General features: G+C 41.1%; 3 protein-coding genes across 4 annotated transcripts; all 3 read left to right on the top strand.

The window, feature by feature from the left end:
* The first annotated feature begins 3,674 nt into the window (after window positions 1–3,674).
* On the top strand, window positions 3,675–7,191 carry polr2g (RNA polymerase II subunit G). Its single transcript, XM_080840559.1, has 8 exons — window positions 3,675–3,762; window positions 4,961–5,070; window positions 5,178–5,337; window positions 5,469–5,519; window positions 5,727–5,792; window positions 5,883–5,954; window positions 6,104–6,137; window positions 6,747–7,191. The coding sequence occupies exons 1-8, from the start codon at window positions 3,751–3,753 to the stop codon at window positions 6,755–6,757; spliced, it is 516 nt and encodes a 171-aa protein (XP_080696685.1). The 5' UTR covers window positions 3,675–3,750; the 3' UTR covers window positions 6,758–7,191.
* Window positions 7,192–8,206: 1,015 nt separating this feature from the next.
* Window positions 8,207–15,339, top strand: eef1g (eukaryotic translation elongation factor 1 gamma). The gene is made up of 10 exons (XM_080840396.1): window positions 8,207–8,252; window positions 9,174–9,332; window positions 9,424–9,487; window positions 9,609–9,751; window positions 10,025–10,168; window positions 10,256–10,385; window positions 11,182–11,383; window positions 11,504–11,676; window positions 11,897–12,021; window positions 14,783–15,339. Exons 1-10 carry the CDS (start codon window positions 8,241–8,243, stop codon window positions 14,939–14,941), a joined length of 1,311 nt encoding a protein of 436 aa, XP_080696522.1. The 5' UTR covers window positions 8,207–8,240; the 3' UTR covers window positions 14,942–15,339.
* Window positions 15,340–28,196: 12,857 nt separating this feature from the next.
* On the top strand, window positions 28,197–59,457 carry ahnak (AHNAK nucleoprotein). 2 transcript variants are annotated; one of them, XM_080841161.1, is made up of 6 exons: window positions 28,197–28,404; window positions 37,333–37,388; window positions 40,679–40,741; window positions 41,096–41,253; window positions 41,605–41,807; window positions 42,148–59,457. In XM_080841161.1, the coding sequence occupies exons 4-6, from the start codon at window positions 41,097–41,099 to the stop codon at window positions 58,315–58,317; spliced, it is 16,530 nt and encodes a 5,509-aa protein (XP_080697287.1). In that variant the 5' UTR covers window positions 28,197–28,404; window positions 37,333–37,388; window positions 40,679–40,741; window position 41,096; the 3' UTR covers window positions 58,318–59,457. The 2 variants fall into 2 exon arrangements, with proteins under 2 accessions (XP_080697287.1, XP_080697288.1); XM_080841162.1 differs by lacking the exon at window positions 28,197–28,404 and adding an exon at window positions 34,702–34,723.
* Window positions 59,458–65,020: the final 5,563 nt, after the last annotated feature.

The raw sequence follows: 65,020 nt of genomic DNA, 5'->3' as shown, positions 1-65,020 counted from the left end.
TTCAATGTTGAATTATGCATGTTATGGTGCACTAACCCGTGTTAGTGTGTGCTGTGTCCTGTGTGTATTGTTTCAGTGTTTCCCTGATTACTCAGGGCCTGAGTTATGGCCGTGCCTTTGTGTTTTGTCCAGGTGAAGGAAGTGGGAGTGTTTGTGGAGAACTGCAGCTGTTTGGCACAGGATGCGGCACGGATATTCGGGATCTACTGGGATATAGGTGATCGGAAAAAGGGTTCTCTTCCGCCCTACTGGCCTGGACGGTTCTCTACCTTGTCTAGTGCCAATCATCCCCTTGTTGTTAATGTCAACGGTGTCCCTGCACGTATATATCTGTCTGTGAGTTACTTTGTGTTTCTTTTTCATATCATTAAGTCTTTGTGGGCTGCATATTTCATTTACAATGCTTGACCATATGTTTTGTTTGTCATGAATACTGTTTTGCCAGCTACTGATATTTCATATAAAGTTCCTAAACAACCCCTCAAAATGGTTTTGTAAATCTTCAAAAATCTGTTCCTGTTGATTCCTTGATTAAACCTATGCTGACATTTCATGGACCATTCACCATGCCATGCAGCGTATTGATTCTGCTTTGCATTAGCATCAGTTTGCATCAGTAATCTTTTTCCTCTTGGGTAAAACCTACCAGTGGAGTAAAGCCTATGTTCCTGCCATTCTGAGAAGCATGCCCTTATTCATACTCACACAGCGAATCATTGTGTCAATGCACTCACTCCACATCAATGAAAAATACATTAAAAAAATTATAAATTTAGGATTCGATATGGGGATAATGCGAACGTGTTTTGACACTGTTGGTTCTGGCAAAATGGATCTGAATCCTTCATAAATGTGTATTTGATTCCCACCCCTAATAAAATGACATTTCCTTTCTTTCTATCAACATTCATATCTATCCATGTACCCCACCATTGTCTTTCCATTGATCATGCACTCTCAGAAGGAGTATAATTGAAACTAACAAGTTTGGGTTACTTCCTCTCCTCCTTAACATTGTATGTACAGTATGTACTGTATGTTGAATGGATTACATTGTATAAGTTGTAGAACATGAGATGGTGTGTGTTATTGTGACATGGTATCATGCCTTTGATTTAGTGATATCTGTGAGCAAAGTGCCCTATCAGATCTTCACAGCTGTTTTTATGTTTTCGACAAGAACCTAGAATCCTATGCTCTGCCATAAAAGCCCCTTTTTTTTTGTATAACTTATTTACTGGTTGCTTTTTTCCCAGAGTGCCCCTGCTCCATTGTCAGCTCAAGGTCGCTCTGATGATCTCACAACCATTCTTTCTGTGATTGCTGATGCCAGGACATTTGTCTACATATCTGTTATGGACTATCTTCCACTATCACAGTACTCAGATCCAGTGAGGTAATATTAAGTGTTTAATGAGTGTGAAACCAAAGTCTCATAGAGCTAGACACACTGTATATTGCAATTCTTATGTATCTCTGTATTTATTTGGGTTGGGGCAGCCATTGGGGGAGTTTTTTCTGTTAGAGGGTGGGACTGATTGGCATCTTTAGTGCATTTGTGAAAGTGGGGTAGAAAGTTGACCTTGTTGTCATCTGTATGTTTTTTTTTATTTTAAAAGGTGCTTCAAATATCAGCAAACTTGCCAGAATCGTGGAATGCGCCTTTAAAGGTGCATTTGTAAATTCGATTTAAAAAAAAAAAAATGGATTGATGCTCTATAGTTCAAAGAAATGGAGCGTTTCAATGGGCTGTCCCCAGACATGTGACTTGCCAGAATCACTTCTGGCTCTTCTAGGCTAGTTAAAGGCTATGTCAGCCATTTCAATGTGTGACACTCTGTAATCAGGCCAGGAACACAAACGATCAGTCAGGACAAGGACCTGCTTATTGTTCCTGTTTAACCAAGTTTTTGCTTGTGCCTATTCCTGTTCCTGTAATAGAAACTTTCACCAAAATCTCTGACAATATCTATCGATCTCGTTTAGTGTTTATTATACTTCCCCTGGATAATTTGTTCAATTAAATGCTGCTTTTTGTTTGTTTGTTTGATTTCAATATAGAAGTGATTATTGATGTACTTTAAATATTTCATTAGGTACTGGCCTCCAATAGACACAGCCATACGAGAAGCAGCGTGCGCTAGAGGAGTGGAGGTGAATATTTTGGTTAGTTGTTGGAACCACTCTCCCCGATCTATGTTCATCTTCCTGGAGTCTCTGAGGGTCCTACGTCAACCTCCTCTGCAGTGTAGAATCGGGGTTGTAAGTGTGATGTTGTGTCATTGTGCCATTTTGATTCTGTAATACCACTTCTGTATTTAGCATCTGTTGATATTTTATGATTGTCTGATTGTTTGTGTCAACAGAGAGTTTTTCAAGTGCCATCTACAACCGCACAACAGGAGATCCCCTTTGCTCGAGTCAACCATGCTAAATACATGGTGACCGATCGTGTTGTCTACATAGGTAAAAAAAAAAATGAAAAGAAATGATTGGAGTGTTTTTGGTCCATTTTGTCTTGTTGCCACATTGTTTTTGTAATTACTGCATTGTAGCTGAATGAAAATTCCATCGTCCACGAGGATGTTGTTAACGAAAAGACAGATGACACGTTCTAATGTTTCAGTAAGTATAATATTCTGTGCCTTCACAGGAACTTCTAATTGGTCAGAGGGCTATTTTACCCGGACAGCAGGTATCGGCCTCGTGGTTAATCAGACCGGCTCTGGGGCTGGTGGGGAACAGAAGACCGTACAGAGTGAGCTGCAGGGGATTTTTGAGAGGGACTGGAACTCCACCTTTGCTGCCAATCTTTCACATGAACATGTTGAACAGTGTGGAAGGCATAGGGCATAGAAAGGAATGATAGAAGTTGTCCATTCATAAGTTTACAAAATGTTTTTGGGTAAATTCACTTCCTTTAATACTGATTGTATCATGCAAGCCTTTAATTTAACCAGTTCAATACCCAGAGATACATACCCAAGCATTTCTGCCGCTGACCCAAAGAGGCTAGTTTGTTCTACCTGGATTGTATGTATTTGCTTGTTTTGCTTTCTTATGATGCATGTTTTGTTTTCTTTGTGTTCTTGTCCTATTTTGCATTTGTTAACCACTCAGAATAATCTTTTTTTTTTTTTAGAAAGATAATAAAATATCTTATTCTTTGAACACATGCAAACAATTTATGATCAACTATGGTGGATTCCAGAAGTTAAGAGATAATGTTTTATGTTGTCATTCCCCCTTTGTGTAGATAAATATTTTGACATGAAGATTATTTTGTTTATGTAAACTTGTCAAAATACGTAATACTGTGGAGTAAATGTGAACACATTTGTCACGTCCCCATCCAAAACAAAGTACTTGAGATTGAGACTGAAATTTGCGATTGAAATGGTTTTCAGTAAATGTTTGCTTTATTTTTAACTTTAACTTTACTTTGTCTTTGTATACTGCACGAACACATCATCAAACTTGAGTAAAAACAAAGATTTCTGTCTGCTGACCAAAATCTGTATGGTGAAGACTTTTGTTTTGAAACAACAGTGGAAGTGGAGTGGCGCGCGCGCGTCTCAGTTCCGTGATACTCGGCTCGGTTTATATGAGTTTTCATGGGCGGAGTTTAGCTTGAATGTTTATGTACACCGTCCGTTCATTGAAATCATTTGTCACAGTAACAGCACAACCCACATTATTCAGCCCTGTGTGGCTAGCTAATTTAAATTTCAAAATTGTGAGCTGAGCATCATGTTTTACCACGTAAGTGACCGATCCTTCATATGTATAACACCCAGCTACAGTTTACGTAAACAGTTAGCATGAAGCATTTTTACCTGGAGCTATGCAAGTTAGCGTTGGGTTTTCTGTTTAGCTAGCCACGTGACGTTTCTTTTAATTGTGCGTTCAATGATACAAATGTATAGGCCCACTGTGATTTAAATGTACTAACAGCTAAGGGATTGTACTACTTAAATGTGCTGTTATGAAAAGATGCACTTTAGCTTCAAGTTAGCATGGTAAGTGTAGCTGTGGAACTGTATGCTAGGTTAGCTAACTAACATATCCTAAGCATCTAGCTAGCTTTGTTACTATCCAGGTAGCTTAGCTAGCTGCCACTAAGGACTGTACAATTACTGAGCTATGGGAAGGACTTTTATAATTCTTGTTCGTTTATGAATTATGTGGTTTCCTCCTTAGAAGTAAACCTAGTCGTCCTCAAACTATTTCCTTGCTGATAACTGTACGAAACTTTTCAACCTGTTTTGGCAGGGCCAGCATCTTGTCCTTTTTAATTAATAACATCAGTAATGGGATGTTGTGTAAACTTATCCTTTAATGTCCATGTATGTGTTATGGGAATATTAAACGTCAGTGTACAGTCATATACAATGGTATAGCGGTATTATCATTAATAAGGAGGGGTTATCGCAATATGTCTTTAGTACTAAAATGTTTATGAAGTGGGATGTATGTCAGGTGTGCATAGTACGTTGCAGAAGTGCGTAGGTAGATTAACTGTTGAGCTGAAATATCAACAACCTTTAGTCAGAATCGCGGATTTGAGTGTGGACTTTGGGGAAATTGTGCAACCTTACATCTAACTTGGCCAACACCAGAAAGTTCGAGCACAACACAGTACAGTCCTGTTCATACATGCCAAAGCTTGATGTTTTTGTAATGAACAACTGAAGTGTTGTCCTCAATGCATCCGTTTTCATCCTTTTTCATTGTTGTTTCACAAGCCCTCTTCCTGTAGAACTCCATACATGACTATGTTCAGATATGCCCACAAGAAGGATTTAAGCATATGATGGTTTCAGCCTATAGGCAAGTGTATTTAATGACAGGTTCACATCTTGAAACTGGTGTTGATTTCAGGAGTGGATGTTTTACAGTTTCACTTGTTAATATTACACTATACTTTGTTATTTATCAAAGGTCATATATCTTTTCACAGATCTCTTTAGAGCATGAAATTCTGTTGCACCCTCGGTACTTCGGCCCTAATCTTTTGAATACGGTGAAACAGAAGCTTTTCACTGAGGTGGAGGGGACCTGCACAGGAAAGTGAGTATAAAGAGACACCACCATGTCAGCTGAGCACATCAGTTTGGTTGAGGCAAATGCTGTTAATTGTCAGATCTCATGTGTTGATTTTGTGCTTTTTCCCAAAGGTATGGATTCGTCATTGCTGTGACCACAATTGACAATATTGGAGCAGGGGTCATTCAGCCTGGCAGGGGCTTTGTACTGTATCCAGTGAAGTACAAAGCCATTGTCTTCCGTCCCTTCAAGGGAGAGGTGGTGGATGCTGTTGTCACTCAGGTTAACAAAGTAGGTACAATTCTTGTTAAAGGATAATTCATTGATGAGTTACAAATCATTCTTCAACACTTTGATATATAATTATGTGCCACTGTCCTTCACCAGTATTAGTGAAGCCTTGGTTTTGTTTTTTATGTCAGGTCGGGCTATTCACAGAAATTGGGCCAATGTCCTGTTTTATCTCTCGGCATGTAAGTGTTGTTTACGTTTCCTGGAAATGTCTTTACTATAAAAAAAACATCTTTTATAACTAAAGCAGTATAGTGAGTGAATGTTGTGAAAGAATACTGTTAAATGTGCACACACGCATTATCCTCTCACAAACCTTTTGAAAATGAAGTAGAATAAAAGCCACTATAAACATGTGTCAGTAAATATATGTTTCTATGTTTTTCCAGTCCATTCCATCAGAGATGGAATTTGACCCATCCTCCAATCCACCCAGCTACAAGTCGGCTGAAGAAGTAAGTTATCCTTTATATCACGTTATTTGTTTTTTATTGTTTTTATGCGAGAAAAAAAGTCATCACTAAAATTCTTCATTTTCTTTCAAGGATGTGGTTATCCAGCAGGATGATGAAATCCGGTTGAAGATTGTAGGAACTCGAGTAGACAAGAATGACATTGTAAGGACCAAATTAAGCTTTTCATGTTGTTTTGTCCATATGAATAATATACATTTATTTATTTTGCTTCACAAAGAAATATTTCTTTATCAACACCATTTGGGCTATTGGGTAGTGTTCTTATTTGCATATTTTTGTGTCTTTTCCAGTTTGCCATAGGATCTCTTATGGATGATTATCTAGGTAAGTTGCTGTCACAGAAAGTGGTTGCATACTTAGACTGGTACCTGGATTTCATTTTTTCCTATATATTCGGACTTATGTGATAAATATAAACATTACAATGAGCACAGTGATCAGTGTCACAGGATTTAGAGATTTACGTTACTATGCAAGTAACAAGGACAACCCAAATTTAGAAATATGCACGGAGTAGATGGTAGACCGAAACAGCATATATAAATTTAACATGAATGTGGTCATATACTGTCCCCATCTAGGGGCTCATCTAACAATCTGCTTTAAAGATAGAGTCAGTGCTTCTGGTGAAAATTAGCTGTTTGAAATGCAACAAACAAACAAATAATAAATGACAAGCAGTAATTATCCTTGTTGTTGTTGTTGTTTGTGTGTTTTCCCTTCAAGTATTTAAATCCCAGCATACACAGCATTCTGATAGCCACCTAAAATGTGAAGAGAATTCAAGACGTGGTCATCTCCTAAACTAGATCTCTGGCGTGACAAAACTGCATTTCAAAAGTTGCTATGAAACATGTGTTTATAATATATAGTTATAGATATATAGTGATGCATCTAAATCATTATGTTGATTTTATTGTGTTGTCTTTGTAGGACTGAGCTGATTATTCTTCCTGAAGCTGGACAGCATCTCAATGACATCGCACAGCTTGGAGTACTCAAAAGTGTTTTTGGTCCTTATATAACTTAAGTTTGTTTTTATGTTTTTATTACGTTTTTTTTTTTTTATATTGATAACAATACCTAACACAAGTAAAAGTCCTTGTTCTGGTCTGTAAGCAGGGATGGCAGGATGCTTATGACGTTTTATGAATAAAAAAAAACGTAAGGGATTCGCTAGCATCATGGCTCTTCATTTGCCTCTTTTAAAAAAAAATCCTGCAACCTGCTCTGTGCTAAGGTCCAGCATGAAGACAGAAAGTACTGTGTGTTTTCTTTACTGATATTTGATAGTGTGCCAGTGTCCTTTCAATATGAAAAGGTATGTTTCACATCAATATGAGCAAGGTGATGATTGTATCATTTTTTGAATAAATATTTCTTGTAATAATTACTTGACTCGGTTTCTGCTTTATTGTGTGAATACAGGGAGTCATTATTGGATAAAATAAATAGAGGACTCGGACTACCAGCTGCCATTAAACTTTAATAATTATGCACTTAACACCATACATCCTTCATCCTACACTGTACATAGCTGAATTGGATTGTTTGTATTGTATCATATTGTCTGTATATTGTTTGTAATTATTGTAAATATGAGCTGCAAGATGATCCCAGAGTTTCCCCGCGGGATTAATAAAGTATTTATCTATCTATGTATCTATCTATGAACAAACTTTAAAGGCACCCAGTGCAACTTTATGTAAACATTCAATGAAAAATAAACATTCAATTTCTAGTCTTTTTTGCACGTAGTAAGTTTCAATAACTCCATACCATTACATATCGACATTCAAGGAGCAAAGATGAGACGTCGTTGTGTGGTGAGAACTGATAGAAAATCGTAAACAACAACAATCGCTGGTGGGGAGAAGCCATTTTTCCATTGACTGGAACCTGCTTTGTTTATTGTAGGTTACCAAAAAATAAAGAAAATGGCGGCGATTGTTGTTGTTATCGATTTTCTATCAGTTCTCACCACACAACGACGTCTCATCTTTGCTGCTTGAATGTCGGTATGCAATGGTATGGAGTTATTGAAACTTACTACGTGTAAAAAAGACTAGAAATTGAATGTTTATTTTTAAGCCTCGAAAGTTGCACTGGGTGCCTTTAATATTAAAAGACATTGTGAAAATGCTGAGTGATTGACTATAATCCTAAATGTATAAAATTTAGGTTGCATAGTGTAACCACTCCTAATATTTCCATTGAAAGACTACCATTTGTCGAACTGAAAACTGCCTTTCAAAATGTTTGGAGTTGCATTCAACACGAATTAAACGTACATAGAGCGCGTTTGAAAATTAATCAAATGTAATTGTGAACACATAAGCGCACTGTGACACGTTTTATATCTGCGACGAGTCTCCGTCTATACGTCATGCACGCGCGCCTCGGATCCTCCTTTCTCTCATCCTGAAGATGGCGGCAGGGGTAAGTAAGATGGAAGGGGACTCTTTCAATGGTTGTTCAACTCTTTAGCGACAATCTAGTGGACATCGTATCCATCGACTCTGCTGTGTTAAAATACAGCTTCAAACTGATGTCGCTAGGGTTAGTAGAACACGTAAAAGTGTCCATTTTTGCAACCTTAGTCTGTATAGTTAGCAGTCTTTAGCTATAATATGAAGGCTATCACATCTGGGTATGCTGTTATGCCACGTTTTACATTTGGGCGACTTGGCTCTTTTGTATAAATGCCTCCTGTCAAGATCATGTGCTTGATTGTCGTCATACCATGAATATTAATTGGGGTTTGTGGTACTTCGAACCACTTTTTCCGTGCAGCAAAGGACATTACGCTATCAGAAGCTAATGAGTTAGCTGTTTCCCATATAGGCGAACGCCAGCTGGTTACTTGAAAACCACTCGTGAATTGACAACCCGAACGGAGACGGGAAAATGGATATAGATACCATCGAAGTTGAGCCTACTTATCGTCTGCTAGATAACGCTAGGTTCTTATCGTTGTTCACCAACTTTTATTTGAACTTTGTTCACATAGCTAAATGTTATTAAACGTTACCGGACAGTAGCTGTCACTACGTGGACCTGGCGGAGTTGGACATTTAAAAGTAGTCATTAGATAACTTTTGCTTTTCAAGAGTTGACAACGTATTGGGTGACTGCAGTTGGCATTTTACCTTGTTTTACCATTTGAATATTCAGAGTTGATAATTTATTAACGCAATCGATGAGGACCTAACCTAAGGTAGAACTTGCTGCATCATTGTCGCAAGAGGTGACCATTTTTAAATGTCAGAGTAACCAGTTAAATATTTCAGCCAACAGTCAATTTATTTTATCCTTAAGCAAACTGTCTCTTGTTACATGTATTTTTCCATCCCTTTGCAGACTCTGTTCACATACCCAGAGAACTGGCGGGCCTTCAAGGCTCAGATTGCAGCTCAGTACAGCGGTGCTAAGCTGAAGGTAGCCAGCACCCCCCCTGCCTTCAGCTTTGGGCAGACAAACCGCACCCCTGCCTTTCTCAGCAACTTTCCCACGGGCAAGGTCAGTGGTCAAACTTTCTAATGGATGTCTTTGGTAGCTGTGGCCAATCTAGACTGAATGCTAACATGATTCCCTTTGTAACTCCCTGCAGGTTCCAGCTTACCAGGGTGATGATGGGTTCTGTCTGACAGAGAGCAATGCCATTGCATACTACTGTAAGTTGTCACATTGCCAGAGAAGATTGGGTGCTGATGACTGGGCTAACCCTAATCTAATTAACACTTAAATTAGATGTATTTTTTTTTAGTTTTTAAATGCTGTCCCCCCCCTCTTCAGTGTGCAGTGATGCCCTCCGTGGCTCCAGCCCGCAGGCCAGCGCCCAGGTGCTTCAGTGGGTGAGCTTTGCTGACGCTGAGATCGTCCCATCAGCCAGCGCATGGGTCTTCCCCACCCTTGGCATCATGCAGTTCAACAAACAGGTCAGAATCCTGGCTGTGTATGCCCTAAGCTGTTAATTCACACAAACCTTAATATCTTTTGTTTCAGGTCAGAATCCTGGCTGTTTATTCCCACAGACCTCCATTAATTCTTTTTCATTGCCCATTGAACACAGTATGTGAGTTTTAGGCTTCAAGTGAATGTAAAGCAGGTGTTGGTTCCTCCCCTAGATGGCTAGTGGTTACTCTCAGTTGTGTATAGATCCAGTGGGTTTAAGATGGCTTGCTCATAATTGTATTTTGTTTTCCTTTTAGGCCACAGAGCAGGCAAAAGAGGAGGTGAAGAAGGCCCTTGCCTACCTGAACCAGCACTTACACACCCGTACCTTTCTGGTTGGCGAGAGAGTAAGCCTGGCTGACATCACTGTAGCATGCTCTCTGCTCTGGGCCTACAAACAGGTGAGTTTTGCCAGTGTAGTTGCATTTCCTCTGCGGTTAGGATCTCAGACCAAATGGGTTCAATAAAATGTCCCTTTGTTGTTTTAGGTTCTGGAACCTGCTTTCCGTCAGGCCTACCCCAATGTCAACCGTTGGTTTGTCACTTGCGTTAACCAGCCACAGTTCAAGGCTGTACTTGGGGAAGTGAAGCTCTGTGAGAAGATGGCCCAGTTTGATCGTAAGTTGAATGTCTCTATTGAAACAGTCCAGCCTTTCAGAACTTCACATTTATGTAGGTAGTTATAGGTATGATTTGTTCAAACTGACATGCGTGTGTGTGTATGTGTACTTCTGGAGAGCTGGTTAGGTTTTTTTGAAGACGCTGGTCTTCTAATAAGTAAGGTAGGTTAGTCTCAAACTGAAAGGCAGAATGGCACTGTCGCTCTGTGCAGCAGTATGTTCACACCTTGTGATGTGCGTGTACGTTCATTTTGAGGAGTTCAACCTGTGTGTTAAAGATATTGGTCTGGCCTTTAGGCTTGAGTTCCTGCATATTACTGAGCTATATAGTTTTAGGAAAGCTGTTTGTGAAGTGTCAGCAGTATGGGTGCCCTGTGCTGTGCCTAAGATGATACCCATGGCGGAGTTCAGTCCTCAATAGAGCGAGTGCTTGTGAGGAGGCATGCTTTATATAATGCGGTTTTGTTTGTAAAGTTCAGGTTGTTACTTTCTTTTCAGGTGCCAGGGTTTGCACATTACATCACCATGATTTTTGTTTTGTAAAGACGCGTTGTGCTTTGTAGGACTAGCACTCTTAGACCTTAGAGCTATTCTTAGACCTTTGTTGGAGGTGCTGCTATCCATTGCTGTGCATATGCTCTTTCAATCCAGTAAGCAAAAAGTGCAACAGGCAATGCATCATGGGAAGACATTTGTATGGTTATATGCTTGTTGTGTTTGATGGGTTCATGCATGCCTGATGTTGTATTGAAATCATTATTTATTGTTGCTACCATATGCTACTGCTTCATCAGCCAAGAAGTTTTCAGAGGCGCAGCCCAAAAAGGACACGCCACCAAAGAAGGAGAAGGGAGGCAAGGAAGGAGGCAAGAAGGAAAAGAAAGAGGACAAGAAGAAGGAAGAGAAGAAACCTGCTGCGGAGGAGCTGGATGAGAGTGAAGTGGCACTTGCCGCCGAGCCCAAAACTAAGGACCCCTACGCACATCTTCCCAAGAGGTACAAATTGATGAATGGCTAGGGATTTCCCGACTGAGCGGGAGGGTACTCACAAATATGTAGCCGATCAATTATGTTGATGACATGTTGACTAAATGCTGTGGTCTTTCATCTATGTAGCCCATTTGTCATGGATGAGTTCAAGAGGAAGTACTCCAACGAGGACACCCTGACTGTGGCACTACCCCATTTCTGGGAGCACTTTGACCGCGAGGGCTATTCTATCTGGTATGGGGAGTACCGCTTCCCTAAAGAGCTGACCCAGACATTCATGAGCTGCAATCTCATCTCAGGTAATTTTTTCCTCAGGTCATGCAAGCTAAATGAACTGGAATGTATAAGACTGCATTAGGTGAAACTCAATATAGCGGCCTCATACCAAGTTCAACAGTGCATATGGTCAGGTAGCATAGAAGTACTGTTTAGTTTCCTTGCTGATTGCCGTTGTGTGCACTGGAGGCATCAGGGCAAGTTCATGGCCATCTGAGTGAGCTTTGGGGCTTTTCCTTTCAGGAATGTTCCAGCGGCTTGACAAGCTCCGCAAAACCGCCTTTGCAAGTATGATCCTCTTCGGCACAAATAACAACAGCACCATCTCTGGAATCTGGGTCTTCAGAGGCCAGGAGTTGGCATTCCCTGTAAGTATCCTGTTCAATTTGCTCCATTATCATACCATCGTGGTTGGTTTTACCTGTATACAGTCCTCCACATCACATGCTTTTAATTGTGTGTTCAGCATCAGAGGGTCAAAACTGCATGATTTCAAATTAGATTTTAAGTTATGTAAATTGCACCATTGCTCTGATGTAGTTAGGTGTCTGGACTGAACTATTTAGGTATGTACAACGATGTGTTGAGAAGCACAACTTGTATCAAGTGAATGCTATTCACATCGAAGCGGTCTACACTTGACTTGAGGGCGCAGACACGATGGACAGGTCTAGGACACTAGATCATGTCAATATATTTTTATGATGTGCTAAATTTGACCGTTATCAATGGTCAACTAATGCTGTTTGCTCCCTTAGATGGGTTAAAGGTAGAATGGAAGCTTTTCTAGCACCCGACAAGTGGTTCATTATTTGTTACCGCTCGACCCCAAGCCTAAAGTGGCGGCAGCTAGAGGCTTCATATAACATGAGGACATTTAGGATTGGGGTATATCCAGGCTCCATTTCTAGTTCATTTTCAAATCTTAAATGTAATACTTCCATATAGCACCTTTAGTGTTGTGGGAGTGCCACTTACAGTGGTGTTCTGTAATTAAATCCTAATGTAAATGTTTTAAAGAGCTTTGAGTTCTGTTTGATCTTTGTGTTGATCATCTAATCTGACACTAGTTTATCTTGAGATTTGAGCGTAAGCATTATGATTGGATTTCCATAAGACATCTCACAATAACCAGTGGCTTGCTTGGAAAATGGGAGATTTAGTTCTGGCCTACTGAGCTACACACGAGATTTCCAGGGGCAAGTCGGGAGACCAGCGCAATGCATTGTGTGAAAAATGCGTAGCTTTTGGTTTGGTTAGAGGAAGATCTGTTTTGGCCAAGCACTGGATGGTCAATTTTTGCCATACAAGAAGCTGTTGGCACTCTCCAGTACTTCTAGGAATTAGTCACTGTTGTGTACCTGTTCAGTTCCTGTGCAGCCCACATTGCACATATGCATTTGTGGATCGCATTGATTCCTCACTTGGCTAGTGGTTTAAAAAAAGAGAAGCCAAGGCTGTTCCTTGAGACCTGATTGGTACACACAAGCCAAGGCTGTGTTGGCCTTCAGCTCTGGAGGCCTTTGGCAGAAAAGAGGTTGAATAAGGGGCTATTGTTGAACTGGAGAGTTGATTCTGTTTGCTTTTTAGTTGTAACATGCAAGGGCTAATCCAATGGCTGCTGTCCAACAAGCAAAATTGAACAAGTTGTTGTCCCCCCCCCCCCCCCTCTCCCCCTCTCAATATGCCTGCACAGATGTGCATTTGTTTTCCATGTTTATAGTAAAATGCTTCGATTAGGTGCACTTAGTAAAAGCTTTTCATTGCCAAAATCTTGATCCTTGCCATTATTGTACCTAGTTTGAAGTGTGATGTGGAAGCAGTTGGTGTTTGCGTCCCAAGCGCAGTTGATGTGTACAGTGGCGCTGTGTGTTATGAGGTCATGCAGCAGATTGTCAAGAGTGGATTGATATATTATCTTTGGATCTTTATTCAGATTCAATGCCAGATGGGTTGTTTACGCCTTCAGAAGGCAGATGTTGGTCTGCTGTCAACCATTTGCAGTGCAGAACATTTAGTTTGAGTTTTTTTTTTTTTTTTTTTTTCTCCTTTCCTTTTTTTTTTTTTTTTAACTCTCTCCCAGCATGGGCAGGTTAAAAATGGGGATAAACACATTTATTCTGTGAGATGAACATACGTTTGATGTAGTGATCTCATATCCCCGCAATGTTGAATTACTCCAAATTGGTGACAAAGCACTGCCTGGCTTGTTAGTCATGGTGTGGTGTTTGTAGACTAGGTTGAAATTATTTGTACAAAAGCCTACCAAACTCTCAACTGAACTAAAAATCCCTAGTCTGTTTGTTTGTGTCAAATGTAGACATTAGGGTACATGGGCTTAACTGTTACTGATGGTTGTAACCCTTACATCATATCTAGAAGAAAAAGAACTTCTGTAGCCTAACTAGTATGCACTATTTCATGCACTGCGGAGTGCCTGCTCCGATGATGCTCATGCTGCAATATCATATGCTTGATCAAATCAGTTATTCGTAAATCGTAACCTCGTAGAAGATTTAGGGTACGCTTGCAGATAAGTTCCTGCAGACAAACTTCAGAATTGACCGGTCCTTGTGCCTCGCTTCTATGGCCAACAGAGGTTTTAGACTGAGTGGAACACTGGTTCGGTCTCTGAAGGGAAAATAAAAATCAAGTCACATCTGCGCTAGCTTCAAGTGGGCGGTACACCTGTGAACAGGAGGTGGATGACCCATGTGTTGAGGGGCAGCATTCTGGTTTGGTGAGGGTGCTGGAGACCTTAAGTTACTAAAGGGCAGAAGTTTACCTGGCCTCTGCAGACCCTCATGTTTATTTGCCATCACCAACATAGAGCTGCCATTTAACACCATCTAGAGATCGGGTGAGACTCGATGGTAAACAGGCTGATGAATGAATGGCTGCTCGAGCACAGTTGCATGCTTGAACAAAGCAAATAGGTGTGTCTCAATCACAAGGAGAAGCATGCTTGTTCCTATTCAGGTGAGATACAGGTGGCTTAGTGCTATGTGCTCAAGGTGTTGTAGGTTTTTATATAAAAATGCTTTCATTGCTTTGTGTTGGTGGCTGGTCGGTCTTTGCTATGTATTGTCATTTGACATGTCTAATCATTCTTTTCTTTTCTTTTAACAGTTGTCTGTCGATTGGCAGATTGATTACGAGTCCTATTCTTGGCGCAAGCTGGACGTTGACAGCGAGGAGTGCAAAACCATGGTCAAGGAGTACTTTGCATGGGAGGGTGATTTCAAGCATGTTGGCATGCCCATCAGCCAGGGCAAGATCTTCAAGTGAGGTCTCCCTCTAAGTGCACCATCAGGCAACATGCATGGTCATGCAACCACATTGAACAGCTAAGGAACCTCAAGCAAATGGGGGTGTGTTGTATGCTCTGTGTGGAATTGAGTTAAGGTGGAGAAAAATAAATAAATAAAATGTTTTTCCTAATCCCATTTGGATTTGTTTTTTGTTGCCGACCATAAAGTGTTCAGGTTTGGGGGAAAATGTTAATTTCATTTATTTTCTATCGTTTGGTGCCTTTTCCTGTGTTAGATTAAAAATGTCATGTTCAGTGATTACTTGTGCAATTTTAGTAATTCCCTGTGGCCTGCAACACTGCTGCTTACAATAGAGATAGTAGTCTATTTGAAAATGTAGCAAATAATTGGAATAAAGCCTCTTCCCTCCCTCAACTTTACATAATTTATTTTTGTTTTCTGTGGACGTGTGCTTGCAGTGATAATTAGTGATGAGTGTTATCCATATGGAGTTGTTGGGAGCGGTTCTAGAATGACGCCATTCTTTCCACTCGGCACACAGCTTGCCTGAATTTGTTCGATTAGAGTGCTTGTGCAAGAGGTTCTTGCTTTGTTCCAGATGCAGTTTGATTTCATGTTTGTGCGCATACAGCAGTGGTACTTTGTCAGATATGCCATTGGGTATTGTTCGACGGCACACTGTCTGTCGATCAACTGCACAATGTCTGACATTTGGGGGATTTGAGGAGGGTTAACTGATGTGTCATTTTTACATTATGATGTTACTGTTGCGGCCATGAGTGCGGTCTTGAGCAATGTTCTCTTTGGTGCCATTCACTCCTAAATCAGCCCTGTTGCAACTCTTGAACCTGTTGAATGTTGATATGAACTGGCACTAACTGAAATTGCCCTACTTGCCTGAAAGTCAGAATTAAGTGAAGGAAGTGTTCTTTTGACTCTGAGTTGGTACTTTCCTTACCTCTATTGTTCTGAAAATGGCCTTGAGCTCGTATTCCTTGTTGATCGGTTTTTGATCCGTTGTTTAATCAACTTCTGAGTTCACATCAGTGCCAGACACAACAAACCTGGTGGCTCATATCACCATCTGATAACTGTATACCACTTTAGTGGAGAGAAGAACAGTTGTGAAGACCATCCCTGAAGTGAGTTTAAAAAATAAAATTTTTATTTTTGTTATATATATATATATATATATATATGTATATACTTAAAGTTGTAGTGATAAAATCCTCATGCATGTTAGATTTTGTACGAGTAATAGTGAACCAGTGTGCTTTATGTTGAAGCTTATGCTGTGTGCCATATCCTCCACTAGGTGGTGTGTTGACCCTAAAATGAGAAGGGTGGAGTCTTGAGGTTGAGGGTAAAATGGAGACCCAGTTCTTTGCAAAGCAAGAGACTGGTTTGCTTCTCATGAAACTAAGCACAGATTACCAGCAAGTCACCTACCACAATTCATGTTTAACCTACTAATCTTCTGATCTTGCCATACCTTTTAGTATCAACATGCCCTAATATGGAGGGTTTGGCTAGTCTCCACATTTTTGGTGTGAACCATGTATTTGTCTGTGTATCCATGTAATTTAAGAGATGATACTACTGTAAGCACTACGCTGGTCTTTGGCGAGTGGAAAGGTGATTGGTGGGCACTCTCCTTATCGCCACTCTATTGCTGTAAATTCCTGTCCCTAGATAAGTGCCCTGTGAGACTTCTGTACTGAGGATTCACTTTGTCTTCAGTGCTTCTGTCATTTGTCATCTCCAAGAATGCATCTACCAAACTCTACCAACAACCTCCTGCTTTGCCCAAGCAAAGTTATAGAGCTTTTTTTTAAAGCTTATTAAGAATGTAGATCGCCGTTAAATCTGCAGTTTGTGTTCACTCCAGACATAAATGTTAGGTATTGGAGGTTATCAAAGACGCCTATTATATTTAATTTAGTTAGCTGCTTATCCTCAAGCCCACACTTACATGGAGATGGATGTGCTCCAGTTTGGCATGACTGTGGCCTTCAATAGCTTAAAGAGAACACATCAATTCAGGGCTGGCAAAGAGCATTGTCTTAGATATTTGCATATATATTCAGGCACTACTTTTCAGTTTCATCCTTACGTATTGACCTATTTACAACCTTTGCAGCAATTGCAAACAACATGGTCAGGATTTCTTGTTTCGGTCATGATGCCATGAGACAACTATCAAATGCTGGACAGTAATGTGGAGTGATAACTCTGAATATACTGTACACCTTTTTCCTGGAAATATTTTAAGATCATTACTACAGTCAAGGATCAAATGTGGTACCAATCTCTAGAAAGTTTATGAGAAGCTGGAGAATCCTCAGAAAACATTCCCTGATCGTTTCCTCCAAACTCAGGCTTGTTAGGAATGGTGGGTGCAGGATATGGTATGAATTGAGGTTGTAAACTAATAAGCTAGTATGAATTGAAGTGATATACTGATAAGAAGGTATGAATGGTGGTAATTAACTGATAGCGTGGCTTTAGAACGCTAAGTTAATAAATAGTTTGAACATAATAAAGGTTTATGTTGTATTGCATTATTTGTTAGCAAAATACATGTACGTTTCTGCCATACAAACAGTCCTTGTCAAGCCCCTTATCCTAACAGACGAGTCGATCACCACAAAGTCGTCATATACTGTCCCTGCATGGCATGTGACTTATAGAAAAGGATGCTTTCTTTGTGCAAACAACTGCTCATTGATATAAACAAGAGTTTTCGCGTATTTTCTTGCAGTTCCTGGCAATTAAACAACTTTCTGGCCTTTGTTTAAAAAAAAAAAAGAAAAGTTCCCCTTGAGTAATTATATTATGCAACCCTAAGTGAAGGGAGGGGCCTGTTGCTCTGTCAGCCATCAAACATTCTTGCAAAGGTGGGTGCTTAGACTCAGGCCCTGACTATCTGCTTTCCCATGGTGTGAGTGAATAACAAGTTGGAAGTTGGTTAGCAAGGTGACTGCAAAGCCGTTTAGCCGACGCAGAGCTCTGCAGAAAGCATATCAGTCAACCATTTTGTTGCTGCCTTGAGAGAGGGACCATTGGCAGGGCCACTTAAAATGGCCCAAGTTGTGGTTGGAGGAGATAACTCCGAATGAGGATATGCAAAGTTATTTTAAGATGTTTTTAATCTCTTCAAAGTACACTTATTTTACTTATAGTAAATTCAGAGGCACCAAAACTGTTGCACAATGGAATGAAAGGAATTTGTTCAGAGCAAAAATAGAAAGGTTAGGTATTGCTTATGTATTATAACATTTAAGTTCCTTATCTGGAAGTACGTACCACTTGCTGAACTATAAAAACTATAATTTGCAGTAACCTCAAGTTACTGAAATATGATTGTTTGCCAACTGTTGTTAAGAGAGCATCTTGGGATAGGGTGGGTGGAAAACAAACACGTTGGAAAGAGGAAACTGAAAGGGAAGCGAGTAGTATGGGCACTGGCATGCATGCCAAAAAACCCACCCAATCTCAAGTAGTAGCCCAATCACGCTTCCTCTGCAGTTGTGTCAGAGATGCTAGGGTTAAACACGTAAAAACTCTAACCAGCTACAAGAACAATACACTGTGTAATGCCAACAGCAACATTCAGTTCCAGTCCTGCCAACCTTCTCTTCTCTTCAGAGCTTTTTTGGCCTCTGACTGTTCTCCCCGCCCGGTCTGTTCCTCTCCCTCGCACTCCCTCTCCGTGTCTCTGAGCGATCCTTTGCAGGGGTTTGGTATGCCATTGCTGTGAAGGACAAAGCAGTGCAGACAGAAAAGGCTCTGTATTTTCTGAGAGACGTTCAGTCTTCCATGTGTAAGCTCAGGGCATGGTATGCATGTGCTATGCATCAGCTCCACACATCTGGAACGCGTGAGGGTGCTGCTGCTGCTGCTGCTGGTGATGGGCCAGAGACTGGTGTGATAGACTACAGCACCATGATACTCTGGGTGTTTTTTAAGTATTACTACCCAATCAGTCCAGATCTGTCTGGTTTAAAGAAATGCCCTTTACAGAAAGACCTTTTAAGGATTTGATTGGCAACACTCCTTGTGTTCGTTATTTTAGTGTTAGATTGTAGTTCGCTCATGCCAGAGAATGTTTATAACGGTGTTATTGATTCTACAAAAACTGCAATAAGTTAAGAGGGACCCAGTGTATCATTGTGGGCAGTGGTTTTTGCGCTACATTGTGCTTATACTGGGATTTTCCTCTGGGCTCTACTGGTAGGAAAAAAATAAAAGCTTTTGGTTGAGGAAAATATTTGCTCCCCTAAGGACACTGTGTCCTTGATGTTTCACATTTTCATACATGAATTGTACTGCTATGAAGTTGCCTTCCAGTGAGTTTTCATATTTCTGGCGTTTGAGTGCAAGACTTTCCTTTGTAGTTAATAAATCAGTGTGTTTTATTGTTCGTGCTGTGCTAGCCACCTTTTGGATGCCTGCATTTTCCGCATGCTGTAACGCAGGGAGGCATTTGTGCATTCCAGTGAGGTGGTTGGAGGTCAGGGTGCTGAAGGGGAGAATGTGGATGGTGTTGTCCGTCACAGATGACTTCAATGCTTGTCTAAACCGCCTAAAGGGCAAAAGAAGCCAAAAATGAAATATGTCACTTCCTTTTGTTGCCGTGGAAAACAAGGATATGTCCGAGGGCTTTGCGTATAAGTGAGGAACAGAGACTTTCAGTAAGATGGCGAGAGAGAAAAAGGAGCAGGAGGAAGAGGGAAAACAGAAAGCCCCTGCTCTTTTGGACATGAGGCCCCATACATAGTTGTGCAGTCTCAGATTACCAATGGGGGGAGGTGGAGGGCTGGAATTGATGGTCTCTTCTGAAGAACTACTACAATGCTCTGTGATGTCAACAATCTGAAGTGTTGAATTCATCTCAATTGAAATGCTTAATCTGATCAAACTACATGAAAAACAAATATGAAGCCCCACTACATAAACAAGATGAATATTGTCCCTAGCGAGCATTATGGGTTATGGTTTGAGAGCGGGAGCATGATGTTTATGGCAAGGTCGAATTAGAGAAGGATTTGATATTGTTTGTGTTGGAAGACCATACATTTAGTACCAGATATTTGCTGAATTCCCTTAGGTAAAGATAGCATCCAAGGAGACATGATACTCCTGCTAATTTGTATTATTTTTAAAGAGCCGTATCACTTGCAGGAATGGTCTAGTTTGTTAGTTCAAACATAGTTTGTTATTTTCTGCATGGCATGCGGTGCTATAACTCCATGCTCTGCCTACTTGTTAAAATATCATGTCCAGTGTGTATAATGGCACATTATATCTATCTATCTATCTATCTATCTATCTTTTTCTCTCTCTCTCTCTCCTTCTGTCAGTCCGTCATGTTACGCAATCAGTGCAAGTGTTTATATGCCTGCAACATCACAGAGAGAATCCTGTTGTCTTCAGTGAAGCCAGGCAAAACACTGCCGACCAACATCACAGAGAGAATCCTGTTGTCTTCAGTGAAGGCTGGCACAACTCTGCCCACCAACATAACACGAATTCCAGAGATTCATTATCAAACCACTACAGGACAACAGTCCTTATAGATTTTCAGATTTTGTGTAATATGCTGTCACATGGCCAGATAATATGTCCACAGTAACAACATACTTAGTCGATTCAGTCTACCGCAAGCAGACTTAAGGCCGAATTATGCTCTGTTTTAGACGTAACGCGTAAGCACGTAAGATACATAACCCCCCCTTGCGCGGTAAAATATCCCCCCTTACGTGCTTAAGTGCGTCGCCCAAAATTCCTGACTATGCGACTAAAACACTACGGCCCTACACAGCTCGCAAAGGCTGTGATTGGCCGGCTACCACAGCCTTTCACAGAGTCTCACGTTTCCGGGTTAATAGCATACAGTCTTTTTTAGACTCAGACATTTTTTTAAATCATGAATACCCTGCAGATCGTCTCACAAGCCGTTTCTTATGGATTAGGAACAAACATAACAGAAGAGGTCCGAAGACATGAACTCCTTTACAAATCCTCTTTAAACACTTACAGGACGCTCAAATTACCGCGAATATCCCACTCTCACCCGCGATTGTTTGGAGAGAATGTTCACGAACAAATAGGTACTTTCATATTCATTTTCCGCCACTTGTGAGTCATGGTGATATCTTTCATTGAGTTCATATTGACGTGAATCCATCAATTACACCAGCGAGTTTGATAGAATGAACCCGGTCTGCTCATATACAAAAGTTAACAGTATCCTGCCGTTACCTTGTGGCCAGCACCATTGTAGTTACAAGCAAGTGACAACATGATGAGATTCTCTAGCCGTTTACCACCTCATCTTTGAATAATGTAACTCATAAACACATCGTTTTAAAGCCTGTCGCAGTCATTAAAAGATGTCAATAAACGAACTTTTGCGTCATGTGCTGTCTTTTTCGCCACTGGTACTGAATTGCCAACATTTGTATTTTGTGTAACACATGTAGCTATTCATAACATCAAGCCTTTCGCCCACTACACTTTCATGCTCAGGTAAGTTTTTTCCTTTGTCCTGATGCAATAAATAGGCTTACTTAACTCAAAATAAATCTACAGTTCTGGCGTCAATTTGCTTTGCAACACGGCTCACAAGCCTTGCAACACGGCTCTGCGTCTAAAACGAACCTTAAATCAAAACTTGTCTAAAACAAGTTCCTTGTGTAAATTACGTGCTTACGCGTTACGTCTAAAACAGAGCATAATTCGGCCCTTAGCGTAAATGTCTTAATCACTATTTGTCGTACAAACATAGCTACATGTGTTAGGAGAATAGAAGTAGGCTACACACGAAATGCACAAAAGGAACCCACCGTGTATGAAGATATGTTTCTGTGGTGTAGAAATTTAGAAATTTTATTTTTTATGTAAAACCACTGTTTAGGACACTAATGTGAAATAAAATTTTAAAAACGTATAACTGCATGCCACACGTGAGAGTGTTGTAAACTCCCTCTGATGATGAATCGCCAGCTAAGTATCAACTTTTGCAGAGCATGAGGTTTGAATCGGGCCAATAAAGGGCTGGACTGTTGAAACACTTTAAAACTATGACAGGAATGTATTGCTCACAGGAAGGTAGCTGTCTGTGCGAAAACATGAAAGCTGCTGAACAAATATCCTCTGTTGCAGCGCAACTGAAATCACAGGATCATTTACATAAACTGAGCTTCAACCAAGCAATCCATGTCTGCCTGTTTATCTTTTCAAATGAAAGCTTTGCATGTTCTCCCCGTGTTCACAAGGGGTTTCCTCCATTTAGAACCCCAACAGAAAAAACATGCAACAGAACTCTCTTCGTCGGTCCCTAACCAAGACAGACGATTCACCTCACCTGGTCCCCGGGCGCCTAAAGGCTGCCCACTGCTCCTGGGGTCCTGGGAGGAAGGACAGTGCAGTGTGTCGCTAGTGCGATTAAAGTCTGACAATTATTATTATATAACTATAACCACTATTTTCAAGCATACTGAGGGTGGAAAAGAGTTTAACTGGGGCATTATAAGCTTTATATTGCCGTGGCAAGAAAGCGCTTCTCTAACTCAGTTACCTCGGGAGAAAACCATGGATTGTCTCTTTCGAATTGGAGACGTGAAAGTGAGCCAAGGGAGACAAATTTCATTAAAGCAGAAGAGTAGGCCTAGTTAAGGTTTGCCTAGAGGGTACGTGGGAGTTCCCTTTCAGTAAACAGCGCTTGCTAGTTACCACACTGTCTAATCGAAGGCAACGACGCATAAACAACAACTACTACTCGTCACTACTCCTGGAGTAGACTTTTGGCAGCCCGTATTTATATACACACACATGGCATTGCTATGGAAACATTCTTGCAATAACCTGCCCCCTTGCTTATTATGTTGCTATGGCAGCCATCCCGGAATAGTCCTTTTCAGTCCCTCCCTCGTGTTCGTGACTCACAAGCTGCAGGGGAAACCACAATTCAATCTGCCTCTTATTCCCTTTTTTCTTTTTTTCTGGTGCCTTTACGGAAAGGGAAGGATAGCCTCTGAAAGAGTGTGTGTGTGGGGATCCCCACAACAACCATGCTGATATGAGCTGTAACCATGGCAACAAGGGCCAAGGTCAGCATAATTGTGTCATTTTACTGAGATGTTTGAACATCTTAGTCATTTTAAAATGGATTGAGGACACAAAAACAAACTATGAAGGGGAAACATTTCTGTAAATTTCTTCCACATGGACAAAGGTTATTTTACTTTAAATGGTGCATACTGTAATGTACATGGACAGTTTAAACTATAATTTGTAAGTGGACTCAAATACCCTATTGTTCTCCTAAGCTAAGGCTCTGTAGGGGCAGCAGGACCCGTATGTATATTTACCCCTCAGATAATGCTTGTGCATGTCCAGGTAGAAAGTACATGCCAAAGATACTCATTGAAAAAGGTATTGACTCGTTTGTGGTGTTTAATAACCTGTCGTTATCTTTGTCGCATACCAAGACGGATTAGCCTATTTGAGAGGAAGACAAATATTCAGTCTACAAAATCACAGATGATAACAGACGCCATATAAAGCTGTACTGTTTCTCCTCATTTGACATATCACTTCAAACTGCAGTAACCTAAGATTGACTATTTTATATTAATATGAGTTGTACACAAGACAATTATGTTTTGTTTTCAAAGATTTGTGCTGTTTTTACAGGTCTGCTAATGCCCTCCGAACCTTTGCTGTGAGATCCTACCATGTACTCTCAGTAGAATTAAAATGGCGATTGTGTTAAGACTTTGGGCCATCTCAGGATACTTCTGAAAGCACTTGATGATAGCCTGGGGACCATGTTGAATTGGATCATCTGTTAGAACCGTTAGTGGGGGGGGTGGGCATGTGCCTATTACCCCATGACTGTTGGCGCCCCAGGAAGTTGCCTACGATGCTAATGCTAAGAGCCACAACTAAGCATAGTTAGAGGTATTGATTAGAGGTATTGATTAGCTTAAATTGATTATGGCTCGGTCCGAGCCTCTGTGTTTGTTTCCCATTTACAGGGGCCAGGATTGTGCACAAACTGAGTGTTCTTTGAGCACCCCCCCCCCGTATGGACATCCAGAGGATGGTGAGGAGCAATTCAATGAATTTGACAAAAAATGTATGTTTATCTACATTTAAGGCAATTTGAGATCCCTTTGGAATTTTTGTTTTGTTTTTACCCATCAGCCCTCTTTATGTTATCCTGTTAAACAGAGTTCTGTTTTGGAGTGTTCTATCCTGTTAAACAGAGTTCTCTTCTAGAGTGTGAAGGAACTGGCTATGTGATGCACATAATCTTCATTGCCGTTGCAGTTCCCTTCAGTCTGGGAGGTTAGTTTTGGAACTGTCAGGTGTCACTCAGGCTGAGGGACTTCACAGGTAGATGTATTAAATCCTAAAATCTCTGATCATTGATGCTAAACCAGTGTTTATGCACACTGACATAGGCTACTTACTAAAGGGTTTAAATTACTACAGTATTATACGGTACTTAAGAGTAAAACTAGTGAAATCACTGAATTATTTACATAAATACCTATGCAGAGAGCTGATTTCAGTGTTTTCACTTTCTCTGAAAGATGTCATTTGTAATGTAAAATGAACAATTATATGCCCCTTTGTAATTATTTTGCAAAAAATATGTAAAAATAACAACTGGAAAAAATTATTAAGGCACCAGTTGTAATCCAATAAGATTGTGTTGAGTCTTAACACAGTATTCCAGATGCTATATGTCTTTATGAACATATGAATGTCTGTTTGTATAACTGTACAATCAAGAAGGCAAACATAAGCACATACCACTGAATGTATATGTGTACAAGTCATCATAAGCACATACCAGTGACTTTCTGTGTTGTCAACGTAAACCATCCAAGAATGTCGGTGCAGATGTGGTGACCTCAGCTCAGATGACTGCTTGTTCTGGCAGGTAAGACAGAGCCGTTGAAGAATGAATGTGAATGCCATCATTCAACGTGACCGATGTCTTCTATGAACATGTAGTTTTTTTCTCATAGCAGGTAACAGATATAATTCCTGATCTTGTTGCTCTTCTTATTTTGCTGCTCAACCTTTCTTATATTCACTTTGGACCACCAATAGTTGCTTAACCTTTACCAGCTATTATGGGATTTCGTAATACGTCATTTTCTGGGCTTGACTTGCTTTAGTTGAACTAGTTAAATGTCAATTGTCCTCAAAGAAATTAAAGATTGTTTTGGACAGACTTCGTATTAACTGCAAAAAAAAAAAAAGTATGACTGCATTTCTTCTGTTTCACTCGGGATGCCGAGTTAATGAGCCACATGGCCTTGAAAAGAGCTCAGATCTCAGTTTTAATACGTCCAGCGTCTCAGAAAAGAATCAAAAGAATTCTCCCTACTACAGCATCTCGATCTTTGTGTAAAACATCCCACAAAGCTGGTAACCTGGCCTTATTTGACTGCTTGTGCTGACACAAGTGTTACGGTTCTGTGCATGGAATCACACAGGATAGAGGCAGGGTGTGGAAAGAACAGACACTACCCTATGATTTATCAAGCTGTCTCTGATAGCAACCTCAGGAGCAGGCCCCTCCCATAGAAGAACACAGACTTTATTGTTGAATCTGAGGGGAATTTCGACTTGTGTCTGTCATCTGAGTACAGTGAAAAAAAAAAAAGTACTAATTTTCAGTCTCAGTTGTTTTAAATGGAAAGAATCTGTGGTCTGTAAGTATGTGTTCTCGCATGAAAAAATGTCAGCCCCCTCCTTTTTATAAACAAAACTAACTAAAAAGTCCCACCAATCCTGATACTTTTTCATTTCGGTGACGTTTCAGTCCCGGTTACTTCGCTCCCTCCGATAGATTTGTTTTAAGAACAAATAAAGCGGATCCCCTTATCCGCGGTGGCTGATCACAGGACACACCCCAGCCAGTCAAGCCTCTGGCCTCTCCTCGTTTTTTTCCCCTCTATTCCCTCTCTCTCATTCCTCAACACGAGTTGCTGTGCGTGCATTGTAGTCAGAGGTTATGAGTCACCGTGAGACACCACACGCACCCATGTTATTTGCACTGGTTCACACAGGCAGGCACACCTATGTCAAGTTCATCAGGAAACACACCCGTTCCCACATATCCTAGTATTGAATTATTAAGACATACCATGTGGAACATTTCACAACTTTGCGGAATTTGATGACAGATTGTATGTGCTTATGACAGTTCAGAAAAAAAGCAGTTTGTAGAGTCTAATCTCTCAAAAATGCTCCAGTGCATGTTGAATTTGTGTGTTTTCAGTGGAGGTCTTGTGGTCGTTTCCCAGAGTGGCTCCAGACGTCCTCTGCGTTTTGGGGGAAAAAAGACATTTTCAGCCTTGTTTTTACACAGAAGAGGTTTTATTGGTGTGGGAGGAAATACAAACTCCCACTGACTGCTAGGCATAAGAGAATTCAGCTATGCACTCAGCAGTTCCCTGAGAGTAATCTTTTTCTCATTTGTTTTGTTTTTTCGCTTTGTGAAGCAATGCCTGCTTTAGTTTGTTGAACCTCTAAGAAGGAACTGGACCATCTGCTATTCTCTATGTTTTTTGTCTTTAACTAGAATCAGATCTGTCTTTACTCCTAGCAGTTTGCCACTCCCTGTTCTTCTCTTCAAACATGCAGAATGTTATGACTCCCTCTGTGTTGGCTGAATCCATCTACTGTTTTCTGTTTACTGTGCGCTTCATTGAATTTGGGTGTATCAGGGATTTGTGAGAGAAATTCTTCAAGGGCAGATTAGGTGCACATACACCTACGCACATCATCCTGCACAACATCATTCTCTTTTACAAACACACACGCATACAGACACAGACACAGACACACACACACACACACACACACACACACACACACACTTACACACACGCACCCACACACACACACACCCACACACACACACACACACACACACACACACACACACACACACACACACACACACACACACACACACACACACACACACACACACACACACTTAAATATACATCCTCCTCAATACTATCAAAGCTTCTACATACATAACGATGCTTCCATCATCTCTTTTTTTATCAGCAGGACAAAGCATTCCATATTCTAAAAAAGAATTGATGATGTTTTAGAATCATTTAAAAACACGTTAGAGCTTGTTAAGGCTTGTTTGTGTGCTTGAGAGGCCTAGTCCCAAGAGTGTAATACGAAAATGACTCAACCAACAACAGGTAGGCAATCGGTCTGGGACACATTCAGAAATAGTGGCAAGGAACTCTTTCACAATTACTGTGGGAGGGGCAAGCCATGTGTGCAACTGCAAACATTTTACAGTTCTGTGAAAGCTTTTCCGAGGTCAGAATACATTTAAGAGATTTTGAGAACTTTTTTCTAGTGCAGCATTATGTTTACTGTGACATGGTTGGTTTTACAGATGCAGATACAAGCTAAACCTGCTGCATCCGTGTGTCATGTTAGAGAAGCTGAGCCCAGCAGCCTCATTAATGTTTGAAGTACAAGACAAGCATTCATGGTCATCAACAGCTGCAAATGCATGCCTGTAACATGCAACATCTGTTTGAATCTTGACACTGGAGTCTGAACTACTGAAAGGGATCGTCAGAAATCCTTAACTTTAGAACTGTTGTATACTGTAGCTGTTAAAGGTATTGTTTACACACAGTGATTATCAAGAAACACAGGAGTTACAGCTTAATAGATAGATAGATAGATGGATACTTTATTGATCCCGAGGGAAATTAAGGTCATCCAGTAGCTTACACTAACATACATACATGAATCACAATAAATACAAAAATCACAATAAATACAAAAACAATACACATAGGGAGAACATGTACACAGCTTACACTTACATACATACATGAATCACAATAAATACAAAAATCACAATAAATACAAAAACAATACACATAGGGAGAACATGTAGACAGAGGATGGGGTGTTTACAATAATAGTTGTATATAGCATACTTAATTTAGTAAATACAATGTGAAAATGTATGTACAGGTAACTTATCTTAAATAGACTTTATTTTTGCCATGGTAACGGGGCAAATACAATCAGTGAGGGACTAGCTCTGTGTGGGCTGAGTACAGATGACACACGACCACTCCTTACACCGCTGATCCCTCCCACCTCACTGAAGAGCCATGCCCTGCCCTACACCCAACCATTCTCCATAGCCCGGAGTAACAGCCACATAGCCCTGAAGAACAGCAGTTCAAAAGTGAGAGGGAGAGTACAAAACACATAAGTGTAAAGAGGCGTCTGTGCCTTGTACAAAGAGAGAAAAAAGAGAACTAAAGACAACTAACTTTTAGACAACGACATTCAAACAAGAACTAACTTTTCGGGCTGTGGTGAAGACGTGTGAAGTGTCAGTGATGCTCAGGCAATGGTGTTAAAAGGTCTGGCTGCAGAAACTGTTTCAAGGTAAGCTGAAGTTTTCAAATGTATTCATTGTAGCACATTTCTAACGCTACTTGACATCCGCTTCTATTTTGACCATCCATTTGGATTGAATTGAACTTTACAAACGCATTGTCACTTGTGGGAAAACGTCTAATAGTCTAACAATTATTAGTCTATTCATTATTAGTATTCATTTCTTCATCATTCATCTGTAGGGATGCGTAAACACAATAAAACCATTCTTTTTACGGTGGCGCATGAAGTTGTATGGCTGAACATGTGGAAAAGTGGGTGTGTATCGTCACTCCCAACAAATAGAACTAGTGGTTATGATGGCTCCTCAGTGTTGTAAATTGTTTAATGTGTTGATAAGAGACATGGGCGTATTTTTGTTGTGATATAAGCTAAGTAGAGTACTGGCGAAGCGAGGTAACGGTAACTATGTTTTTGGTCATAAATGCCAAGTAAGCTTCCATACTCATATCAAAACCAACTGTTTAGAGAAGAAATCCCGAAGAGACAATGAAACCCTTTTACTACACATTGGCGAACAAAAGCTTATAAACAAAACGACATAGGTCAAAAGAAAAGTCGCGCACAGGCACATTCCAGCAGACGGTGCATACAAGTTCAGCTTTGCGACGTGGATATTTACTTGATTGACTTACTAAGTGCGTAGTCTAACTCAGTCGACGTTGTAAATTAAAATAAATGTTTTCCAAAAATGTTCCACCTAAATTGCAATAGCTCAGCATACGAGAGTTTAAAACTGATATTGAGATCGATTTGCTTTAGGCTACAAAGCTTTTATGTTGGTTACGCATGGAGCTTTTAGGGTGTGGATTTTTCAGCGCTATGCCTTTCTTCCCCGCCCTCAAGTTAGGGAATATCACCCTGCCCTACCATATGTAGAATTAGGAACCAACATTTTGGACGTCAGCAGTTATGCACAGTCTCTTTGTGTAGAATACGTGGAAAAGTCCTGATATTTTGAGTACATTTGCCAGATCTCAATGTAATTACAGATTAATTTACATGAAGGGTTACAAGTACTCACTGAGCTAAACGTTTTAAAACTTTTTCTAAGGGGAGGAGTTTAGGGATTCACTCAAATTTGCTTCGATTTTCTTAACCTGGGATCCCAGCCAGGGTGTGGAGAACGGAGGTGGGAGGGTGGAAGGGTGGGGGTAGTGGGTAATGGAATGTAGTGGTTTGGAAAGACTAACTAATTGAAACCAGGTTTGAAGCACTACAGGAAAGGAAGACGTTTTGCGGAGTTAGAAGAATGAAGTGTTTTATCTACATCAGACCTCCTTTCTATTATTGACTTGAGCATGAAGTTTGAATTCTCTAAGTTGTGATAGCAATGTAGCAGCCAGTTTAATGTACAATGCAGATTGACTGAGAGGTTTAAAGTTAGACATTTGAGCAGTTTCTCTCATTTTTATGTTTATGGATAACTGTTGCATGGAGAGAGAGAAAGAGAGAGAGAGAAAAAAAAGTCCATCCATGAGATGGTTGCATGGAGAGAGGGAGAGAGAGAGAGAGGGAGGGACAGAGAGAGAGGGAGAGGGAGAGAGAGAGAGAGAGAGAGAGAGAGAGAGAAGGAAAGAGTCCATCCATGGGATGGTTGCAAGGAAACTACAAATTTGGAAGCCCATCCCCCTGCTGCTGCCACACCCTGGACTTTCTTCTGTGGAGTTGCAGGCAAAGCAGTCGAATAGTGAGACACTCTCATCAAGGAAAGCCCTACATGTTTGCTGGGTTGCAGTTTTGACCTCGTGGCACTCACTGTCAGTGTCAAAATCCGTTTGCTGGCATTGGCTGTGCCATGGACATCTGTTTGTGATACATACATAAAGATCAAAGATCAAGAGTGTCTCTCTAAGTTTTCTCCTTTTTGTTTTTAAATGTAGACAGTATACCCTGGGAATCTTATAGTTATTATCAGTGTGTCCCTGGCTTGTTTGAAGCTAAGTATGTTATCGGTTTAACATAACCCACTATCAGTCTCACAGAGGCGGACTGTTTGACTTTATGCATTTAATGTTAGAACAGAAATTTTCCGTTAAGTCTTAATAGGGTATAGGGCACCATTTCCAGGGATGACTGTTAGGGCCCTGGACAGGAACCTTGTCTTTTCTTGACTGCCCTAGATATGAGAGATAGGAATGGAGCAGTCATTGAGTGTGTGCTATGGCAGTGTGAAACGGAAAGAGAACAATCTCTCACACACTTCCTCTGTCATTTCCTTGCAGGCTTTTTCAGAGGTCGCTTTCCAAACTTAGTCATGGAAAAATATGTGGGAAAGCTTTCTAGCAACTGAGTGCCACGTTTTTTGTTTGTTTCTGAATGTTTGTGGTAATGTTGTAATTGTCTGCCCTGTGGCGATGTGCTGTGTGACATGACATATTTATGTATTCATCGACCAGTGCGCTCCTAAAAGACTTGCAGAGATATCCTCTGTACATAACCCATATTCAGTTTAAGATATGACCACAGAAAGCAGAAAAAGTGGAAAAGTGCGGATAGATTTGCCATGAGTCACCAAACTGCACAGTTTTGGAATTGATTTGATCCACCCACATTTCACAACCACCATTTTTGTGGAGTTGTTTCAGCTAGAGATATCCTCTGTACATAACCTATGATCAGTTTAAGACATTTAAGATAGATATCCTGACCACAGGAAGCTGGGAAAAGTGTGGATAGTTTTGCCTTGAGTCACCAAAACTGCACAGATTTGATCCACCCACATTTCACAACCACCATTTTTGTTGCACTATCTGGAGTTGTTTCAGCTTTTGTATGCCCAGGAGAAGGTATTAATGTGCCCAGTGGTTGAGAAAGACGGAGTACAGGACACTGAATCAGTATGAGCAATTGGCAACGCCCCTGCCAGCATCCCAGTGACTCATACCCCAACAGAACATCCATCTTACCCAATGTTCCGCTCTCCACCGAGAATATTGCCTCTCCACCACAGAATATGCTAAATCCGTTCAGGAGTGCACCGAATGCATTAAAGTAGGGTTAAAAGTGATTTAACCCACATCTATTTGCATAGAGTTTTGTTTAAACCTTTTTTCTGTGGATCAGACTTAGAGCATTCAGCTGGTTAGGCTCCATGTGCTAAGTGAATGTGAGGAAAGCTAGTTTTGTCATGAAAACTTTGTTGATAGCGCCACAGGGATTTAGCCCATGAGGCACGACGTGAGGCTTGTGACAGGGTTGGTCCATCTTGGTGCATGTGAGATAGAGTCTTATGATGCTGTTCAGTCAGACGCAAAGACAAATTTAACGTTGTTTACACCCAGAGCTCAAAATGGAAGCGACTCACTTCTTCCCTAGGTGTGAGTGGACTGCACAAGAGACACACACAGAGCTCTCGGAACATTCTGACCTGGGGTGTTAAATAGTGTGGAACCGTGTTGAAGGCAACAACCAAGGCAGTTATATCTCTGCAAAAAAAAAAAAAAATCATCTTAGAGAGTTGCCAATCATATCAAATAATTCAGCAGATAGGACTGAAGAAGAATGGGCAGGATCAAATATCAGCAGGCGTGTTTGACATGTGTGTGCCTTATTTGTTCTTGGAGTTTCCAACGAAAATTTCTGTGCCAGTGTGGCGCTGAACTGTCTTTGGAAATGATGTAGTTAAATGGCCATGAGTTTGGTCTTTCCTCTTTGGAAATTGTGTAGTTAACTGCATGATCTCTCACAGAGGTGATCAGGCAAAGATGAAAACAAATTTGAAACGGAATTAAAATAATTTTTGAATTGTAGAACAGATCCCTAGAACAGTTTTTTTTCATCTTGTCCTTGAAGATAAATGAAAATGACTTGATTGTGGAAAGCACAGACTTGGATTAAAGTGTGGTTGCTTTGACCCGAACGATAAGTCACACTTGAATCGAACATTCATTGTAAGCCCTGTCGGGCCAGCTTCACACAGATGCTGTGGTGTGTTTGTAATTCATGCGAATAGCCCCCATACCACCTCACTCTGCTACTTTGTCGCTACAGAACGCTGTTGTTCTGAAGATCCCTTAAGCGTTATGCTATTTTGATGCACCGCATAGCCTCACCCATTCTCTTGAATTGCTAGCAAAAATTAAATAAAGAATTAGAAACAAGGAATGCAGCCTTGTGATCACAATCACTTGGCTGTTTTTTTATTTGCCATAATTTGGAGGGTTAAACTCATATAACTCTGGTTAAAAATGTACCTTCAACTTCATTTATGCATCTTTATGTAATGACCCAGTGAGTAACTACATTTCTTATTTAACATGTACTTGTTATCACCTAGAATTTCTAGGGTGAGTTGATGCCATGGACCAGGGTAGCAGAAAGAAACTTTTATGACAGACATTTTAAAAACAGCCATTTAATTATGGCCCGTTAGTCAGTAATTGTAAGCAGATTATAGACCTCACTGCTGTCACTTCAGGTTGCCAAGTTATTGGGCTGTAACAGAGTCTGCTGGAGTGTGCCTGAAGTGTGTGAGAAGCACCTACATGTGTACGCTGCTTGTGCCCTAAGGTCATCAGTCAGTCGGCTGTCCTGCAAGACTCAGTCTAGCTCCTAGGGAGAGTTTGCTTTACGTCTATATGCTCTCAGGCAGTCTACATATCCTCTCCGTACCAGACACAGTCTGATGCTACCTCCCTTCCCTTCGCTAGATAATTATAGCCCTACAGCGAAATCCTTTCCTTTAACCATACCTCTGGTTTTTAAGCTGTGCAGTTTCAGGCCTTGCAGCATGTTATTTTGACTGACTTTCTCCTCTGCCATGCTGCTTCTGCAAGTCCCTTTTAGGCTTGTGTCTTCTGTTGTCTGAGTTTGGTTTTCATTGCGTTAAGCCACCTCAGAGTGTGTTTGCAGTTTAGGCATGAGTTTGGCTGGAGCATTTCACAATTCAATTTGCCTTCTAAACCAGAAGTATGCACATCTGTTTCTCAGGGGTATTTTAGACAGAACGCCGTTGTCAGTGGATCATGATTCGATGATTTTGTCTTGATAAGTTCTAACAAATAGCGTAAAGAAAGACATATTATAACAACCTGCTTTAGTGTTAGAGGATTATAATGAAGCCATCTTTCAGTAGGTCATTAATTACAGTTTGACATATCCGTGTTGATAACATCCGTCCTAATCCTTTGCCCTCGAGTGCTTTGTAGTTATAAAGCAGTAAGACGTGGAAGCAATCGTTTGTCTTTTGCTAACTGTGTCTTATTGCCTCAAATCCCCCCCCCCCCCCAGTGAGGAACCTCATGCCGATTCCACATCCCTTTGGACCCCTTCACTGATCGCGTTACTAATTAAAGGCAGTCAACAACTTTGTATCTTTACGTAGGTCAGGCATACAGTCAGACGCTTTGATCAAGGCTCTTCAGGCTCTTGTAGAATCAGTGGACTGACGTTAGATCTTCTTTTGTCGTTTGCACAAAGACTAGTTTTCATGATAGTTGCCTAAAGCCTCAAGGGAGATATGCTTTTTCGAGGTCCCTGCTTTCATTCTGAGCGTGAGCAGAGGACTGTGAGAGTGGAGCAAAGGACATATCTGTGGAGTTAGACACTCACTGTGGGAGAGGCTGGGCTTGTTTCCAGCTGGCCTGACTGCTCTATCAAGGAATGTGTCTGCCTGGAAGCCAGGGTGGGGCCTCATGCTCTCTCTGCTGGGTCTGAGATGGTGCGTCCTCTCCTCTGCAGTTCTCTTGCTCTACCAAAGGGCGTGTCCCGCTGAAAAAAGTTGCAGAAAAAGGTGTTAAAGGTATTCAATTAGTTTTACATTTATTTTACATTTATTTTACGTCGGCATACGATTTTAATTCAGATTCCAAGTAGCAGGGAGATGTTATCAAATGTTATTTTTTTTGTCTTTTGAAATGCTGTTTGTTATGATGAAGATTTAAGGTTCTGAACTAAGTTTTACTTATGTTCCAACCAATCCTACAGTCATTAAGAAATGAAGTAATATGTAGTAAATACAGAAATGTTTATTTGCACAAATTTCCCATCATTTCTTTTGTATTGTCAGCTTTGCCTCTCTGATACGAATACAATGGTGAATAATGGAAGTTGTATCTTTGAGTGTACACAGCTGCTTGAAGCTCTGTTGCTCTGTGCAAACACAGTGACAACCATGGCCAGTTTGGCCTTTATCGCCCCGTCTATTTCAGTCACAGCTCGGGGTGGCAGACCACCACCAGCATTATGACAAAGAAGAACAGGGGAGTGTTCAGATGTTTCAAAACAAAAAACAAACAATTGTTTTAAAATGTTTTTATGTAGAATCTCATGATGAAGCTGTGATACAAAACATTTGACTTCATAGGTAAGTAATCTTTTTAGAGCTATTTGATTTCTAAACAGCTGGCAGCTGGCGTCTTGTGGAACATTTTAGTCTTTCCAGGAAGACGACAACCTTTAAAGTTCTAACTGAAAGATATTCCTCAGTTCTTTCGTAACATAAAGGTGTTACTCATAAGCATGCCTCTTTATTGTGTAAGTGTCTAGAAATGACAGATCTGGACAGTCACTCGATTAAAGTTTTACACCGGCACATTCCTGCCTGGGCTTCTTCCAGAAAGGTTTCTCATTGGTATCATGTCAAGACAGGGAACTTTTTTTTTCACAAATTCCCATGTTGACAGATGATCTTGTGCAATGCCTCATAGCACTTTCATTTGTCATGTCTTTGTGTATCTGACATTCACCTCAAAATATAACAAAGTTGTAAGAAAAGGTATCGTATTTAGTCAATCAGAGTCTGAGGGCGATACCAAAGAACAGGTCTGAAAAGATATTGAACTGAGGCTTTGATCGTGGTAATCTTTCGAGCCTGTATTTGTTAATGCGATTGCATCATTGCTTGTCAAACCATATTGGTTTGTAGTCCCTTGGGCAAGTGTGTGGAACTCCCACATACCGTGGATACGTTTACTGCTAAGTGACAGTGTTAAAACAGGCCCATCATTGTTAACAGATATCTGTGGTAAGACTGTTGAAGAAACTGACCGGAAGGAGAAAGAAACACCCTAATAAAAACTCAGTGACTAGTAGCAATAGCTGCTGTAGAGGGAGGGTTTTGGTGAGAAAAAAAAACCTTTGATACACATATGATATAATAGTGTATATATTCACTCTACTGGCTAGTCCATTGCATATATTCTGACATCTTTTGGAGTTATTTCAGAGTTGCTACGTTGTTGATGCTTTATTGATACTCCTTTAGAAGCTACGCCTCATGAAATATTGGCTCGCAAGACTGAGCAAACAGCCATTCTTGTTCTGTCCATTGATTCCTTATCAAAGAAGTTAATGTTTTAAAAGTTCAGTCAGTCTTCATAAATGGATGATAAACAACACTATGTGTTTTCCTGCAAGATACAGCGTAAATATGTCATAGAGGTATGTGCACATGAGTGTTTTGTTTAGCCTGAGGGGAAACTTAATTGACCTCGGTTTAGTATCTTGTCTGTGAGGACTGGCACAACTTTGTTCCTGCTATAGACTGGCTCGTGTGGAATGGAGGCCATGGAATCTGCATGCACATATCTCACATGTTGGCGTTTCACACTTGGCTTAAATTTCCTTCCTAATACCATGGATGGTTGCTCAACCACGTTTTCATAGTATGTTTACGATCAACACCAAAACCAATGCCTGCATTACATATTTACATACACATATAACCTATCAAACATTAACTTTTACATATTACCTATCAAACATATTCAGATATACACAGTGGTGTAGTCCAGGGTATACGCAGGTATACGGAGTATACCCACTTATTTTTCAGTCAGCATTGGGTATACCCACTTCTCAAAACAGGACGTTTATCCTGTGCTGTATGGGCTGCTTAATAGAAATAAAGAGTATACCCACTTCTCCAGGGACCACTACACCACTGCATATACACATTACCTATCAAACATATTAATTAATACAGTACATATTAACTATCAAACATATTAACTTATACATAGTACCAATCATATAACATATTTACTTTGTATCTAAATTATATGTGTGGAAGTAATGCAACGAACAAATCTCTCATCTCTCATTTTAACTGCCGTGTTTTTGGCCCGGCAGTGACATGGCTACTCACAAGCTGCCTGTTTTGAATAGACATTTGGCTGTATTCTAATGGAAAATTCTGGTTTTGTAGAAGTAATTGAGGTTCACAAAATGGTGTAGATGATCCCACAGGTTATCCCTCATGGTCAGCCCTTCAGACTATTTCTGCAGAGCAGAGATGATTGGCTTTTCATGGGAATATAGCCTGGCTTAAGTGGCATTTAGAATACATTTATTTTATTTGTGGGTGTGTCACCATGATTGGAACTCTAATCTTTGTGGTGTGGCCTCACACCTTTTAATCATTAAAATATGTTATCTTCCCACTAGCCACACACGTGCGCACCATACACAAACACATACAAACAAACACAAACACATAGAAACACACACAGATACACACACACATAGAAACACACACACCTTTTATGTTACAAAATGATTGATTAAAGAATACATTTGATTTCGTTTTGAGGTCTGTTGTTATAGTCTAGTGTAAAAGAATGTTAAAAGATACGTTCTCAACAACACACTTAAGGCTTGTCACAGCGCAAAAGAATCCTCCCTTTCTTTGTCGTTACTATAGACCTTTGAGGGTAAACTAATGAAAGTGGAGACCAGTATGGGTGTGGCTGTGCTTTGAAAGTACAGGAGATATTACTATAGCAGATACAGCGGTTATAAAACAGTGTTTTGTGAATGCATCCAAAACTCCCTGTTTCTCCCTGTTATTCTGTTAAGCTACAGTTACAACTCTTGTATACACTATTATATGTTGCTTTTGGGTTGTGTCTTAAACTGCTGCTTTATCGAGTGGAAAAGTGATGTCCTTCTAATCATGTCCTTCTTCAATTTCAGAGAATAAAGGAAGACAGAACACTGTGAGCCTTTGCTGGTGCTTGAGTAATCATAAGGTATGTTTATCCTTGTCAGCTTCATTTGATAGTTTAGTTTCATTAAAGTTATGTGGATAGGTTGAAAACTAATCCATGCGACCATAATCATGAAATTCCCTCACCGGCATGATAAATGGTAATATTATATTAGAATGTCAACCTACAACGGCCAGTGGCGATTCACCAGTGATCTAGTTGAGCCAAAGGTCCTCTTGGGCCAAATTCTAGAGCACTTTTGGAATGATTGTTATTAAGGTCTATGTTTGACTCATGAAGGTCACTTAGCTTGTGAGCTCTGAATGCCCTGCTTTGAGTAATTTGACTCCTTGACCAACGTGTCTGTCCCGTGCACATTTGCTGTTGCATGACCACCTGTTCAGGAGCCCCTTCTTCCCTCGGCTATGAGCAGGCTGTTCTGGCTGTGTCTCGGAGCAGACCGAAAACAGCTGCGGCAGATGCTTAGAAGAAGCCAACACCACTATTACATGAACATTAAACAATAGCTGTAGCAAATGGAAATTCTTTTAAAGGCCTTAAACAAGAAAACAAGAAAACAGAACTGGTGTTTGATTCAGGTCCGGGGGAATGTCTTCCTTTATTGCCTGCAGTTTCCTGGTGGTGACACACATTAATGGCGTGAGGCATATTAAGGTTCCTATGCCATTTTTTCAATCAGGAAAAATTATATATATTTTTTCATTTTCTTTTGACACATTCAGGCGTTATTTGACGTGTCTTCCCTGCCTGTTGAAAGAGCATGCTGTACCAACATTTGCTCTTGCCGTGTTGAGAATCAGCTTATTTTATGAACATGTGACCATAAAAGGTATTATTAGGTGCCTACGCCCATACTAATGTTGATCATATGATTTTAGGGAGGCGTCAGGTTCTGAAAACAAATACTACCCATTGAGCAACCCTGTTAACACACAGAGTTGAAAAACAAATAGTTAAATAAACCATCTTCATCCCCATCCTCCACATCATCACATATGAGGTAGATGATTACTACACAAAAAACACACAAGTGCATGAATAGACTTGTAGTTTGAGACTTGTAGTTAGTTCGGTGCTTTCCCTGAAGACCAGGGCCATGACGTTGTGTTGTCTTTTCTCCCTACCCCCTCAACTGCGCCCCATACCCCCCCCCCCCCCCCCCTCCCCCGCCCCCGCCGGCTTCCCCCTCCTGTCTTTTGACAGATGTGTGGGACGGCCTTTGGTCATGAGGGCACCGTAATCAGCTCTGCAGCTCTTCCCCTTCTCTCTCCACCCACCCACTCGCTCGCATGGGCTCCACCCTGCACTTGCTGCCAAGAATTTGTCAAAGCTGTGAGAATGTGGACTGCCCAAATAGTTCTCAAGATCATTAAGTTTGAGAGAGGTGGATGGGTGGCTAAGAAGGGAGTAGGAAAGTATGCATGCTGGGCTTGAGGTTGTGTTGTAGGGCTGGGGGGCTGGGAGATAGGAGGAAAGGGTGTGGCACCACAGTCAGGCTGTAGAACATGCCGTGGAGACGGGGGGAACAACGTGCCCCTTTCCTTGAGAACACATAACTGTTGCTTTTTCCCCTCGCAATGCTTCAGTAAATATCTCCCCCTGCCAAAAATAATAATGAGACTTGTCTCAGAGTGTGAGTGCACAGCCTGAGCCTACCTGGGACTCGTTCACAGCTGATGGCGCTCCAGAGAGGGGAGGACAAACGGCACAAATATTGAGCCAATGTGACTCCCCAAATGCGATGGGAAATCTGAGCGTTTGGGCCGGACTAGAAAAATGCTGAACCAATACATAAGAGATATTGATGAAGTCGCTCGTATGTGGCTTAGGAGGCAGACGGAGAGAGGAATAGGAAAGGACGCGTTCTGTGCTTGTGTTTGGAGGTGGGGGAGAAGACATAGAAGAACGCGTTCTGTGCTTGTGTTTGGAGGTGGGGGAGAACACATAGAAGGGCAGGATGACTGGACCTGATTGGAATTTTCAAACTTGTATGACAATCAGTGGGCGCTGTATGATCTTGTTGTAAATAGTGTGTCTTTTTACGTTGTGTTTGGCTGTGATTAACGCTCCGTCTGATCAGGGCCCTGGAAAACTGCAACTGGGCATACTTCCTGTGTTACAAACTCCGACAAAAACAGGGTGTAGAAGAGAATCCATTTCAATGGTAAAGAATAGTATTTGGTACCTGGAAAATTTAAATCATGTATTCATTACACTTTAATTCATTTGTCAAACGTTTTTCTATCAATTGGGCCTTACTCTCAGTAAAAGTATCAGTTTAAAAAGTAAATGAATGCAGCACATGTGCACACTGGATGTCAGAGGAGCTTTTCTGAGCGAAAAGAGTGAATTTGAGTGAATTTGAAGTTTACCACCCAAGCTTTTCAAAGTTCATTACGATATAATGCCAGCAGTGCAATTGGGAGAATGGTTGAACATCTGAATCGCTTCATGTGAATCACTCCATGTTGTTGGCTTGTAAAGAAAACAAATAGACATTTCACATTTGTGAGTCATATCCTGTTGAGTTAGTTTAACCCAGACAGTCTTTCCTTAACTACAGATGGGTTTAGTTTTATTGACTTTTCAAACATGTATCTGACAATTATAAGAAAAACTTGCTTTTCAAACCCTATGGCTATACTGCCATTACCAGTGATCATTTAATCATTATAGCATCACTAATAGCATTGCTTATATTGCATGTGGATGAATTCAGGCTTGTAAAATGGCAAGATGTTTTTTTTTGTGTGTGGGGTAGTAAATTGAAGTTACTGTTGTTTATTTGTTATAAAGTCCCACACAGTGCCAAATATTAGAAATAATAATGGAGACTTGGACATCTCTGCCTGGGTTAACATTACCTGCGATTGCAAGTTTAGGCACGTATTGTTTGAAATATTATTTTAGCACTCTCAGATTATTTGTAACATTTGCAACAGATGCATTTTTGTTACATTTGGCAAGACATGGAAATGCAGTTACAACTAGTCCTGTAATATATACAATGTGCTTCCTCTCCTGCGATATGAAGCAAAGACATGCTACATGTTCATTTAAACAACTCTAAACTATTTTCTGTAATCTGAATATAAATGTTCACTCCAGAACGAATTGATGGGGATTGATATATACAGTATATATAAGGGGATTGATATATATATATATATATATATATATATATATATATATAAGGGGGCTGTGTATATGCAGAATTACGATAACACATTTCATACAAGTGAGAAGGGTAATCACATTTTCTCTGAAGTTAAATGATTTTTATGGTATTCACAATTTCATTTCTGCTTCAGGGAAGAGACACAAGGCTGTCACACTTTACACCGGGGACTTCAGAGGAAAAGAAGACAAAGAGGGTATAGTTATATCTTAATCCTTTCTTTAGATATTACTATTTTCATATTTTATAATAACAATAAGCCCTTAAAGCATGTTTATGTGAAGTAAATAAAATAAAGAAGAACCACCACGCTTCAATTCATTCGCGCACAATCACCACCAGATGTCACTAAGGGGCCAGAACTTTTTCTCAAGAAATGCACACACAAGTAAATCCTCAAAACCAGTTTTACAAACCCCATTTGAAATGTGACTTTTGAGCATACCTAGTCTTGACATGTAGAAATGAGACAAAGGAAGAGTTGATGTATTGTAGGTTTTCATTATTTAGATTTTTGTTTCTAAACTGAACTATTTCCATTCCCGAGCAGAATGGCTGAAGAGGAGGACACGAGGGAAGTGCTCTTCCCACAGTGGATGGGTGCGGATAAAACTGGGTTGACGATTGAAAAATCGGGTGAGGGAGAGATCTTTGTGAAAGAGGTGAAGGATGAGTCACCTGCTGCACACACAGGGCGAGTTCACAAAGGTACGAGGCATTTGCTGCTAGTCCCAATTCTGTTCATATTTCATACCTAACTCTTACTATATATATCTTATTTATTCACTTATTCCACTTTACATATGCACAAACTCTGCACTTTTATTGCTATTTTGCACTTCTGGTTGGATGCTAAACTGCATTTCGTTGTCTCAGTACTTGTACTCTGTGCAATGACAATCAAGTTGAATCTAATCTCATCTAATCTAATTTACATTGCTATTTACATTTTAGTCATGTAGCAGACACTTTTATCCAAAGCGACATACAAAGGAGAGAAAGTTTAGTTTTCCCTCTTAATATTTATATTTATTTACCCCTCTTTGCCTATCTGTTCAGGCGACCAGATTGTGGGAGCAACCATCTACTTCGACAATATGAGCTCAGAAGAAACAGAAGACTTACTGAAGACACTAAATCGACATAAAGTTGGGCTCAAACTACAGAACAAGGGAGACAAATCACCCTGCCGCTCTCCCATGGGCACACTGTCATGGGAAGGCAAGACAAGATTTGGAGGATCGAGTCCTGACATTATACTTGTAAGGAAACCACAGTTTGGACAAATTAGTTCTGAAGCTAAACCCCATTTATGCACTAGCAACAGCATATATTAATGTCATTTTGATGGTTGATCATTTTGATATGGGCCAATCCAAAATTCATGACAGTACAAGCAATGCATGTAGTAGGATCTGCTGCCTGACCTAAACTAAATGTGTCAGCAACTGTTGTCCACTTTGTGCTTAAAATTGTCAAGACTGAAATTGGTAACAGTGATATTCCAAAACACATGCATGTTTCAATTTAATATGTTATATGATTGTAAATACTATTTACTGCTCTACATTTACATATTATTACATTTGTTTTAAATACCAGAGTGGAGATGATGAGGATTACAGACGAATCTACAGCAAGAAGATAAAACCCAGACTGAAATCAGAGGACCTTGCTGAGGGTGTAGACGTGCGTACAGAACGTCACAGCAGCACAAGCAGTGATGGAAGCACAATTACCACCATCACCCGACGAATTACGACCTACACGTTGGACATGCCAGAGGGCCCTGGACTGCAACAGTATGAAATAGGTAGTCCAGAGTTCAAGACTCAGGTCCCACGGCATGAACAGTCAGGAGATGGTTCTCCACAACTTAAACTGTCTCATGGCAGCATGATAAACAGAGGGGGTACAGAGGAGGCTGTCTTTGATGTAGGTGATGTATCTATCACAAGTCCAAATGTCAGTGGTTCTTCTGAAAAACACTGGAGTTTGGGACATGTGAAAACAGGAACTGTTACAAGAGATATCGAGCAGAGTGAAAAAGAGCTGAGATTTAAAATTCCTGCCACTGGACTTTCAGGGGACAAGGTGCAGACTGAATTTGGGGGGATGCAACATCAACAAAGCAGCATTCAGTTTCCTAGCAGTAATGTTACAGTTACTGATAAGTTTAGTATCAGTGGACCTGGTAGAAGTAGTCAAGGTTTCTCAGGTAGGATAGGTGTTGGTTTGGAGAAAGTTGACAACGGCAAAGGAAGTAATGGTCCTGATGTTACAATTAGTGACCAGCAGCTGAGAGGAGCAGGCCGAGGAATTAATATCAACGTAAATGCTCCTGGTGCCAGGATCTCTGGTGCAAGTGCTGATATCTCTGTAGCGGCAGGTAAAGAGGGCAAAATCAAAACATCAGAAGTTTCAGGTCCTAGCTTACAGACTCATGCTACTGACATCAGTTTCAAAGGGCCTAAAGTTAAGGGTAATTCCAATGTGTCTATTTCAGGCATTCAAAGTGGAATCACAGTGCCTAGCACAGACATTACTGGTGCAGCAGCTACGATCCAGAGTTCAGAGGATGCATTTAAGATGCCCTCATTTGACATGAAACCAAAGGATGTCTCTATGCCTAGGTTTGATGTACATGTGAAAGGACCAAAAGTCACAGGTGATTTAGACACATCAGTTCCAAATGTTACGGGAGAGATAAAAGGGCCAAAACTTAATGTTGAAGGTTCTGGTGTTGACATTGATGGGTCAGAAATGGGATTTAAGTTACCAAAATTTAAAATGCCATCATTTGGTCTCAAAAGCTCAAACCTAGAAGATGGAAAGGAGGGACTACACATTCAAACGCCTGATGTTACTGGTGGCCGACCTGATGTTAATGTAAACTTGACAGGGCCTAAAGTGAAGGGAGATGTTGATGTATCAGTCCCTAAGATAGAGGGTGAAGTAGATATTAAGGGTCCTGCTGGGAAGATCAAAGGGCCCAAATTTAACATGCCTACAGTTTCTGGACCAAAGACTGCAGTTCCAGATGTAAATATCAACCTCAAAGGACCCAAACTCAAAGGAGATGTTGATGTTTCACTTCCAAAACTCAAAGGGGATATGGCATCACCACAGATAGAGATGGAAAGACCTGAGGTAAATGCTGAAGGCCCTGAATATGGATTCAAAATGCCCAAAGTCAAAATACCTTCATTTGGTATCAAGGGCACGAATGTTGAGGGCCCAGAAGCTAACATTGATGTGAAAGCACCAAAAATTGACATTAAAACCCCAGATGTTGAAGTCAGAGGTCCAGAGGGAAGAATCAAAGGATCTGGATTTAAAATGCCTTCTGTTTCTGGCCCTAAAATCTCTATGCCTGACATCGACATTAATCTGAAAGGACCTAAAATGAAGGGAGATGTGGATGTGTCACTACCAAAAGTCGAAGGTGATATCAAAGCACCAAAGGTAGACATTGAAGGCCCAGAGGTTGATATTGAAGGACCTGAAGGTGGATTCAAGATGCCAAAGATCAAAATGCCTTCATTTGGAATAAAAGGTCCCAAAGTGGAGGGTCCTGAAGTCGATTTGAAAGCTGACATTGATGTGAAAGCACCAGGAATAGATGTTAAAAGTCCAAATCTTGATGTTGAGGGTCCCGATGGAAAGATCAAGGGCCCTAAATTCAAAATGCCATCCATGTCTGGACCTAAGATCTCAATGCCTGATGTTGACTTCAACCTGAAAGGACCTAAAATGAAGGGAGGTGTGGATGTGTCACTACCAAAAGTCGAAGGTGATATCAAAGCACCAAAGGTAGACATTGAAGGCCCAGAGGTTGATATTGAAGGTCCAGAAGGTGGATTCAAGATGCCAAAGATGAAAATGCCTTCATTTGGATTCAAGGGGCCCAAACTGGAGGGCCCTGAAGTTGACGTGAAAATGCCAAAAGCTGATATTGATCTAAAAGCACCGAAAGTTGATGTTGAATGTCCAGATCTTGACATTGAGGGTCCAGAGGGAAAGATCAAAGGCCCTAAATTCAAAATGCCATCCATGTCTGGACCTAAGATATCAATGCCTGATGTTGACTTCAACCTGAAAGGACCTAAAATGAAGGGAGATGTGGATATGTCACTACCAAAAGTCGAAGGTGATATCAAAGCACCAAAGGTAGACATTGAAGGCCCAGAGGTTGATATTGAAGGTCCAGAAGGTGGATTCAAGATGCCTAAAATCAAAATGCCTTCATTTGGATTCAAGGGTCCGAAAATGGAAGGACCTGACATTGATGTGAAAATGCCAAAAGCTGATTTTGACCTTAAAGGACCAAAAGTTGATGTCGAATGTCCAGATCTTGAAATTGAGGGTCCCGATGGAAAGATCAAGGGCCCTAAATTCAAAATGCCATCCATGTCTGGACCTAAGATCTCAATGCCTGATGTTGACTTCAACCTGAAAGGACCTAAAATGAAGGGAGGTGTGAATGTGTCACTACCAAAAGTCGAAGGTGATATCAAAGCACCAAAGGTAGACATTGAAGGCCCAGAGGTTGATATTGAGGGTCCAGAAGGTGGATTCAAGATGCCAAAGATGAAAATGCCTTCATTTGGATTCAAGGGGCCCAAACTGGAGGGCCCTGAAGTTGACGTGAAAATGCCAAAAGCTGATATTGATCTAAAAGCACCGAAAGTTGATGTTGAATGTCCAGATCTTGACATTGAGGGTCCAGAGGGAAAGATCAAAGGCCCTAAATTCAAAATGCCATCCATGTCTGGACCTAAGATATCAATGCCTGATGTTGACTTCAACCTGAAAGGACCTAAAATGAAGGGAGATGTGGATATGTCACTACCAAAAGTCGAAGGTGATATCAAAGCACCAAAGGTAGACATTGAAGGCCCAGAGGTTGATATTGAAGGTCCAGAAGGTGGATTCAAGATGCCTAAAATCAAAATGCCTTCATTTGGATTCAAGGGTCCGAAAATGGAAGGACCTGACATTGATGTGAAAATGCCAAAAGCTGATTTTGACCTTAAAGGACCAAAAGTTGATGTTGAATGTCCAGATCTTGAAATTGAGGGTCCCGATGGAAAGATCAAGGGCCCTAAATTCAAAATGCCATCCATGTCTGGACCTAAGATCTCAATGCCTGATGTTGACTTCAACCTGAAAGGACCTAAAATGAAGGGAGGTGTGGATGTGTCACTACCAAGAGTCGAAGGTGATATCAAAGCACCAAAGGTAGACATTGAAGGCCCAGAGGTTGATATTGAAGGTCCAGAAGGTGGATTCAAGATGCCAAAGATGAAAATGCCTTCATTTGGATTCAAGGGGCCCAAACTGGAGGGCCCTGAAGTTGACGTGAAAATGCCAAAAGCTGATATTGATCTAAAAGCACCGAAAGTTGATGTTGAATGTCCAGATCTTGACATTGAGGGTCCAGAGGGGAAGATCAAAGGCCCTAAATTCAAAATGCCATCCATGTCTGGACCTAAGATATCAATGCCTGATGTTGACTTCAACCTGAAAGGACCTAAAATGAAGGGAGATGTGGATATGTCACTACCAAAAGTCGAAGGTGATATCAAAGCACCAAAGGTAGACATTGAAGGCCCAGAGGTTGATATTGAAGGGCCAGAAGGTGGATTCAAGATGCCTAAAATCAAAATGCCTTCATTTGGATTCAAGGGTCCGAAAATGGAAGGACCTGACATTGATGTGAAAATGCCAAAAGCTGATTTTGACCTTAAAGGACCAAAAGTTGATGTCGAATGTCCAGATCTTGAAATTGAGGGTCCAGAAGGAAAGATCAAGGGCTCTAAATTCAAAATGCCATCCATTTCTGGCCCTAAGATCTCAATGCCTGATGTTGACTTCAACCTGAAAGGACCTAAAATGAAGGGAGATCTGGATGTGTCACTACCAAAAGTCGAAGGTGATATCAAAGCACCAAAGGTAGACATTGAAGGCCCAGAGGTTGATATTGAAGGTCCAGAAGGTGGATTCAAGATGCCAAAGATGAAAATTCCTTCATTCGGATTCAAGGGGCCCAAACTGGAGGGCCCTGAAGTTGACGTGAAAATGCCAAAAGCTGATTTTGACCTTAAAGCACCGAAAGTTGATGTTGAATGTCCAGATCTTGAAATTGAGGGTCCAGAAGGAAAGATCAAGGGCCCTAAGTTCAAAATGCCATCCATGTCTGGACCTAAGATCTCAATGCCTGATGTTGACTTCAACCTGAAAGGACCTAAAATGAAAGGAGATGTGGATGTGTCACTACCAAAAGTCGAAGGTGATATTAAAGCACCAAAGGTAGACATTGAAGGCCCAGAGGTTGATATTGAAGGTCCAGAAGGTGGATTCAAGATGCCTAAAATCAAAATGCCTTCATTTGGGTTCAAAGGTCCGAAAATGGAAGGACCTGACATTGATGTGAAAATGCCAAAAGCTGATTTTGACCTTAAAGCACCGAAAGTTGACGTTGAATGTCCAGATCTTGAAATTGAGGGTCCAGAAGGGAAGATCAAGGGCTCTAAATTCAAAATGCCATCTATTTCTGGCCCTAAGATCTCAATGCCTGATGTTGACTTCAACCTGAAAGGACCTAAAATGAAGGGAGGTGTGGATGTGTCACTACCAAAAGTCGAAGGTGATATCAAAGCACCAAAGGTAGACATTGAAGGCCCAGAGGTTGATATTGAAGGTCTAGAAGGTGGATTCAAGATGCCAAAGATGAAAATGCCTTCATTTGGATTCAAGGGGCCCAAACTCGAGGGCCTTGAAGTTGATGTGAAAATGCCAAAAGCTGATTTTGACCTTAAAGCACCGAAAGTTGACATTGAATGTCCAGATCTTGAAATTGGGGGTCCAGAAGGGAAGATCAAGGGCTCTAAATTCAAAATGCCATCAATTTCTGGCCCTAAGATCTCAATGCCTGATGTTGACTTCAACTTGAAAGGACCTAAAATGAAGGGAGATCTGGATGTGTCACTACCAAAAGTCGAAGGTGATATCAAAGCACCAAAGGTAGACATTGAAGGCCCAGAGGTTGATATTGAAGGTCCAGAAGGTGGATTCAAGATGCCAAAGATGAAAATTCCTTCATTCGGATTCAAGGGGCCCAAACTGGAGGGCCCTGAAGTTGACGTGAAAATGCCAAAAGCTGATATTGATCTTAAAGCACCGAAAGTTGATGTTGAATGTCCAGATCTTGACATTGAGGGTCCAGAGGGAAAGATCAAGAGCCCTAAGTTCAAAATGCCATCCATGTCTGGACCTAAGATCTCAATGCCTGATGTTGACTTCAGCCTGAAAGGACCTAAAATGAAGGGAGGTATGGATGTGTCACTACCAAAAGTCGAAGGTGATATCAAAGCACCAAAGGTAGACATTGAAGGCCCAGAGGTTGATATTGAATGTCCAGAAGGAGGATTTAAGATGCCTAAAATCAAAATGCCTTCATTTGGGTTCAAGGGTCCGAAAATGGAAGGACCTGACATTGATGTGAAAATGCCAAAAGCTGATTTTGACCTTAAAGCACCGAAAGTTGACGTTGAATGTCCAGATCTTGAAATTGAGGGTCCAGAAGGGAAGATCAAGGGCCCTAAATTCAAAATGCCATCCATGTCTGGCCCTAAGATCTCAATGCCTGATGTTGACTTCAACCTGAAAGGACCTAAAATGAAGGGAGGTGTGGATATGTCACTACCAAAAGTCGAAGGTGATATCAAAGCACCAAAGGTAGACATTGAAGGCCCAGAGGTTGATATTGAAGGTCCAGAAGGTGGATTCAAGATGCCAAAAATCAAAATGCCTTCATTTGGATTCAAGGGGCCCAAACTCGAGGGCCCTGAAGTTGATGTGAAACTGCCAAAAGCTGATTTTGACCTTAAAGGACCGAAAGTTGATGTTGAATGTCCAGATCTTGAAATTGAGGGTCCAGACGGAAAGATCAAGGGCCCTAAATTCAAAATGCCATCCATTTCTGGCCCTAAGATCTCAATGCCTGATGTGGACTTTAACCTAAAAGGACCTAAAATGAAGGGAGATGTGGATGTGTCACTACCAAAAGTCGAAGGTGATATCAAAGCACCAAAGGTAGACATTGAAGGCCCAGAGGTTGATATTGAAGGTCTAGCAGGTGGATTCAAGATGCCTAAAATCAAAATGCCTTCATTTGGGTTCAAAGGTCCGAAAATGGAAGGACCTGACATTGATGTGAAAATGCCAAAAGCTGATTTTGACCTTAAAGCACCGAAAGTTGACGTTGAATGTCCAGATCTTGAAATTGAGGGTCCAGAAGGAAAGATCAAGGGCCCTAAATTCAAAATGCCATCCATGTCTGGCCCTAAGATCTCAATGCCTGATGTTGACTTCAACCTGAAAGGACCTAAAATGAAGGGAGGTGTGGATATGTCACTACCAAAAGTCGAAGGTGATATCAAAGCACCAAAGGTAGACATTGAAGGCCCAGAGGTTGATATTGAAGGTCCAGAAGGTGGATTCAAGATGCCAAAAATCAAAATGCCTTCATTTGGATTCAAGGGGCCCAAACTCGAGGGCCCTGAAGTTGATGTGAAACTGCCAAAAGCTGATTTTGACCTTAAAGGACCGAAAGTTGATGTTGAATGTCCAGATCTTGAAATTGAGGGTCCAGACGGAAAGATCAAGGGCCCTAAATTCAAAATGCCATCCATTTCTGGCCCTAAGATCTCAATGCCTGATGTTGACTTTAACCTAAAAGGACCTAAAATGAAGGGAGATGTGGATATGTCACTACCAAAAGTCGAAGGTGATATCAAAGCACCAAAGGTAGACATTGAAGGCCCAGAGATTGATATTGAAGGTCTAGAAGGTGGATTCAAGATGCCTAAAATCAAAATGCCTTCATTTGGGTTCAAAAGTCAGAAAATGGAAGGACCTGACATTGATGTGAAAATGCCAAAAGCTGATTTTGACCTTAAAGCACCGAAAGTTGACGTTGAATGTCCAGATCTTGAAATTGAGGGTCCAGAAGGAAAGATCAAGGGCCCTAAGTTCAAAATGCCATCCATGTCTGGCCCTAAGATCTCAATGCCTGATGTTGACTTCAACCTGAAAGGACCTAAAATGAAGGGAGGTGTGGATATGTCACTACCAAAAGTCGAAGGTGATATCAAAGCACCAAAGGTAGACATTGAAGGCCCAGAGGTTGATATTGAAGGTCCAGAAGGTGGATTCAAGATGCCTAAAATCAAAATGCCTTCATTTGGATTCAAGGGGCCCAAACTGGAGGGCCCTGAAGTTGATGTGAAAATGCCAAAAGCTGATTTTGACCTTAAAGGACCGAAAGTTGATGTTGAATGTCCAGATCTGGAAATTGAGGGTCCAGAAGGAAAGATCAAGGGCCCTAAGTTCAAAATGCCATCCATGTCTGGCCATAAGATCTCAATGCCTGATGTTGACTTCAACCTGAAAGGACCTAAAATGAAGGGAGGTGTGGATATGCCACTACCAAAAGTCGAAGGTGATATCAAAGCACCAAAGGTAGACATTGAGGGCCCAGATCTTGATATTGAAGGACCTGAAGGTGGATTTAAGATGCCAAAGTTCAAAATGCCTTCATTTGGATTCAAGGGGCCCAAAGTGGAGGGACCTGATGTTGATATAACTCTCCCTGAAGCGGACATTGATATAAAAGCACCAGAGATTGATATTGAAGGCCCGGATGGAAAGATCAAGGGGCCTAAATTCAAAATGCCAACAATATCAGGTCCATCTCTGTCAATGCCTGACGTTGATTTCAATTTAAGAGGTCCGAAACTAAAGGGTGATCTGGACGTCTCTGTTCCAAAGTTTGAAGGTGATATCAAAACACCAAAAGTCGACATTGAGGGCCCAGATGTTGAAATTGAGGGGCCTGGTGGGAGATTTAAGATGCCAAATATTAAAATGCCTTCATTTGGATTCAAGGGTCCCAAAATGGAAGGACCTGACATTGATGTGAAAATGCCAAAAGCTGATTTTGACCTTAAAGGACCAAAAGTTGATGTCGAATGTCCAGATCTTGAAATTGAGGGTCCCGATGGAAAGATCAAGGGCCCTAAATTCAAAATGCCATCCATGTCTGGACCTAAGATCTCAATGCCTGATGTTGACTTCAACCTGAAAGGACCTAAAATGAAGGGAGGTGTGGATGTGTCACTACCAAAAGTCGAAGGTGATATCAAAGCACCAAAGGTAGACATTGAAGGCCCAGAGGTTGATATTGAGGGTCCAGAAGGTGGATTCAAGATGCCAAAGATGAAAATGCCTTCATTTGGGTTCAAGGGTCCCAAAATGGAAGGACCTGACATTGATGTGAAAATGCCAAAAGCTGATATTGATCTCAAAGGACCGAAAGTTAATGTTGAATGTCCAGATCTTGAAATTGAGGGTCCAGAAGGAAAGATCAAGGGCCCTAGGTTCAAAATGCCATCCATTTCTGGACCTAAGATCTCAATGCCTGATGTTGACTTCAACCTGAAAGGACCTAAAATGAAGGGAGGTGTGGATGTGTCACTACCAAAAGTCGAGGGTGATATCAAAGCACCAAAGGTAGACATTGAGGGCCCAGATCTTGATATTGAAGGACCTGAAGGAGGATTTAAGATGCCAAAGTTCAAAATGCCATCATTTGGATTCAAGGGGCCCAAAGTGGAGGGACCTGATGTTGATGTAACTCTCCCTGAAGCGGACATTGATATAAAAGCACCAGAGATTGATATTGAAGGCCCAGAAGGAAAGATCAAGGGGCCTAAATTCAAAATGCCAACAATATCAGGTCCATCTCTCTCAATGCCTGACGTTGATTTCAACTTAAGAGGACCGAAACTAAAGGGTGATGTGGAAGTCTCTGTTCCAAAGTTTGATGGTGATATCAAGACACCAAAAGTCGACATTGAGGGCCCAGATGTTGAAATTGAGGGGCCTGGTGGAAGATTTAAGATGCCAAATATGAACATGCCTTCATTTGGATTCAAGGGTCCCAAAATGGAAGGACCTGACATTGATGTGAAAATGCCAAAAGCTGATATTGATCTCAAAGGACCGAAAGTTAATGTTGAATGTCCAGATCTTGAAATTGAGGGTCCAGACGGAAAGATCAAGGGCCCTAAATTCAAAATGCCATCCATGTCTGGACCTAAGATCTCAATGCCAGATGTTGACTTCAATCTGAAAGGACCTAAAATGAAGGGAGATGTGGATATGTCACTACCAAAAGTCGAAGGTGATATCAAAGCACCGAAGGTAGACATTGAAGGCCCAGAGGTCGATATTGAAGGCCCAGAAGGTGGATTTAAGATGCCTAAGTTCAAAATGCCTTCATTTGGGTTCAAGGGGCCCAAAGTGGAGGGACCTGATGTTGATGTAACTCTCCCTAAAGCAGACATTGATATAAAAGCACCAGAGATTGATATTGAGGGACCAGATGGAAAGATCAAGGGGCCTAAATTCAAAATGCCAACAATATCAGGTCCATCTCTCTCAATGCCTGATGTTGATTTCAACTTAAGAGGACCGAAACTAAAGGGTGATATGGACATCTCTGCTCCAAAGTTTGAGGGTGATATCAAAGCACCAAAAGTCGACATTGAAGGCCCAGAGATTGATATTGAAGGACCTGAAGGAGGATTTAAGATGCCAAAGATGAAAATGCCTTCATTTGGGTTCAAGGGTCCCAAAATGGAAGGACCTGACATTGATGTGAAAATGCCAAAAGGTGATTTTGATCTTAAAGCACCGAAAGTTGATGTCGAATGTCCAGATCTTGAAATTGAGGGTCCAGACGGAAAGATCAAGGGCCCTAAATTCAAAATGCCATCCATTTCTGGGCCAAAGATTTCAATGCCTGATGTTGACTTCAACCTGAAAGGACCTAAAATGAAGGGCGATGCGGATATGTCACTACCAAAAGTTGAAGGTGATATCAAAGCACCAAAGATTGATATTGAAGGCCCCGAAGTTGACATTGCAGGTCCTGACGGTGGATTTAAAATGCCAAAAATGAAAATGCCATCAATGTCTGGTCCCAAGATCTCCTTTCCTGATGTGGACTTTAACCTTAAAAGTCCCAAGATAAAGGGTGATGTTGATGTATCAACTCCAAAGTTTGACGCTGACATCAAAGCACCAAAACTTGAGATCGAAGCACCAGATGTTGAAATCAGTGGACCTGAGAGCGGGGTGAAAAAGGGGAAATTCAAAATGCCTAAGTTTGGATTTAAAGGGCCAAAGGTAGAAGGTCCTGATATTGATCTCAAGGCTCCAAAGGCTGAGATTGATATCAAAGGTCCAAAGGGCAGTCTCCATGCACCAGAAGTTGATGTCACAGCACCAGGTGTGAAAGTAAAAGGATCCAAGTTTAAAATGCCATCCTTGTCTGGTCCAAAGATATCATTACCGGATGTTGACCTCAATATTAAGAGTCCTAAAATCAAAGGTCATTCAGATTTCACAGTTGAAGGTGACATGAAGGGAGCGAAATTGGACGTTGGTACACCAGATGTGGAAGCTAGAAGTCCAGAGGGAGGATTTAAGATGCCAAGGTTTAAAATGCCTAAATTTGGTTTCAGGTCCCCTAAGGTTGAGGGCCCAGATGCCAGTATCAATTTGCCCAAAGCAGATATTGATGTTGGATCTGTAGACTTCAACTTGAAAGGACCAAAAATGAAGGGAGATGTGGATTTGTCACTACCAAAAGTCGAAGGTGATATGAAAGCACCAAAGGTAGACATTGAAGGCCCAGATCTTGATATTGAAGGGCCTGAAGGAGGATTTAAGATGCCAAAAATCAAAATGCCATCATTTGGATTCAAGGGGCCCAAAGTGGAGGGACCTGATGTTGATGTAACTCTCCCTAAAGCGGACATTGATATAAAAGCACCAGAGATTGATATTGAAGGTCCAGAAGGAAAGATCAAGGGGCCTAAATTCAAAATGCCAACAATATCAGGTCCATCTCTCTCAATGCCTGATGTTGATTTCAACTTAAGAGGACCAAAACTAAAGGGTGATATGGACATCTCTGCTCCAAAGTTTGAGGGTGATATCAAGACACCAAAAGTCAACATTGAGGGCCCAGAGGTTGATATTGAAGGACCTGAAGGAGGATTTAAGATGCCAAAGATGAAAATGCCTTCATTTGGATTCAAGGGTCCCAAAATGGAAGGACCTGACATTGATGTGAAAATGCCAAAAGCTGATTTTGATCTGAAAGCACCAGAAGTTGACTTTGAAAGTCCAGATCTTGAAATTGAGGGTCCAGACGGAAAGATCAAGGGGCCTAAATTCAAAATACCATCCATTTCTGGGCCAAAGATATCAATGCCTGATGTTGACTTCAACCTGAAAGGGTCGAAATTAAAGGGAGATTTGGATGTTTCAGTTCCAAAACTTGAAGGTAACATGAAAGCTCCAAAGATTGACATTGAAGGCCCAGATGTTGATATTGAGGGACCTGAAGGAGGATTTAAGATGCCAAAGATGAAAATGCCTTCATTTGGGTTCAAGGGTCCCAAAATGGAAGGACCTGACATTGATGTGAAAATGCCAAAAGCTGATTTTGATCTGAAAGCACCAGAAGTTGACTTTGAAAGTCCAGATCTTGAAATTGAGGGTCCAGACGGAAAGATCAAGGGGCCTAAATTCAAAATGCCATCCATTTCTGGGCCAAAGATATCAATGCCTGATGTTGACTTCAACCTGAAAGGACCTAAAATAAAGGGAGATGTGGATTTGTCACTACCAAAAGTTGAAGGTGATATCAAAGCACCAAAGATTGACATTGAAGGCCCAGATCTTGATATTGAAGGACCTGAAGGAGGATTTAAAATGCCAAAGTTCAAAATGCCTTCATTTGGATTCAAGGGGCCCAAAATGGAAGGACCTGATGTTGATGTAACTCTCCCAAAAGCGGACATTGACATAAAAGCACCAGAGATTGATATTGAAGGCCCAGAAGGAAAGATCAAGGGGCCTAAATTCAAAATGCCAACAATATCAGGTCCATCTCTCTCAATGCCTGACGTTGATTTCAACTTAAGAGGACCGAAACTAAAGGGTGATATGAACGTCTCTGTTCCAAAGGTTGAGGGTGATATCAAAACACCAAAAGTCGACATTGAAGGCCCAGAGGTTGATATTGAGGGACCTGATGGAGGATTTAAGATGCCAAAGATGAAAATGCCATCATTTGGGTTCAAAGGTCCCAAAATGGAAGGACCTGACATCGATGTGAAAATGCCAAAAGCTGATTTCGACCTTAATGCACCAAAAGTTGACTTTGAAAGTCCAGATCTGGAAATTGAGGGTCCAGAGGGAAAGATCAAGGGCCCTAAATTCAAAATGCCATCATTTGGATTCAAGGGGCCCAAAGTGGAGGGACCTGATGTTGATGTAACTCTCCCTAAAGCGGACATTGATATAAAAGCACCAGAGATTGATATTGAAGGCCCAGAAGGAAAGATCAAGGGGCCTAAATTCAAAATGCCAACAATAGCAGGTCCATCTCTTTCAATGCCTGATGTTGACTTCAACCTGAAAGGACCTAAAATGAAGGGAGATGTGGATTTGTCACTCCCAAAAGTTGAAGGTGATATCAAAGCACCAAAGATTGACATTGAAGGCCCAGATCTTGATATTGAAGGACCTGAAGGAGGATTTAAGATGCCAAAGTTCAAAATGCCATCATTTGGATTCAAGGGGCCAAAAGTGGAGGGGCCTGATGTTGATGTAACTCTCCCTAAAGCGGACATTGATATAAAAGCACCAGAGATTGATATTGAAGGCCCGGATGGAAAGATCAAGGGGCCTAAATTCAAAATGCCAACAATATCAGGTCCATCTCTCTCAATGCCTGATGTTGATTTCAACTTAAGAGGACCGAAACTAAAGGGTGATATGAACGTCTCTGTTCCAAAGGTTGAGGGTGATATCAAGACACCAAAAGTCGACATTGAGGGCTCAGATGTTGATATTGAGGGACCTGATGGAGGATTTAAGATGCCAAAGATGAAAATGCCTTCATTTGGGTTCAAGGGTCCCAAAATGGAAGGACCTGACATTGATGTGAAAATGCCAAATGCTGATATTGATCTTAAAGCACCAAAGGTTGACATTGAAAGTCCAGATTTTGAAGTTGAGGGTCCAGATGGAAAGATCAAGGGGCCTAAATTCAAAGTGCCAACGATATCAGGTCCAAAGATCTCAATGCCTGATGTTGACTTCAACCTGAAAGGACCTAAAATGAAGGGTGATGTGGATGTTTCACTACCAAAAGTTGAAGGTGAAATCAAAGCTCCAAAGATTGACCTTGAAGGCCCAGATGTTGACATTGAGGGACCTGAAGGAGGATTTAAGATGCCAAAGATGAAAATGCCTTCATTTGGGTTCAAGGGTCCCAAAATGGAAGGACCTGACATTGATGTGAAAATGCCAAAAGCTGCTATTGATCTTAAATCACCAACGGTTGACATTGAAAGTCCAGATTTTGAAGTTGAGGGTCCAGATGCAAAGATCAAGGGGCCAAAATTCAATATGCCATCCATTTCTGGCCCTAAGATCTCAATGCCTGATGTTGACTTCAATCTGAAAGGAGCCAAAGTGAAGGGAGATGTGGATGTATCTGTGCCAAAAGTCAAAGGTCACTTCAAAGCTCCAAAGGTTGACCTTGAAGGCCCAGATATTGACATTGAGGGACCTGAGGGAGGATTTAAGATGCCAAAGATGAAAATGCCTTCATTTGGATTCAAGGGACCTAAAGTAGATGGATCTGATATAGATGTTATCCTTCCCACAGCTGGAGTAGACATTACATCTGCTGATGTTGATATGACAGGTCCCCATCTTGACATTGAAGGCTCTGAGGGTAAATTTAAAGGGCCCACATTTAAAATGCCATCCATTTCTGCACCAAAAATCTCAATGCCTGATGTTGACATTAACCTTAAAGGGCCAAAAGGAAAAGGACACATTGAAGGTCCAGAGTTTGAAATCAAAAGTCCCAGTTTTGAAAAGCCAGAGGTTAAGTTTCCAAGATACAAGGGCCCCACTTTTGGGATAAAATCGCCAAAAGTACAAGGGCCAGAAGTTGACATTTCAACAAAGACTTACCTTCCTGATCCTAATATTGACATTGCAGGCCCTGAGGTGAATGTAGAGGGACCTGAGGCAAATATCAAAGTGCCAAAAATCAAGCAACCCAAATTCCATATGGGTGGAAAAAGCCCCAAATTAGATCTTCCTGATGTTGATGCCAGTGCTGCCAGTCCCGATGTAGACATTGGTCTGAAAGGAAAGAAGGGAAAATTCAAATTACCTAAAGTGAAAGGAAAGGGGAAAAGTAGTGATACTGACTTTAGTCTCAAAACACATGACATTGAATTAGAAACTGAATCACCTGACCTGCATATCAAAGGACCTAAAGTAAAGAAGCCATTGTTTGGAAAACTGCATTTTCCAGATGTTGAACTTGACATTAAGTCTCCCAAGGTGAAAGGGGATGCCTCTGGAACCTTGAAATCATCTGACATTGATTTACCATCAGGAAGCCTCAAAACAGAAATGCATATTGAACCACCTGGGCTTAATATGGACAGTCCTGATTTAAAAAAGAAATCAAAAATTAAAATGCCAAGATTTCACATTTCAGGGCCAAAGCTCAAAAAAGGTGATATTGATGTCAGTAGCGCCAGTCTAGAAACACCAGATATGAATGTCAGCTTGAATACTCCTGAAATGAAAGGAAAACATGGACTAGATATCAGCATTGATAGCCCTGAAGCATCTTTGAAGGGAAAAGGATTCCAAGTGTCTGGTTTTAATGTTAAAGCACCACAAATGTCTGCCCCAGATATTAGTCTCAAGGGTTCAGAAATGAAGGGAGGGTTTGGAGAGGGTAAGGGCGTAAAGTTGGATGCAAAAGGTGGAGCAAGTATGGACATAGTGGGACCAGACACTGGTGTATCTGGTGAGATGGAGTACCCAGAGGGACATGTTACATTTCCAAAGATAAAAGTTCCAAAGTTTGGTATTGCATTACCCAAGTTGGAAGGGCCCGAATGTGGAGTGGATATTGGGACAAGTGAAGGTACAGGACAGGTTGAAATGGCAGCTCCATCTGGGAGTGGTCATTTAGAGTCAGATCTACATGGCTCAGAACTGAAATCAGGTGGGAAAGTAAAGGTCAAGATGCCAAGATTCTTTGGAAAGTCAAAGACTAAGGGTGGAAGTGCTGCCGACCTTACATTAAGCAGTCCAGATGTTGAACTAACAAAAAGGGGAGGGGGTGTCAAAGTGTCCAAAGACCTTAGCTTGAGTTCTGGAGAGTTACAGAGTGGCAAAGTGGCAGTAGGTGTTTCCCCCAAGAGCAAATCTGCATCTCTTGATCTGTTCAAAAAATCCAGACATCGCTCCTCCTCTTTTAGTGATGAAGGGGAGCTTGCCTCTCCCTCTGCTGCTTCAGGTCACGTGGAGGCAGGGAGTGGCGATATTTCTCTAGATATTGGGGGGGCTAAGGTCAAAGGGAAAAAGGGAAAGTTGAAATTTGGCACATTTGGTGGTTTTGGGTCTAAATCCAAGGGTTCATATGAGGTGTCACTAGGAGAGCAAGGGGAAGGAAAGCTAGAAGGAGGTAGTGATATGGCACTGTCATCTAAAAAGTCAAGAATGTCCTCCACCTCCAGTAGTGATAGTGGCTCAAAGAGTGGGTTTCATTTTCCAAGATTGGAGCTTGCTGTGTCACCTAAGAAATAAGAAGCGGTGATGCAACAAAGCACTGATGTACTATACATATGCTTACTTTTCCACGCATAACTAATCTTCAAGCATTTGAAATGAAATAGACAGCATAATCACGCCATTCACTTTGAATCATCACTGCACAGTCACATAATTATTAATAATCAAAGTATGTGAGTTCTATTCATGCGCTCTCTTTATCCCAGTCCAACAATTAAGTATCCTTCTGGGGTACATACCATATTTTTGCTATTACACTGTAAATAAGAAAAACTGTATTGTAATTATTTTTTTCTTTTGTACATAGTTAAATTCTATTGAGACTACACCATCTCACAAAAAACAATCAGTTTCTTTGATAATCCAAAGAAGCATATTTGCATTTTGTTTTGATGAATTTTGCTTAGATTCATTTTTTTTTTTTTACCTGTAATGTTTTAAGACACACGAATACTGGGAGTATCTCACAACATATTGCAATCACTGTATTAATGATAAGAATGTCTGTTTTGCATATACATTTAGAGCAATAGCAATCTTTATATTTGAAAATACACAATTGTTTTGTTTTGCAGCGTCAAATATAATCAGTCCTGTTTTCACAGTTACTCACTAAAATAATTTGAAAGGCAATCTTTTTGCAAGAAAAAAAATGAGATTTTAACAAATGTCTAACCTTTGTACAAACTGTAAATAAACTGTTGCTATTTCATCCTTATTTTAAACATGGATTAGAGACTGACCAAATTGGAATCACAATCAACAAAACCGAAGGTATAATATTCCCATTACAGTTTACATGGGTTACATATTGACATTATCCAAATTATTTATATTTAGTAAAATTTGTTCAAGATATCCTAAATGAGTAAATGTTGTTTTTCAATAAACAAAGCTACTGCTTTTAAAAAGTGAACACAATAGTTTATCCGTTTCCCATCACACATTGCCTTAAATTGAGATGATTCTCTCTCTCTCCCTCTCACTCTCTCTCTCTCTCACACATGGTAATGTTTGGTGGAAAAACTAAGGGTGACTGTTTCACTATAATCACTGATAAAAGATTGTTGATTCTCAGCTGCAGATCCTAAATTGTATTTTTCTATGTTTTTTTCCTGTTACAAAACAAACCAAATAAACTGTTCAAGTACCTACGGGATGACTGTCATTTATGTCTTTAATTTGCACTCTACACAAACTGTATGTCATCTATCTGTCATTAGCCATCATTTTCATTGGCTATAATAATTAATTGAATTGAACTTATACTTATTAGATGAATAATTAAAGTCCAAACAAGGAATTTGAGTACTAGGAATTGTTCAGACCTATCATTAATATAGCTAGTCAGACATGACAAGCGGCATTTTTATCAAACACTACACTGAAATGTCAGAATCAGAATCAGAATCAGAATTCTTTTAATGGCCAAGTATATTCACACATACAGGAAATTGACTTGGTGTGGTTGGTGCATAAGACATAAGACATAACATAACATCAAAAAAGCATAAACAAGAACAATGGACAAATGTTTTTTAAGATAATAATAAATAATAATAAATAATTGGGCATAGAAGGGCAAGTTAGTTTGAGTACGTAAACCCAGAGTCAGTGTGATGCAGGGGGCTTGTTTGTGAGTCCAACTGCCGTGGGGAAAAAACTGTTCAGGTGGCGAGAGGTTTTGGTCTTAATAGCCCGGAACCTTCTGCCGGATGGGAGACACAGAAATAGGTGGTGACCGGGATGAGAAGGATCAGCGATGATCTTCCCTGCTCTCTTGCTGGTCCTTAAGTGAAACAGGTCTAGAAGAGACGGCAGGTCGCAGACGATGACCTTCTCGGCTGACCGAATGATCCGCTGCAGTCGGCTTTTATCCTTTGCAGTAGAGGCAGTGAACCAGATGGTTATTGAAGAGGTGAGGATGGATTCAATGATGGCTGTGTAGAATTCCACCATCACTTTCTTCGGCATGTTGAATCTTTTTAGCTATCGAAGGAAGAACATCCTCTGCTGGGCCTTCTTGATTTTGGAGGTGATGTTCTCCGCCCACCTTAGGTCTTGTGCCATGACTGTTCCCAGGAATCTGAAAGACTCCACCATGTTAACTGGGGAGTCACACATGATGAGGGGGATGGTTGGGGCTGGGCTCCTCCTGAAATCTGCTACCATCTCTACAGTTTTTAAAGAGTTCAGCTCCAGGTGGTTCTGGCTGCACCAGAAAGCCAGGCTGTCGACTTCATTTCTGTAGGCAGCCTCATCCCCATTTGAGATTAATCCAATGAGGGTGGTGTCATCCGCAAATTTTATGAGTTTGACAGAGGGGTGGCTGGAGGTGCAGTTGTTGGTGTAGAGGGAGAAAAGTAAAGGAGAGAGCACACAGCCTTGGGGGGCTCCAGTGCTGATGGTCCGAGGCTCCGAGACAAGCTTGCCCAGCCTCACTCGCTGCTTCCTGTCTGACAGGAAGTCAGTGATCCACCTGCAGGTGGGCTCAGGCACGTTCAGCTGTGTTAGCTTGTCTTGGAGGAGAGCTGGGGCGATGGTGTTAAATGCCGAGCTGAAATCAACAAACAGGATCCTGGCATAGGTGCCGGGGGAATCAAGGTGCTGGAGGATGTAGTGGAGTCCCATGTTGATTGCGTCATCAACAGACCTGTTGGCTCTGTAGGCAAACTGCAGTGGGTCAAGGAGATGGTTGGTGATGGCCTTGAGGTGGGTCAGCACGAGGCGCTCAAAGGTCTTCATTACAACAGAGGTCAGGGCGACTGGTCTGTAGTCATTAAGGCCTGTGATCCTCTGCTTTTTCGGAACGGGGATGATGGTGGATGTTTTAAAGCAGGCAGGTACCACACATTCAGCCAGTGAGGTGTTAAAGATGTCCGTGAACACTGGAGACAGCTGGTCAGCACAGTACCTTATTGTGGAGGGAGAGACAGCATCTGGTCCAGCTGCTTTGCGGGGGGTTCTGTCTTTTTAACAGCTTGTTTACATCCCTCTCCTGAATGGAGAGAGGTGTGATGGGGGGGAGAGGGCTGTCTGGGACCATTTTGTTGGAGAGGGTGGTGTCTATGTCCAGGCTGGGAAGAGTAGGTGTGATAGCTGTGGTGGGGACAGGGTTAGGACTAGTCCATTGTCTGTCGAATCTGCAGTAGAAGTCGTTCAGGTCATTTGCCAGTCTAAGATCTTCCATAGAGTGGGGGGATTTGGTTTTGCAGCCTGTGATCACCTGAAGGCCTTTCCAGACTGACGAGGAGTCATTGGCTGCAAATTGATGTTCCAGCTTCTTAGAGTACTGTCGTTTGGCCTCCTTAATCTCCTTGCCAAAAGAGTATTTCGCCAGTCTGAACGTTCGTTCGAAATTTTAAGTTTTTGTTTATAAGCTGGGATCAGATGAATAAGAGCATGGTCGGGTAGCCCCAGAGCAGCGTGTGAAACTGCATGATAAGCCCTGCTGATGGTGCTGTAGCAGTGGTCCAAAGTATTCTCCTCCCTGGTCGGGCATTTGACTAACTGTTTGTATTTCGGGAGTTCGTGAGTGAGGTTGCCCTTATTAAAATCTCCAATGACAATAACCGGAGAATATGTATTCTCTCTCCTACTCTCCACTCCTAATATCTGATCAGCGAGTTGACGTTGAGCCTCTCGCACGTCAACTTGCGGTGGGATGTAAACTCCAGCAAGAATAAAAGAAGTGAATTCACGGGGGGAGTAAAACGGTTTGCAGGTGATAAAAAAAGATTCCAAGTCGGGACGGGAGAACAGGATTGTAAAATCACTTTCACGTCACTGCACCAGCACTGGTTTATATAGAAACAAATACCTCCGCCTTTTGATTTGCCTGAAAGAGTTGGATCGCGGTCCAAGAATGTACTCAAGAATGTAAAAGAACAAAATGACATAAATAGCACTTCTTCATAGTGTTACCATAATATCATGTGTTTGGGCATGTAGAATGGTACGTCAAGTACGGAAGTCTAGATAACATTTTGCGGCCTCATTTATGAACCTGCTATCTCAGCATAAACATGCTGGATTTGTTTGGAATGTTTCAAATAATCTATCGTGACATCATGCCCTAAAGATTGTATAATCACATCCTAAACAACCACATTTCTTAATTTATTTCATCTTTTGACTTCATGCCAGGATTACTACAGATAGTTTAACTTAAATTCATGAGGACAGTGGATCCTTTTTTCTTGGCTTAGCGTTCATAGATGCACAAAGCTGAATCACAGGAAGTAGAATGACAATAGCCCCTTGTACATGCGTCAATGTAAAGCGGTTACATTGCGCCTACCACGATAGAAACTCGCGAGCGTGTTACAATTGCCTCATGTATAAGGGGTCTAGATGTAAACCGTTAGTTTTTCCGCCGATCGTCTGAGCCTTTCGAGAGAGGTGGTTTACCACGTTAATTCGTCTTACAAAAGGGCGTGTCAAATCAGGCCGATGTGTCATGGGGGAGGCCGTGCGTGACTGGGGGGAGACGGTGACAGGAGGCTAGAAAGTTCACTCCATCATCTCTTTGAAATTCCTTATTCCATGAGTGGTAGGCTACAATGACTGGCTGTTTTAAAATATAACTAATAGCCTAACGAAACAAAATAACCCAGGAAGTTTCATCTTCGACGTTAAGGCTTCTTCCAATACTGACAGCTGACTCATAGCTTGCAGGTTTGCGGGAGACGCGACATTTGAGGGATGTCACTTAATTTAAACCTTTTTTGCTTCCGTTAGTGTGTGTGTGTGTGTGTGTGATAGAGACAGAGAGGACTCAGTAAAACATCAGAAAACACCGTGTCTCGTAAGCCTTAAACTATCAATCACCCCCACAATGAAATATGCCATTACAGTCGCGACAAACTTCTTGGCATTGTGGTGCGCCCAAAACGCAAGCTATAAACGTAGCCATCCTAATGTAACCAAAATATACCTCTGCTGATATGCCTAACCTTCGTTCTATTTAGAATTTGTCTTAGCACTATGCAGGAATAAAATAGCATCTACAGTGTCAGGATTCAGGCGCTCTCGCCTGGCTTCTATAACGCGCCCTGCTGCACTGAAGGAGCGCTCACTCGCAGCACCTGTTGCTGGAACGCATATAATTCGTTTTGCAAGGTGCTGTAGTCGTGGGAACGACTGGCCTGGTTTCTCCCAAAAGGAAAGTAGATTTTCCTCTGCTGATCCCGCGTCTGTATGGAAGTTTGTAGAGAGATTGCCGGGGAGTAAAATGCTCCCTTTCCGTTACGTCTGCTGCTGGCTAGTAATACAGACAGCCGGAAAGGTTAATAAACGGAATGAAATAGCTACACATTACACACGCTATGTTTTAATAAAAGCCACGTTACTCACATACTGGTTAACACTGTTTGTTACAGCACATAAATGTTTGTCGCTACATCCAAACTGCGTCACCGTTGTCCCTCCCTGTGCTCCAGCCGCACCATTTTGCTTGCAATGTGAATCATTTAATTGAAATATGCTTATTGGCATTTGTTGCACCTTAATCATTTTCTACAAACATGATATGCTATGTATGGTGTAGTAGACTGAGACTCTATTCACTACTGCACAAAAACTAGACACGTTTGAAAAACTAGACGTTTGCAATGAAGTAGGTTAACTTTCGCCAATATCTCCGTAAGGGAGATGGGTTATGTGCTCAAATTTCCTGGGATCAAAGAAGACGTTAGTATTCATGTGCAAACTAAAAATCACGTCTCAGGATTGCTGCGCATGCAAGTTATTTCGGGTGTCTCAACTGTAACTAATACCACTGTCATATAATTATGAGTCCAGTAAAAGACGGAGCAAACACAGTTTTCTACCGTTGTTGAAACACATCCACGCGTAGACTCGTTTTCTTTCCATCCGAGAGTGGTTATTCAAAGAAAATATTAAGAACTATATGCTGATAGAAAGAAGGGAACTTTAAGCCACTACACTGCCTGTGCCCGATGCGGATCCACGTTGATGTTGTTAGTAAACAAACCAGGTGGGAGCACATCTCCGTGGTCTTTGCGCATGCCCGAGGCAATGTAACCGCTTTACATTTTGCACATGTATACAGGTAACGACAAGAGCCGTTTCCCTTGAAAATCTTCACACCTACACGCGAATACGATACGATAAACTGATCTGATCTCAGTGGCACATGTATAAGGCCCTAATGCTGGAGCTCCCCTTTGTGTCGACTTGACTGACCACACAGCAAAGTAACTTTAAATACATTATTATGATGTGGTCACACAAAGTTTCACATACTATGCCCAATACTTGTATTAGTTAGTTTAGTGCACTTCAACATTTAAGTAAAAATAAAAATAAAATAAAAAAGCAATCAGCAATTAGCAGTAGTATCAGTTGTAGATATGTAAATACTATACATTATGATGGCCCATATATAATTATATACTGTATGTTACATATAAAATGTTATAATATATAAAATGCTCAGTAATAAAATAATGACAGGGAAGCTAAGCTTTTGCAGGCTTTCTATTAAACCGCTCAGAAAGAGGAACACCAGGAACACAGGATATGATCCCAGTTCCTGGTTGTTTCAAAAATGATTGTTCAGCTTAGAGTCCAGGAAGGAAATTGTCAGGAATTTCCTTTCCAAAAGGAAAATGTATTTTTTTCTTTTGTATGCAAATATTTGTCAGTAGAAGAGAGATGTGAGGTCCAACCACAGAGAAATGCCACTGTTCATTCC

The sequence above is a fragment of the Sprattus sprattus genome, assembly GCF_963457725.1.
Source record: "Sprattus sprattus genome assembly, chromosome: 6".
In the NCBI taxonomy this organism is placed as follows: Eukaryota; Metazoa; Chordata; class Actinopteri; order Clupeiformes; family Clupeidae; genus Sprattus; species Sprattus sprattus.
Note: the sequence above shows the minus strand (reverse complement) of the source record. Positions and strands in the feature narration are given on the sequence as shown.

What these genes read in the sequence shown, in the direction of transcription:
- polr2g (XM_080840559.1), top strand. An exon ending in TTGTCACTCAGGTTAACAAA is followed by an intron (nt 5,338 to 5,468) that starts GTAGGTACAATT and finishes TTTTTATGTCAG; the next exon opens with GTCGGGCTATTCACAGAAAT. An exon ending in CCTGTTTTATCTCTCGGCAT is followed by an intron (nt 5,520 to 5,726) that starts GTAAGTGTTGTT and finishes ATGTTTTTCCAG; the next exon opens with TCCATTCCATCAGAGATGGA.
- eef1g (XM_080840396.1), top strand. An exon ending in TGCTCTGGGCCTACAAACAG is followed by an intron (nt 10,169 to 10,255) that starts GTGAGTTTTGCC and finishes TTGTTGTTTTAG; the next exon opens with GTTCTGGAACCTGCTTTCCG. An exon ending in GCCAGGAGTTGGCATTCCCT is followed by an intron (nt 12,022 to 14,782) that starts GTAAGTATCCTG and finishes TTCTTTTAACAG; the next exon opens with TTGTCTGTCGATTGGCAGAT.
- ahnak (XM_080841161.1), top strand. Translation starts at nt 41,097, where the DNA reads ATGGCTGAAGAGGAGGACACGAGGGAAGTGCTCTTCCCACAGTGGATG. An exon ending in CACAGGGCGAGTTCACAAAG is followed by an intron (nt 41,254 to 41,604) that starts GTACGAGGCATT and finishes CTATCTGTTCAG; the next exon opens with GCGACCAGATTGTGGGAGCA. An exon ending in CGAGTCCTGACATTATACTT is followed by an intron (nt 41,808 to 42,147) that starts GTAAGGAAACCA and finishes TTTAAATACCAG; the next exon opens with AGTGGAGATGATGAGGATTA.